Below are 72089 nucleotides of genomic sequence, written 5' to 3' on the forward strand. Positions count from 1 at the left end.
TTAATATCTTTGTAAGCTTATATCCTTGCAAATTTTGAAGCAATGGCAGTCATCATAAAAATATCGTAGCAACTTTTCCCTTGGAAAAATTTCACGAACAATACCTGAACATGATACCTGAATTTGGATATAATGACATTGAATAATTTAATAATATCCTTAATGACTGTTCATTTCTTGGTTTATTAGTCGGACAAGTATTTTATTCTATAATACTAAAATCAAAATTTATAAAAAAAGGGAATATATATATATATATAAGTTCAAAATGAAGAATAAAACAAAGAAAAATAATAGACATGTGAAAAAAAAGGGGAAAAAATAAGTAGAAAAATGACAAACAACAGTTAAAAAAAAAAAAAGGATGAAATTTTATTTGAAAAACCGGAAAAAAAAGATATAATCTTTTCTTCAGCTCACACGATTATATTCGCAAAACAGAGTGCTTTCTGATATTGTATCAATAAAGCCAAAGCAAAATATATTAATACAATAGTGTGAGGAGCACTCAAAAATTTTTTTATAAAAATAACAACAAATAAAATAGATCACAAAAAGTAAAAATAAGTAAACATATGAAACTTATTGTTTTTCTTAACTTTCTTCGTGTCTTCTTGTTTTTATTTATTTATCATATATATATATATATATATATATATATATATATATATATATATATATATATATATATATATAAAATTTTAAAACTATTTTCCAGCTGAGAACTTGTAGGTTTTCGTAACACCTAACAATATACAGTATAGTAATAACGTTATCAATATGAATGCGACTAAAAAATATTCGATCTTAAATTTAATTCTTTTACGAAACTACAAGGCTTTTTCAATATAATAGTAAAATATTCATCAGAATATCGCCTTAATAAATTGACTTTATTTTTCTTCGGAAAAGTAATTTAAGTACTTGCTATTTAGCTGGGTTTTTTTTTTCCTGAATGCAATCGGACTCGCTGAAAGATATTATCCAGGTCTCTGAAGAGACAAATATTTCCAAACAAAACATCAAGCAAGACGGAAAATTCATTAAGGTTTCATATCCTAAACCATACTTTCAAATATGCTTCTTGAAACTAACTCAGACGTCTGGAATCCCTGAAGAGGATATCTTCGAGTCCAGCTGAACATCTTCATAGCTCTCTCCCGAGGGCCGACGAAATCCCAGGCCCAGAAGAGGGTATGTGAGTAGGAGAATGAGAGCCATTATCAAATATTTATATCCCGAACCTAGGCAGTCGTCCATGCGAGCTTTACCCGACCCATTTAGGTCAAGCAATAATCGTTCGTCTTGGAAAAGCGGCATCCAATACATAACGTTCTTGCTTTTCATGCTGGTCTCAGTGTTAGTTTGTTTTTCCTTCAGATATTACCAAGCTATTTCCTGACCTGGAAACGAGACTACTGCTGTTTGTTGATTTAGTAGGGGATTTGTGAGGTAATTAACATGCTCATCCTTTGGGTTTCTTCAGTTAAGTTGCTTGTTGGAATTATTTGGATGAGTTCCGCGGAAGATAAAAGTTACTCCCCAGGTTCTTAAATAAACATTAGTTTATGAGATAAGTAGTATTTTTATTTTGATTAACAGGACAAGGACATGTGTATTTTTTAAATACTCAGCATATTACGCTTAGTTTTTTACTCTGTTTTGTCGAGGATTTTTGTAAGATTATAAGCATGTGTTAAACGCTTAAAAGGAGTAAATTTTAAAAGGAATTAAGTTTTTTTTCCATATAAAAGCTATCGTCATTTATTTCTTTCTTTATGGTTGGCACGTGTTTATCACAGACATTAATGAAGAGGATTCCTGATATAGTGAGTAAATAATGAAAAAAAATGTGTAAGAAAGAAAAAAAAATATACACATCAGTGAATTCAGATGATATTATATTTTTCAGTCAAATCTCGAAAAGGATCGTTGGTAGAGTGAATAGTTTGAATAAAGTCAACCCGTATTTTTCATTACATAAATTAAGGGAAAAATTCACAATACTGTGCAATTTCAGAATTTTCATTCTAAAATTACAGCAAGACAAACAGACAGCCATTTCTCCATCCAATAAGCCATAAAGCTAATGACAAACAGCAGTTTTTTTACCTTTATAGTATTGAATGGTATTGAAACCATTCAGAACTAGAATGGTTAAAAAAACATGAATACAAAACGCAACATATTTTTCACCATTTACAAATAGAATGGTTTCAAAACTGAAAAAAGAAATTTAACTGGATACTAGAGATAGACTTTTTGTTCAGCAATCGATATTAAAGTAAGGTTGTTGTTGAGTTGTGTTTTATCAGGTGTGCCGAAGAATGTGGTTTAATTAGTTTAGCTGGTTGTTTCACCTATCGTCATGGAGAATACTAGACGTTTAGTGCTACGCAGACTTATGGTGCTGTCATCTATGCGTGGATGAGAGTATCGTTTTCTAATTGACCAGGATCTTAAATTGGGCAGTGCAGGACACTAGAAACTCTTCGTGTGTTGAAGGGAACAAATAAAATATTATGGAGTCAATGCTGGACTTGAACCCCATTCTGTAGGTCATGAGATTGACAGATTATCCTTCTTTGCTATAATGTGTACTCATCTGCAAGGAACTAAGTAGCCTCATTAGGTGGGCTTAGTTTGTGTGCTAAAAATCTGGTTGTTTAATCGTATTAGGTGAAAGCAATTGATAAACATTTTTAATTACATGTCACACTTTGTATACCATCTTATTTATGGTTATTTGAGTGCTTTGTTTGAACATGAAAAAATAACAATCAAATAAATTGTTATTTAGCCCTTTTTTCCGAAACATTTCTAGCAGTGTATAACCACCATAACAGTATTGAGACTTGGTCACGTAATCGTTTGTAACCAATTATAATTAACAGTACTTAGTTCATCATAGACCAGTAGTAAATCACGATCGAATAAGTATTTTCTTGGATTACATCTTGATTGCATGTTTTGAAAGAGTAGCAAACCTTGAATGCCACTTAATTCCAAAAGGAAAATTTTATTTTGTAAAATTTCGAAAGTTCATATTGATTAGAAAATCTAAACACGTTGAGAGTTGTTTTCACTTTAATCCAAACTTTAAGTTGAGATCTTTTCTGTTTGAAAAGCAGACTTTTTTTTACATCATAATAATTTTGGAAATGTGTGCAGAAAGAAAAACCCTGGATACTTCAGGGTTTTAACGTTTATAGCATTGAACAATAATTAATTCGAAAACTAATTACTTTTCAGTAGTACTGCTGAAAAGAAATTAACTGAACGTAAAAGAACTGAAGGAAACAATTAAAATAGAGAATAGAGAACCAAAGAAACTCTTCACTTTGGTTAATATATATTCAAAAAACATAACAGCTCTCTAAAATAAACGTTATGTTTCAAAATTGATTATATGAGACATTTATTATGATTATTTCAATGAGAATATGAGAGTTTATTATAATTATTTCAATGAGAATATGAGAGTTCATTATAATTATTTCAATGAGAATATGAGAGTTTATTATAATTATTTCAATAAGAATATGAGAGTGTATTATAATTATTTCAATGAGAATATGAGAGTTTATTATAATTATTTCAAGGAAAATATGAGAGTTTATTATAATTATTTCAATGAGAATATGAGAGTTTATTATAATTATTTCAATGAGAATATGAGAGTTTATTATAATTATTTCAATGAGAATATGAGAGTTTATTATAATTATTTCAATGAGAATATGAGAGTTTATTATAATTATTTCAATGAGAATATGAGAGTTTATTATAATTATTTCAATGAGAATATGAGAGTTTATTATAATTATTTCAATGAGAATATGAGAGTTTATTATAATTATTTCAAGAACTTTTAAGCTGCTTCGAAACTTGAACAATTTCATTTTGTTTTGTTTTATAACCCCCATTGAACAGCCGTCCAAACTTTCGGTTTATGACTACCAATGCTCATCTCCGTATTGTTGTAATTTTGAGCCCTATCCAGAAGACAAGGGAGCTTTTAGATCAAATATTGGGAGCACTTTTTGATGGAGCTGATCTGAATGGAAAGGAAACCCATGAAAACATCCAACAGTTAGTCTGATGGGCAAGGGGACTCTTACCCATGATCCGTCTGGTACTGAAGATATTTTACGTCAGCAGTGTGGTCGATGCGAGCTGATAGCGTGATTCGTATCGGCCAACCATCGCCGGGATCGAATCTGGATCACCTCATTGGATGGCGAATGCTCTATCCCCTGAGCCACCACGGCTCAAACTTAAGCAATTTATTAACCATCGCTGAACAGCCTACCAAATTTTATGTTTACGACTACTAATATTCAATTCCGTAACCTTGTAATTCTGAACCCAATCCAGAAGACAAGATAATTCCTATATCAAGTATTGAAAGAAATTTGTCTTCGTGAAGAGCTTTTTAAAGGAACTAACTCGAAATTTGCGGTACACGGAAAGAAAAACCTACCATGATTAGCCTTACGGTAAGGAGACTTTACTCCATGCTCTGTCTACCAATGAGGATATTTTACGTCAGCATTTTGGTCGGTGCGAGTCGGGTACGAAGTTCGTATCAACCAGCAATCACTGGGATTTGAACTCGTTTCACCTCTTTGGAAGGCGAATGCTCTATCCCCTTAGACATCAGGGCTTAAATTTGAGCAATTGATAATTCCGCTGAGTTCGTATAAACGTATGTCTGTAAATATTTTCGAGGCAAATTTCGTATAGCCGAGTACGTATGTACTGTGTGCAAAAAAAAAAGGAATAAGGGATGCCCTGAATAAATAATGCTCCATCCTGAATTTTCCAGGACTTTATCTTAATGGCTCGAGAGGTGACCTCAAAGAAGCTAATTAATAAGTGCAGACGAAGGAAATCAGACGCAAAAACGTACATTCTCTGAATAATCAGGCCTTTTGTTTCGACAGATTTGGATTTCTGATCCACTAAATATAGAGGGTAGTCGCATTCTAGGAAATATGGCCCCAATAGTTTAGTCAGTAGAGAGCTCCAAAGCTTGTGCCTCTTATTGTTAATTCTTATTTTTGCCTTATTCTCTATATCTTGAGAACTTTTTAAGCGAATTGAAAATTTTTTAAACACAGTTATAAAATTTGGTTACCCGAAGATAAGTCCATGCAAAAAGTAACTTTAAGTGGAAATTTATTATTTTTATTATTTTATTTTAGATTGGTAAAAAAAAGTTTAATTGTAAGGTTCACAATTTTTTGCATCATTTCAAAAAATGTCATTTTGTATGCGAAGCACAAAATTTCTGCGAAATCGATCGAATAGTTCCTGAGAAATTGAATTTTAAGTATCTAAATTTTTGAAATTCAGTTGGGAACAGGAATCCAAATAATTTGAGAAAAAGGTATGTTTATTCAAAGAAAGTACGTTTTTGTGTCCGATCTCGTAAATTAAGGTATTGTCTGCACTTATTAATTAGCATATTTGAAGTAAACTGCTCGAGTCATTAGAATTGAGTCCATGAACGTGAAAATCCGATTATTGGATGAAAAGTTATTCAGTGTGGTCCGTTTTTTTTGACGCACTGTACGTACTTTTGTGTACTTATAAATACCGAAAATTTTCTGCTGGAAATTTTCGTGGCAAATCATGCTACACCAAGGAGCCTGGTACGAATAACCATACAAATCATCTTGGTTGGTGACATCTAAATGAAATCTTAAGAGTACTAAACCTAAATAGGTCCAAACCTAAATTGGTTTGAATACTTTCCCCCCTACCACTACTATTTCCCCCTACTACACAGGTGATTCCTGATTTTACACTCTAAAAACTGTACCTCTGATTTCAGAGGCACATTTGGATCATTTGTGTCTCTGAATTTTAAGGGCACAACGTACCTTTAAAAATGAAAGGCACAATGTACCTCTGATTTCAGAGGCACATTTGGATCGTTTGTGCCTCTGAATATTAAGGGCACAACGTACCTTTAAAAATGAAAGGCACAATGTACCTCTGATTTCAGAAGCACATTTGGATCGTTTGTGCCTCTGAATTTTAAGGGCTCAACGTACCTTTAAAAATGAAAGGCACAATGTATCTCTGATTTCAGAGGCAAAATCAGATGTACCTCTTAACTTGAAAGGTACACTGTACCTTAGATTTTGCTTTTGTGTACATTTCATCACATTTTGACATTGAAACAAGCATTTAGTGGTTCCAAAACCTGTTATTTACCAGATTTGAACACATTTTTTTTTACCTATTTGTAATTTGCTAGCACTTCATATAAAAAGGGACTTTCTATTTGGTTTGCACTATTACCAAGATATTAATTATAATAATTATTAAGGAAAAATATTTCTCCATTCTTTGAATATTGGCCACTTGAAAGTGATCATTTCAAGGGATTCCATCTAAGCCTTTTTCATAAACAATTATAAAATATGAAAATTTATACCATTTCTTTAATTATGTAGCGTTTAATGATACTTCAACAACTAAAATGGTGCTTTTCTGATCAGATATAGGCACAAAAAGATAATATTTATCTCTGTTAACCCAAGTCAATAATAATTCATGGATTTTTTTTTAAAAAGCATCCTCAAAATGGAAATTTCTTATAAATTTAGATATTTTTTAAATATTTAGAGATTTAATAAAATAGTTTTATAAAGGATCAAAATTAAACACTAAATATCATGAAATCTAATATCTTTTATTTTCACACGTAAAGAACAATTTTACATAATTTAGTAACAGTTGCAATATGATGTATACAGTTGCACAAATATGGAAAAACATAGAACTTACATAGAATATTTTAAAATGATATATGTAGATTTTGACAACTTGGATATTTTATAACATAAAATATGTTTAATCAAATGACTTAACAAGTGTAAAATGAAAGATTTCCTTTCTTTGATATGAATTTTTTTAAAATCCAGATTTTGGCGAAGAATATTAACCCGTTAGGCGCCATCATTCCCATTTTGGGAACATTAGCTTTCAATTTTTTTAGAACTAACTGTACTTAACATTATTTAATCGATGATTTTATGTGAGCTCAAAATATATGAAAAGCCTTCTGCAATTTTTTTGGAAAGCTTGTTTCAGATTTTTTTTTTATTGTATTTTAAAAAACGTGAAATTCTGCATTTTTGTTCCAATCATTAAACATGCATTTGTTTTATAAATATCATTAAAATAAGAATTACTTTCGTGCTTCAACTTAATTACAACAATCGGATTATAGTCGGATTGAGGATTAATAAGCTTCAAACTTCTATCTTAATTCTCTTTTCTATAATCCGAATTTCGATGTCTACAGTATTTCTTAAAATGCCCTATTTCACTACAATAGAAACATTCACTTTCAGATCTAAATTTCTTCACAATACTTGGCGAATTCCATTTCTCATTAAAATGCTCTTTCTGGCGATCGTTATTACACGGAATATCTTGTGGATCATACTGAAAATTGACAATGAGATTTTCTTTAAAGTAATAATAATTATAATCATAAATTTCTGACCTTTCAGCAGGAATAAGCTGTAAAGCACACGAAAACCAAAGATCGAAATTCACACTAAATCTCTTCGCTTTCTGTTCAAAGAGTTTGAAGTACAGTCGAATTCCACACTTCTTGGCATAAATTTTAAACATCTCATTCACTAATTTTTTCTTAAGTAGGAAATCCATAATAACAATAATATTTGTCACCAATTCTTTCAAAAACTTGATAAAACATTTCTGGAACGGATCCCAACGCTGCCACCAATTAAATACATAGCTGTAGCGTATCAAGCTATATTAAAGAACTGTTGAGTTTTTTTATTAAAACATTTATTTCACACCACAACAAATACAATAACAAATATAAAGTACCCGTAACGGGATAGTTAAATCTCATAAAGGAAACTAGAAAAAGTGCCCGTTGCGGGATATATGAAAACTCACCCGTAACGGGATAGATAAAATATCAAGGCACTCTAGATAAACCTGTAACGGGTAATATGAAAACTCAAATTCCGCACAAAACTAATTCTAAAAAATCAACAACTTTCTGGTGTTCTAATTTTATCGTCTGCTTTTATTATTTGTATTTCGTCATAAAATATTTCATTGATGTGCGCATGCGCTTCTTCTCCGTTACATCGTACCGAAGAAAAAGAATTGATGCCCATTTGAGAGGCACAGGGAACCGGTAAAATCCTTTCGCACCGCGCATTGACTCGCGTTTGCTTTGGTGCCTTTCATTTCTTGTGGTGCCTCTCATTTTTAAAGGCACATTAGTTATGTGCCTCTAACACGAGAAAATGAAGGGTACATTTAGCTTGTGCCTTTTATTTAAGAGGTATAGTTTTTAGAGTGTAGATTTGTTGAATTGAAATTAAAGTACCGGTATGGTTTCTTTATCAAAATTACGATAAAATTGTAAACAAATTGCTCAATTTGTTGTTGCACAATTTATACTTCGTTATTGCTCTTCAATTACTTAATGATTTATATAAAATGGATTTTATAATTTGCAGCGAATTATTTATTCCAAACAGTTTTCATCTGTGTTTCAATAAATCTTAGTATGTTTCTTTTAATAAATCTTCCACCTTTTTAAAGCTTTATTAACGACATTTATATAATTCAGTTTTCCATAAGACATAATTATTCCAGCACCATTCCAACCAATGCAGGTCTCATAACTTCTGCAATAATTTTATTACTTTGAAAAAAAAACATGCATAAAAAAACGAAAGCTCATTTAATTTCTAAGAATTTCAAAAAACACATGTCCTTCAAAGTGAGTTAAATTCGTTAAGATAGAAGGTGGTCTCTTACTGATCAAAGTATTTTCTTCAAAGACATCTTCTGGTAAGACAAGAGCTCACGCTTTACACTTTTCTGAAGTAATAGGGAGTGAGGAAAGGCGGATATATTCATAAGCTCATCTCATTAAGTAGCAGACTTTGAGGGTTTTAAAAGGAGTTCCCAGGTTTCATAATGAACCACTTGACATTAAAATGATTTATACCCGCCGTGTAATGAAAGGGAAAGACTTTGGGAAGCATACTGCTGTGCCAGAGCTATGCCTCTAGCCCAGTAGAACTTTAGAGGGACTTCTAACTTTATGTGGGGCAAGGGAGTTCTTAGGCAGGATCGTAGGGTTGGAAGGATATCAAGAGCTTAAAAGCAATTTGCCGAAAAGGAACCGGATATAAAGTGTTATTAGCATGAGTTGTAATTAAATTCAGTGAAATTGTGTGAATACGTTTTGACTTCCGGGTATTTAATTTTTCCTAAAAATTAAGTTTTGCTTTTGTAACATTACCAAAAAGAGTTAACCAGCTAAATTCAGCAATTCTACAGAAGATTTTCAAAATATGCAAAACTATTTGAGGAAAATTAGCATAAAAATATTACCTCTATCAAGTTAGATCAAAATTTATGAGCAATAAATGATATCAAACATAAAATTTCTTTAAAATGTTTAATTCTATAGCTACTTTTAGCCCGAATTTATAGTGCTTGATAAAACTCATTAACTTTTTTTTCATTCATCACATCTCTGTGGATTATTTTAAGTAAAACAACATTGGCAATTTTTTAAACAATTAAATTCTGTGAAGATAAAGATTTGCTATGTATGCTAAAAACTAGAATACAGAAGAAATTATCGTTCTTCTGGCTCCTTGGGGACTCATTAATTTTCAGAAAAATACTCTGATAATGTTTTTACTTTGTAAAAATAAAAATAAAATATGGATTTATAATATATGATAAAAATTTGATAAATCTTGTATAAGTTGGTAATTTTATCACGATACCTTGGATCATATCATATAAACTATTTATTCTTTTAAATTTACTTTTCAGTTCTGTATCTTTAACGAAACGTGCGGTAATAAGAACTATAATTTTAAAAACCAGAGATTTTTTTCACCAAAAATATTAGTTTATCACATGCTGTAATTTTACAGAATTTTTTTCTCCGTGTATGTATTCTCCATTTTAATGCAAGAAAAATGAATCTATAATTTCATAATTTTTAATGTATTTCAAAACTTGTCATGATTAATTACTTGATCGTACTGACTAGAAATATCTATTTGCAAATTATCTGAAAAGGGCTTTATGAAAAAAAAAACATTATTCTTAATGTAACATAAGATTTATATTTTCTGAAACTATATTTTGTTAAGTGTAGGATGAAAGAATAATTTTAAACTATGGAAAAGTTTGAAAAAACCAACAAATTAAGGAGCTGATATTTTGAGAAAGAATTAAGAATGCCTTCCATTAAGAGATTTATTGGTTTTTGTTTGAAATATTTTGTAACCTTTCTTGACAATATAGATTTGCTAACACTAAAACGATAGTCTTTCCCTTAAGAAAGTTACTCTAAATGGTCTTAAATGATTTAAACATTAATCATTATATCAAAGCCATAAATTTTTTCAAACGCGATATTTATATCTTGAGTACTATTTCACATGCTAAGAATAAAATAAAGATCAAGGGAAAAAGTAACTCATTAGATAGATGGAAACGAGTTTTCAAAATTGTAAAGTAAAATTATAGCCAGAAAATACTTATTTTGTAATCAATTTCTTGTACTTACAAATTAAAAAATATTCTTATTCATTCCATATTAGATTATTACATTAAATGTTTGTTTCATATCAGGGGAAAATTTGCTGCCTAGAATCAGAACCCAATCACATTTGAAGAAATTATTGAAACTGAGCATTGGTAAACAATCTATTTATACTACATTATGTAACCTTAAAAAAGCTAAATAATGATAATAATTACTTAACCTGAGAATTTACTAAAACTTAATTCATTCCTAGGGAAAAATCATACTTCCTGATCATAAGCTGTAAAAAAGTACTAGGAAAATGCAATAAAGAAAAAAAACATTTTAATTAACAATAAGTAGGGAGAAGTAAGGAAATACCGAGAATCGAAAGCCTGTTGGAGCTAAAGTATTCGACAAAGAAACTGTCAGATTTCACATTAGTGTGCTCAGTATTTTTCCTGAAAAAATATTGATGTTCTGCTTTTAAAAAAATTTAATATTTTTGATGTACTACTTTTTTTAGAAGAAATAAATTTACCTGGTTCTTAATCTACTTGTAGGGTAGCACCGAATATGTATATTAACTCTATGTGAAATTTAGAAATACTGGAATTACTATGAAAAAGAAAAGATTGAATTAATATTTTATATGATAATTAAGGAAACTTAAGCACGTAATTTACAAGTGATGCAGTCAAGTCCATATTTAAGGAAGGGAGAAAGAGGGACAACATTCCTAAGGCCCCACCATAGATATAAAGGCCCCTATATTAGTCCCTGGGCCCCACCGAAGTTCCTCATAAAAGTATTTCGCGTATTAATTAGATTTTATTTTAAGAAAAGTTGAAGAGAATTTCCTTATATCAATACAAACACTACGATTTTATATGAAAGATCCTCAAAATCATCTTCAAAATTTTTAGCAGTTCTAAAATAGCTCTATAAAGTGAAGGTGGCAGTAAAAGATTGTAAATTTCGACCCCTCCCCTGCCTAACCTATCGGGACAATGTTTTTTCCAAATTGGAATCACTCCCAGTTTTTGTGGAACCAGAACAAAACTCATCAAAAAACATGCTTGTTAATTCAAAACTAGTGCTTATCTGAGACTGATTCCGTATTTAAAATGCTCTATTCACAAATTGATTAACACATTTGAGTTTAACCCTTTAACCAATAAAATTTCATTTAAGTGCAGTTTTGAAGCAATGTAATATTATTGAGATTTATTCTTTTTCCAAGAACATATTATCTTTGATAGGGGATTTAAATTTAAACCCATCTTATTAGTTTTTTTCCTACTTAATTAAATCTGCTTTTATATTTATTGTTATTTAAAGTAATGAATTCAGAAAAAAAATGAAGATGTTGAATTTATTTTGAATATTTTATACACAATTTAAAGTGTACTTATATTGGAGAAAAGTAGTAATAATAATAAATTTAACTGCAAATTAACAAAAAACAACCATTTTACATTACATCAAAACTCTCATTGCCTGGTGTCTAAAACAATTAAACTTTCTTGAAACTTGCTTTTGCAATATTAGAAAATTCTTCGCTCTCGAAGTTGCTAGGTAATACGATAATTGGAATTAAGTTAATTCTCCGAGAAAAGGAAGAAATTCTACACACCCCTTACTTTTCCAGGACAGGCGAAAATTCCCAAATATGCAAAGTAGTTTCGAAATTGTTGTTAGCTATTCTCAATTAATTTCTCATTAAGCATGCGCGATTCTGGGAGACCTAGAAACTATAGGATGCAAAAATACAATAAGCTTTTCTTTCTACTATATTTTGTAAAAATTCATAAAAATGCAAAGATTTCAAGAGAAATTTTATTAAGTATTCAGAAGTATACGGTTTGCAAATTTATTTATAAAAGCTACACCACTTTAATCAAGATACGGAAGACATAATTATCTTTATTAAAGCAGAAAGTGGCTGTGGCATTGTGAAACTGAGATGTGGAATATTATTCAGGCCAATTTCTCTAAACATGTAGTATAGCATAGTCATAGCATTATTTTATCTTATAAAATATTTTAATATTATAAATTTAAATGTAATAAAAGTATCTACTGGACTGCATTATGTGCATTTCATAAGCCCAAATTAAAATAACGGAGAAAAAATCGATGAACAATATATTTATCATTTTAAATGGTAAAATCCATAGTTTTTTTTATATCTTTAAGCAGAAATATATGAAAATAACTATTTTTTGCAAACTAAGCATATTTTGGTATTATTTGTTAAATAAAAGCAGATTAAAAATATAATGCTGCTCTTAAAATTTCACCTAGATGCACTTTTCTCCAAACTTCATTTACTTACTTTATTGTATTCCGCTAAGTTAGTTAAAGAAGTGAAAATTAGGCATATTTTTGATATCGTTTGAAATTTTCAGCTATCTAGCCTTTCCTAAATTTTAAGAAAATTTGTTTATGTAGAAGTATGCAACGATTACAGGGAAATTTTAGTCCAAATTGTAAAAAAATACCAGTTCAAATTGCGTTATAAAATACCGGTACTTTGCTTGCATCATCCGTAAAATCTTTTTTGTCATGAATATTTTATAGTGATATCATTTTTAATTAGAATTATTCAGTGATTTTACTGTAGTTATTGCTGTAAAAATTACGTTATTTCAGCACTCGCAACATCCGTGTCGGTAAAAATGGATTTAACTGTAAAAACTAACTTTTCTTTACAACCATAAAAACCGTTTACTGTACTGTTACCGTTTTTCTGTACCATAAATATTTTATTGTACTTTCTTACCGTAATTTCATCCAGAATTGTTAGCTACTGTAAATTAATAAAAAATCACTTAACATTTTTTAAATAGTTTACTTTTAAGATAAGAAATGTTTCTGAACTAGATAATAAAATAAAGCCTTCTCACAATATCCAGCTTTTGGCGAAGGGAGATTCATAATTTTGTGAATAATTGCATACTGGTAGGAATGTGGGTCACATTGTAGACAGGCACTTTTATTTCAGAAAAGCGGTCTGAAAGCGCTATCTAAACCGCTTCAAGCTGCTATCATCTTTGTGAAGAGCTTCAATTCTTTACAATGATCACTTAATATTTAAAGCAGTGGGTCATTACCGTTCTGTATGGTGAAGAAATTTCTGGTGAAAAAAGCAACAGCTTAATTCTCGTAATTAAACCAAACTATACGACTTTCAAACCATTTTTATGATAACGGTTTCCATTCATTTGGTAATGGTTTACCTTCCATTTTGGTTTTAAAAATTATAGTTTTTATTATAATACAAAATTGCCAAATTTTTCCACTATTACCAAATTTTGACACATATTATAAAACAATATTTTATTATTAATTTCAGCGAAATCCTTGCCAAAGAGTTCTGGTAAAAATTAACTTGCTTTGTGTTCTTCTAGTGAAAGAAAAACGGTAAATGTTGCCATATTTAGGTAGTTATGAAAAAAACTTATATTGAAAAAAAACAACATAATTCTGGAAATTAAACCATACTATACGGTGTTCAGCTCATTCTTATGGGTTTCCATTCATATGGTAACGGTTCACTGTCCATTATGGTTGTCAAAATTATAGTTTTTATTGTGACACAAAATTGCCAAATTTTACCATTTTTACCAAATTTTAACGCGTGCAATCAAACAATATTTAAATATAAATTTTACCAAAATAATTACCAAAGCGTTTGGGTGGAAATTACCGTGCCTTTGTTGTTCATCTAGAACCAGAAAACAGTATATTTTACCATATTTAGGTAGTTTTAACCATCTTTTTTTTCACTGTTCAGTTAAAAATGGTTGGACCTATACGAACACGTCACCATGCTCACAGGTGAGGACTATTCCTTTATGAACTGACTTGTATAAGCGAAATGGAATCGAATATGCACTATAACAGAAAAGCTGGAAAAAACATAAGAAGTAAATAAAAAGGCTAACTCGTAAAAGTTTCTAAAATGAAAGGAAAAAGGAAGACAAAGTGTTCGAAATCAATAAAAAAAAGCTCGTATAGATCATGCGAGTAAATGGTGCATTAAAAGCAATGGAAAAATTGGAAAGTAAAAAGAAACTACAGTACTAAAAGAGTTTTCAAAGAGTCAAAAGTTAGTTCCAGAATGTTATCACGTAGAAAAATATTTCCGATAAGTTTGGCTCCAGCTCAAAGTATTACATATCACATCCTTTTTCCATTGATTTTTTATTTTCCTCAATGAAATACAAGAGGAAGTGAGAGGAGGAAATATTCCTCTATATCAAAAGTGAAAGAAGCATTCAAACTAAAGAAAACTGTCATGCACTGATAAACTGGGCTTCAGGTTTAACGTTTGTTAATTTATTTTTAATGTTCAAGAAAAGAAAATTGAAAATAAATAGAAAAATGAGTTGAAGGAAACATTGAAATCAAAAATGCAGCTCCATGCTATTTTTTTGTTTTTATTTATTTATTTTTGCTGAAAAATGTTAATGTCTTTATCTATATAAGTGTCAAAACTGTAAAGCGTAACTCATTCTAACTATTGAAATTATTACTTCTTTTAAATGTAATCTCTTTACTACTATTCTACATATACAGTACATTGTAAGAGGGAAGTATTCTAATTAGAGAGATTTTGCCCTCTGGCATAGTATTTCGTATGCAAGTAATGAGCAACACAGTTACCACAGAACGATCTTAGTTCTTTATAGAGTTTGCGTTGAAATACTACGTGAGAATGCAAAATCTCTACAATGTTTATAGACCAACAAGATAAATTTAATTTCATCCATGACATCAAAGGGATTTTATACTATATATTAAAAGATTTCAAGGTATACTATATTGTATAAAATTATGTTAAATGAGTTTGATTGTTAAACAAGCTCGAATCTCGGTGATGACTAATTGATTGTTCCATCTTTATTTACCTCACGTTAATTTCCATGAAATTTACAATCTAAATTCAAATTTACAAATAAAGTATTGGTACCAAGAATAACAGTGCTTTAAACCTTTAACTTCCAGCGATAGTTTTGCTGCACAATGGCATCCTGAAGGCAATTTGATCAAAATTACGCGCAACCCACCTGTACTTCCCAGATAAGCTGGGGGGGGGGGGCTTTAGGTCATGACTGAGGATCAAATCACAGATTTTCACAAAGTCACTTAAGTACCTTAACCACTGAGCCATCATGACTCGAATATATCTGACTTCCAACACACATACATAAACTTACCATGCTCCGTTTCGCTGTCATAAAAGAACTCTGATGGCTTAAAATGATTGGACTAATTCATTCGAGATTTAATGACTCAATAACTTCCAAAAGTAGTAACAAAAACATTACTAATTATTTAGAAACATATATTGTTAATAAGTTTCAAGCAAAAAGTTAACTATTTTTTTAACTTGGTTATTGGGTTAAAACTTAAATATGGTGAGAAATTGAAGATGTCTAGATCAGAAGTATCAATAAACTCAGTATTACTCAGAAACTATTCAAGAAAATATAATTTACTGTTACTCCAGGAATCGTTATATACCCGTTTAAGAGAGTCTGAGATTAAACGGTTCTGACATGCAAGCGTACAATAATCAGCATTAAAAAAGGAGCCAATTCAATTCTATCGGTTTCATTATTAGAGATAATTTACAATATCGAAAATAGTAGAACACTTGAAAACCTTTCACATACATTGCTGAAAAACCATATAGCAGTTAATTGTGTATAAACCAATAAATATACATAACACGTTGTCGGTCATACTAATTACCAAATAGATATAAATTAAATGACACGATTACAATGCAATGAGTCAAAGGTCAAAAATGATCAGTATGAGTATTATTATTTATTATTATTTCTTATTTTTCAAAGTGTTATTGCTGTAAAATGTATAAGATTTATTGTTACTGGGTATAATATTATGAGCAATTTAATAAGTCTAATTATTCAGAAAGCGAGTATAAATTAAATGATACAAAAATTTGTAGTTCTGTTTTACTTTTCTCTTCTTTGTAGAAATAAAATAATTAGCGAAATGCTTAAAAATCTGACCAAGCATGAAAAATATATATTTATCAGGTATTGAAGATAATTAATAATGATTAAACAGTGCAGCTTCCTAAAAAAAAGTATAAAAGCATGTAGCAATTTGCGAATTTTATTCTTTAATATTGCAGCATTTGCGAACGTTTGGAAAATGGAAATCATTCGAAATATCACTTAGTTATCATCACTTAATTTATTTCGTCACCGTAGTTGAAATATTATCCGAGCGAATCTTTAGAAATATCTTCGCAATTAACAAACTCTCAAATACGCGGGATCTCCCCGTTGGTACAACTAAAGGATACTCCAGCAGCTTCGACTTGTCCGCGCGTGCATAAACAACCTACTAAACAGGAACAAACGTGCTCATCTACCCCAAGTACAACCAGCCAATCGCATTAATTTATACTGATAGGTTGCCAGGGAAGGCACAGTCACGGTTAGAGAGAGCAGAAACGTTAACTCTTACTCCGTATAGAATGCAAACAGCTATGTTAATCCGGTGACTGCCTGCATAAGTATGAGTGTACACATCGGCCAGGGAGTTTGTACTGCATTTATTAAAGAGTACTGTGATTAGGGAGCCTGTAAATATATGATTGGTCAGTAACTAGGTGTTGTGGCGAACGCTAAGAGGATTATTCTACGACCAGTAAGCGATGATGCTTTGCTCATCAAAGGGATCAATTGTAGTTAGTTACTTGAGTAGTGTAATTGGCATAGAAACATTAACATTTCATATTATATCTACATAGACTTTGTTAAGATTTTAAGCTTCCATGTAGTTGTAGAGAATCGATAATTTTTGATAAATATTAAATCCAATGGGAGACTGGGACATTTTGGAGGGACAAAATGACGTAATTAGCTTTTGATGGAGATGGATAAATACTGTGGTTCTTTCACAGTTTAATTAAGTAAAGTAAATTTCTGAAATGTCCTATTGTAGAATATGACAAATCACAAATGTTATATTATTGAAATTAATTTTATAAATTGAGTAGGTATATTACAAAATTTGTAAGCATATAATTCGATATATTATTTTCGAAATAGTTAACTAACTTACTTATGCGTGTATCATCAAGAGTTGTTTAAAGCAGATTTTAATTTGTTTTTTAATTACTTTTTAAATAAAATATTAAAATTTTATTTCAAAATAAATTATTAAATGTTTTCATTTAATGCAAAATGAAAATTTTTAATAAATTTTAAATGAAAAATTGATGTTTTTTTTTAAATAAAAATATTTATTTATTTAATTTTATAATTTTTAATTTTCAGAAATGTTTTTTTCAAGAAATCTAGTTTTAATTTTTGAGATACATATCTTATAACTGTCGTTGAATAACCGACTCGAATTTGTGTTTGCGACTGCAAATATTCAACTCCATTACTTTGCAACTTTAAACCCTATCAAGAAGACAAGGGAACTGCTGGATCAAGTATTGGGAGAAATTTGTCTTCATGGAGGACTTTTTGAGGGAACTAATTCGAATTTGAGTTTACATGGAAAGGAAAACCACGAAACCCTCCCATGGATAGCCTGACAGGGAAGGGACTCTATCCCATGCTTTGCCTACCAATGAAGTTATTTTACATCAGCGCCCTAGTCGGTGCGAGCCGGGAGCGAAATTTGTACCACTTGTCATCGTTGGAATACGAACCCGGATTAGCTCATTGGAAGGCGAGCGCTCTATCCCCTGAGCAACTGCTGCTCTCCATATGTAGGGATATATTGTCTTTGTAAATAGAATAGGCATTTCATGGTTAGGTAAATTTACCCTCTCTCACCACTTTTCCCTCTCCGTTACCACGATATCCGTAAGACTTGCTTTTAAGTGAGCTTTTAGGTGAATGTAAATTAATTGAATAAACATGTTGGAATATTCTTTGAAGCTGGTATAGATAATGGAGTCTTGTTTTCATGTCATCGAAATAATTTACGAGAAGTATACTGGTGCAGCAATAATTAATAAACTTAACGAAGACGTAAAAACTTCAGGGAAAGTGGAACAGTATCGTCAAAGAAAAGTTAGCATGCCATCTATATAGTAAAAGGAAAAGAGTTGAAACAAAGTGTCAACGTTTGCAGTCCAAAAACACAAATACGGCAAGAGAGTGTTAAAAAGTGACCTATCGAATTTAAGAAAGAATAAGCAGATTGTTCAATTGTTGCAATACCCAAAGTTTGTCTTCCAAACTCTCGTAAGAAGAACACGTCCCGCAGTGGACTGATCGTTAAGACACGGTTTCCAGCAGATCACCGAAGTCAAGCATCACTGGCTGCGGTCAGTGTGCGGGTGGGTAACCACTTGGATCAATCTGCGTAGGGACCAAGGGTGTGCGGTATTGGTCCTCGTTAAACTGTTCTACCGTAAAGTGCTCGACTTCGCGTGCAGGTCGTTGGGCTACCGAAGCGGAGGTGCCATCCCCTCTGCAGAGGATCAAAACTGTGATGGCATGTCTTCGGATCATCCTCAGGGATGTTTCCCAGACCATCGCCAATAGCCCATTGTGCAGCCCTAGTGCGACGTAAATGAACTACAACAACAACAACGTAAGAAGAACACGTTTGGGCGCATGTAAAAAATAGAAGGCATTTTGAATATTTATTGCAACACCAAAGTTTATTTGTCTGTGTAAAAAGTTAAACTCAAAAGTTACATTAAACTGTGCCATACTTTATTTCTATTTAAATTCTTAAACTTGTCCTTTTACGAACCAACAAACTTCGATGTGTGTGGCGCTTTAAACACGCATGCTGTATTAGTACTTTGATTTTTAAAGCATCCATTGAATGATACATTTCTAAGTTAATGTAGTTTTTTATTGAAAAGTAAGCAGAATTTTATTAAATGTCAAATTGAAATGTTGTTTTTTTATGCAATCGCTAAGCTATCGGTAAAATAATAATTGCAGAAAATGTGGTATTGAAGTAAACAGTTTATTTAATTCTTGTTAACATTGTTTAGATTGACAACAAGTTTGAATTTTTCAATGTTAAAATTAATGTAAAAAATATCAGTTACAACCATCCAAAAATAGTTAAAAACAAACAATCTTTGTAATGTTATTTAAACTACAATGGTGGCATGTATGCTAAATAAATGGGAACGTTCTTTTTAAGCAAGTTGTAAGCAAAAGTACAAAAGTTTATATTGAAAGGTATCCGTAAAATGTGGAAAATACAAATTAAGCAATATAGCTAGTATAAACTCCAAGCAAATAATGCTAGCAAAAAACAAAGCCGTAACAACTTTCTAAAGCATTAGAGAAAATTAAAAATTCAAAACAAAATGATTATTTTAAAAATCATTTAATTAATTATTATTTTCTCATGTTAAAGCATAAGTTTTGATAAAATTAGTTTTGTAATTTTTGATTTTTTTAAAACCAAATACTATATTTTTAATTTTAATTTATTTTTTATTATTTTATCATTTATAATTTTAATTCAATTCATTTAGTTTTAATTGGTGACAGAAAAAGGTATAAATAATTATAGGACTAATCTGTTATATAACTATGAATTTTGAAAATTTAGATTCACAAAATAAACAACACTGCCGATTCGATCTAATGCAAATTAAAATAAGTCATTAGATAGATTGAAACATAATGTTTAATGGTATACGATCCAAAATAGTCATGATATTACAATCACAAGCAATTTTTAGGTGGATCAAATGGTACTATTAAATAAGTTTCATGGAAAAAGAAAAATTTAATTTTGACACCTTAGGGATCTTAACTTCCAATTTCAGACTTTTGAAAATTGAAAATTTTCATAGCATATTTTCTTCAAGAAAATAATATTTCAGGAAATTTATAAATTAATATTTCTTTCTTGAAAATAAAGATATAGATCTTTTTAAAAAATAATTTGTGAAATTCTTTATAGTATAACTAAGGAGTTACTATAGTATTAACTTTCTATAATGTAATTAAGAAGTTTTCATTTTATTGTTCATTACTTAGGGCAAAAATAATCCTTTATTAATTTAGATTCAGAAATATGAATATTAGCTTTCATGGAATTTTTCATTAGTGAAAGATAGAAAAATAAGGTATGATTCCGAAAATTCCAGAGATAATTCCATAATTGGGTGAAGAAGGAAATAAGAAATTTTAATAATTAGATAAAAGGAAATATTTGATATAGGATTATTTTCAAGGTTTAATTTGCTTTTTCTCTATTTTCCAAGAATATAAAGCTTAAATGCAACATAATAAGTGAAACCCTATAGTTTATATACCTTTTGTTTTTTATACGAAAAATAATATTAAAATTTTGTTTTATTGTAATTAATAACTATTTTTGTGAAATATGATACTTAATCTACAAGTAAATAACATATTAATAAAAATTATTTTTTCAAAAAAGAACTGGTTATTTAGAGAAAAAATTTAGTCCATACCTATTTAAACTAAAATTTTAAAGCACTTGTAGTTCTACTTGAAAGCTTTTTTTCAACTAATTTAGAGCACGGAATTATGATCGTATGATAGAACATCAAAAATGTACCATGAGACATATGCTATAAATTGATACTGGTTATAAATATTTAGTTTTATAAACCAGAATAACCACATAATCAGTATGCACATAAGATAGTGTTTAAGTCTATGTTCAATTTCATCCGATTTCGATTATCATATGAGTTAAAATCGATGACCATTTCTAAAATATTGTTTATTGTTTTTGAACATATGCAAATTCATATAGATAATGGTAAGGAGATGGTGAATTTAATATTTATGAAATAATCTTAAAGTATGATTTTCGTAATAATGGTGAAGAGGAAAACATAAAGTGAGATTTAAAAAAAATTCGATATTTTTTTAAGTTTCTGTATTTAAAGGCAACGTAAATAGTAATAAGTTTTGAATCAAGGAGCATATTCATTTTCAAGTAAAAGATTTTTGATATTTAGAGAGTTAATATTTGGTTCAATATAAAATAATATCAAAATGATGATTCTAGCAATGATGTAAGATACGACTATAAAAATGGAGTTTTGCCCATAAAAACAGTTTTACTTAGTTTCTTTATTTTAATGTAATGAAAAGACCAAAGTGTTTTTTTTTTCTTGAAAAAAAATCTATTCTACTGCTTTCAAGCATTGCCTATGATTGAATAAGACTATTTAAATAGTTGTTTTACCTAAACTTCCACCACTCGTCGTTGTACCTTAAAAGCCTTATGCTCGTAACCATTGTTGAATTTCATAAATACGTCTACTGAAGAAGTAATAAAGATCAAATAGGAACCTTTTGGTCAGTTCTAATTCTGTAATTAATGTCCAGAATTAATGAATAAAGTACATTTTAATGCCTCTCTTAAATATTACGTTACGTTGGAACACTAACTATCTCCTCCAGAATAAGATTGGAAATTTTAAAAGGTACAATCAAAATTAAAAAAAAGTAAAAGGCAATTTGAGCTATTAACCATACTAAATTATTGCATAAAAATGTCACAAAGTGACATTAATGATAAAAATATTGTAAAAGGTAATAAAGTCTCAAGCAATTGATGTTAGCGAAATATTTTTGCAGTCACTTTAATAATTTCCAAATAATAGTACTTATGTGACTTTAGTTAACTTCAAGTGAAAATTAAAAGTACCGTGAGAAAATAAAGGACAAATTTAATTGGTGAAATTATATAATTTTAGATTTGTCGTTGTTGTATTGTTGTAGTTCGTTTACGTCGCACTAGAGCTGCACAATGAGGCTGCACAATGGGCAATTAGCGACGGTCTGGGAAACATCCCTCAGGATGATCCGAAAACATGCCATCACAATTTTGATCCTCTGCAGAGAGGATGGCACCCCCGCTTCGGTAGTCCGACGACCTGAACGCGGGGTGGAACACTTTACGATAGAACAGTTCAGCGAGGACCAATACCGCACACCCTCGGTCCCTACGCAGACTGATCCAAGTGGTCACCCACCCTCACACTGTCTGTAGCCAGTGATGCTTGACTTCGCTGATCTGCTGGGAAACGTGTCTTAACGATGAGTCCACTGCGGGAGACTATAATTTTAGAATAATTTGTTAGAAAAGATAATTTATAAGTCTAAATCAATCGGTGTTTTAAAAACCGAAGAATGACAAACTATTGAAAGTTTAGATAGCTTACGTAAAAACCTGAAATGAGAAATTTTTCGTTCAGAATTTTATTTTTGATAATAAAATTTGTTCAGGATCAAAAAAAAATTATGAAATGTACATAAAATTATAATATCTTAATTCATAAAAATTTTTCTTAGAAATCAGAGGCAGAAAAACTAACTTTAACTAACTATTTTTAAAATGTTACTAATTTTTGGAAATTAAAAATATTAGCAAATAAAAATGAATTTTTATCGCAAAAAACTTTGAGTCATAATTTATTAAAATTTAGTTTTAAGAATTAAAAAAAACAAATGCCATCATAAAAAATTTTATAAGTCACGAACATAATTTACGGAATACTTATATAAACTGCTGTTTGTAGAAAATGCAACACCATGAAAGAATCATCAGAATCAAATGAAATTTAATGCAGAAACGACTTGTACTGATACAAATAAATGATGAAATTTTCAAAACAAAAGAAACAAATTAAGCGTCCGAAATCAGTATTTGGTGCAGCCACCACGCGCTGCAATAAGTGCTGCAATACGACGTGGCATGGAGTCAAACAGATGTTGAATATCTGCTTGAGGAAGAGAATTCCATATCGCTTGTATGCGCAACCAAAGTTCGTCTTTGGAAACTGCAGGACGCGGATCACGAGTGAGACGCCGACCAACCATATCCCACACGTGCTCAATAGGCGACATATCCGGCGAATAAGCAGGCCAAGGAAGAAGTTGCATGCGTTGTGCTGAACAGAAGTCTCTAACAGTCCGCGCAACATGTGGGCGTGCATTATCCTGCTGAAAGATAGCTCCAGGGATGCCTTGAAGGAAAGGAACGACTTCGGGCTGTAGCACTTCACGGACGTATCTGTTGCTATTGAGATTACCCTCAATTCGTATCAAATTGGATCGTCCATGATACGAAATCGCACCCCAGACCATAACTCCGGGTGTTCGACCACTATGTCGTTCAATAATACACTCAGGAAGGCAGCGTTGACCGGCATAACGTCTAACACGAACACGGCCATCATGGGTCCACAAATTGAAGCGTGATTCATCTGAAAAGACAACTTGGTGCCAATCAGCTCGCCAGTCTCTGTGCTCAAGAGCCCACTGCCGACGCAGCCGTCGATGATCCGCCGTGAGGGGAATCCTGTATAATGGCACCCTTGCACGCAATCCACGGCGCAGCAGACGACGACGAATTGACGAAGCCGACAATTGTACACCTGTAGCAGTAGACCAATGTGCTGCCAGCTGCCTGGAGGAAGCTGTGCGATCATTCACCGCCATGCGGAGCAGGTGTCGATCATCGCGCTCTGACGTCACCTTCTGTCGTCCAGTGCCTGTTTTTCGAGTTGTTCGGTGCTCGTCGGTCCACTGCTTCCAAACTCGCATCACTGTGGAACTGTTCCGCTGCATACGAGCTGCTATTGCGCGATAGGAAAATCCTCCTTCTCGAAGGCCGATTATCCTCCCTCGTTCAAACTCCGTAAGTTGCTTGAATTTCTTATTCTTCCGTCGTGGAGGCATACTCAGGTCTCACTAAACGTTTGCCACTAACAAATAATCATAGACTATTTTCAACGTCCCGCTACAGCACTTTATTTATACGCTTTCAGCATCAATTCAGAGGGCGCTGCGCGCGCCACGCACGCGCGATGGCTCTGAAACTTTATTAATTTGCATAATATCCTATAATTGACATTTGCTGCGAATTTCATTTGATTCTGATGATTCCTTCATGGTGTTGCATTTTCTACAAACAGCAGTTTAGAAAACAAGATTGATGATAATAGCACGAACATCTTATTAAGACTTCAAATATTATTTAAACCTTAAACAAGTCTAAACATATGAATTTTTAAACCTTCTAATAATTTATGATTCCTGATAACTTCAATCATACATACGCAATATTTTATCCTGTTTGCATATGATAATTAATAATTACGTTTAAATTGTAACATGAGTTAAAAAGTACACATGCCAACACATAACGTGATATTTAAGTTAATTTGACGGAAATTAATTTTGTCACATATTACAGGAAATTCCTTGTCAACAAAAGTCAACAGTGTTAAGTAACGTAAGGCACAAAAATGTGTTTCGCTAAAGATATAAGGAAGCATAACTACTCTCTGCCAAGGGTGCGGAAAATTTGAAGAAAATGATTAAAGCTCACGGCATGGTGAAGATACCAAATCAGAAAATGCCTGTTAAAACATACGAAACTATTTTTAGACGCATTTGCATTCTCTAACGCTTAATGGCTTTGAGATAAGCTTTCATTCAAGGGTCCCCAACCTCGAAGAATTCAAAGAGCGTCAAGCTTGCATTTAATTAAAAGAATGAATTTATTCAAAACACACAAAATATTCGGCAACTTTTCCTAGACCCGAGATATGACGAGATATTTTTCTCTTAATAATTGCAGATAAGTGCAAGAAATTAGAATATTTCTGACGATAAATTGGGTAAAACGAAGGCTAATAAAATGACTAAGTGGTATTTCTAATCCATTCATTTTGCAATATATAAAAGGGAAATTAATTCACAATGTATTTATCATACCTCAAATATTTTTTTTCATGCAATAATAACAGCTATGGCAATAATAAGCCACACTGGCACGTAAGCACTGCGTTGTCCATGTGTTAGAATAGGGGTGTGAATATGTCGGGGGTTCTATCCCCAGACACGGCATAAAATCTACCGAAAATCAAATGATGGATACTAGTTTGTCTGTAGATTAGTGGTGGTCAGCACGCTATATTATGTGACTTGTCCACATCATGTCGTTGGCGTGAAAACAATAAAGTTGAACATCTTGAGCGTGCTTCGCCATTAAAACAATAATATTATGATAAAGTAATAATTCTATTAATCGGTAACACTAAATGCAAATAATGTAACACACTGTAAAAACTGTGTATGTCTCAACGAACTTGATATTGAACAACCGTATAAGTAGTGTCTTTTTTTTCAATTCAAGCATCAAAGTCAGCTTTTATATGCCGTTTGAAGAATTATGAAATTCTTTAAACACCGAAAATGCAAGAAGTTTCAACCGGGAACCCTTACCTTAACACCATGCATTAAATATTTTCACTTCGGAAAACTCCATATCTTGACGCTTTGATTTCTTCTGTAATTGTTTACTATGGAAAACTGAGTTGGTGAGTGATTGTGAATGTCTTCAATGCTGCCTTCCATCTGCAGAAGCTAAAAAGAAGAAAAAAATATGCATGTGTGTTTTTAGATGTGTAGAAAGAATATTGATTTTTTTAATTTTCAAGTCTCTGCAAACCGGATTAAATAAATTTACAATGTATAATTTCTACCAGCTCGTGCTCTGTTAAGCCTAAATCGAATTCGTCCTAATATTCTCTCTGCTGTGCGTTAATTTGATTTACAAACTAATTTTATTTTAATTATTAGTTTATGTACGCATCCAAAAACTCTAATACTTACGTGCATTGTATCTTAATGCAATTATTAATTTTATTGTTGCTAAATAACAAATATGGAGACTGGTAGTGGCGTTCTTTTACACCAAGTAGTGCAAAAATCATAGGTGATTCACATAGCCAGGAACTTTATCTTTGGGTTTTTGGTGAAGCAAAAAACTTAGTGAAAAACCGCTTTGGTGTAAAGTAGTTACCACCATTTTTGGCACTCATACTCACGATTTTTTTACACTATGTATAGGAAACAAGGTTTATTATTTTCATCATTTTTCTATTTTTTCTATATTTTTCTAAGTATTTCAATGAACATTTATTCAACTATTCATGAAGAATAATCAAGAAAAGACAATAAATAATGTCTAAAATGAAGTGTAGCTGATTGAATTAATTAAATAAAAACTTTTATACCTATTATAATTCTGCAAACATTAAATAAATCTATTGAAATTTTATGTACAATTTTATAAATCCATTTTTATAGAAAACTTAATCAATACATGAAGTACTTAAGCACGTTAATCAAACATAAAAAAAATATTTTTTTTATTCCTCATTTTCAGTGTCTTTCAAATGCTGCCAATTAACAATATTAAATCCTTTTTTTTACGTTATTTATCATTTCAATCAATTCCAATTAGGAAGTGGAACAAAACAGTTTCTAAATGAGAGGCAACCAAGAGTGAAGTACTAGAGAAAAATCATTCTAAAGGAAGTAATTTTCTGAAGCATAATCAGAGGAGATTATGGAGGCGGCGGAATTGTGTAATTACTGCCACAAAATTAATCATACTAGCGCACAACTTGGCTTATTGCGCCAAAACTGCTAGTTTCTTCAAAGATTTACACACAACATCCCAGACTATTTCCCTTCAATTTGACTATGTCTTTAATAGCTCTTTACCTTGTCTTCAATATAAAAGTGCTGCTATTTTTGGGGTTTTAGTTTTTTTCTCCTTTGCTTTCTATCGAATTGATTGTGCAAGCAATTATGAAAATGGATTGTTGCGATATTAACACCTAATTGGCTGAAATAATTTTTTCGCATGCAAATTGTGTATAACACGTCTAACATTTCCCGTCAAATTGGTCTTAATTAGGAAATATTTTCACTAAGTTTTGAGTGATAATTAAAAATGTATTTTAATGACGTATTTAAATTTATTTTTATGGCAAGTTTTGCTATTTAGAGGAATTTTAATATATCTTTATTTTGCTTACAGCATATTCCATTTTTTAGCAGTAAATGTTAATAAAACAGTTTTTTTTCGTTTTTCATAAATTGGAGTTAAGAATTACAGGCAATTGGCATAGTTGTTAGTGTATTTTAGGACATAGCTGAACTTTAGGACATAGGAACTCAGAGAAAAAAACCTAAATACGTGAAAATAAACGATACATTAATAAAAATAATAAATAAAAACAAACAAATAGACATGAATAAGCTAACTATAAATCTTTAAGTAAATATGAATAAATAAATAAGTTGCCTGGATTCATAACTACATGGAGAAAAGATTTATATTAATGACGATTGTGTAGTATGATAAAGGCATTTTATATTACACAATTATAATATAATAATACGACAAATGTATAGTAATGACACTTCTGGTACGAAAAAAAAACATATATCTAGTTAATAAAAACCAAAATATACCGTATTTAAAGCATTTATTTGGTAATTTTTCGGCTCCTATAGTAACGATTTCTAAGAAAATCTGGTTTCAAAATTATAGTTCTTACTAGCCCACATTTAGTAAAAATACAAAATTGAAAAGTCAATTTAACTGAATAAATGGTTTTTAAGCTATGCTCTGAAGTCTCATTGTAAAATTATTAAATTTTACTAAATTTATGAAATTTTATCATGCATTATATAATTTACATATTACTCCTAATTTTACTAAAATCATTATCAAAGCACTTCGGGGAAAATTAGCAAACTATTTGGTGCTCTAACAGAGCCAGAATCCAGGTAAACTTTATTATTAGTTAGCTTTGATGATCTTAATTTTGTTCTCTTAATGTGTAATCTAAAATACTGAATTTGATACGATTGCTATTTTATTTATAATTATTTCCTTATTTTCATTGTAAACGAAAAATTATATATATAAACTATTTTATTATTATTTTCATATTTTTACGTTTCAAATACTATTTACTACTTAAATACTTACATACCTTATAAAAATATTACTTTTTTTTAATGTATTAAATTGCTTTTGAAATTCACACTTGAAATTGATAGCCTTCAGATGTTAGATGCGTATAGAAGCTTAACTTAAAGTAAATTAAATAAATCCATAATAAAACGAAATTTTGCAATTTATTTGAAACTTATCTGGTGCAATTCTTCTGATCCATATTTTAGAAACCTTTCAGATACATTAAAACTTCGTAACACATTTAGATAAGGGATATTGTAAAATAATTTAAAATGATCAAGTTGTTCAATTTTTTATAATCTTACTTATCTCTTAAAAAAATTAACACACAGATATAAATGAGCTATTTTAAAATATTTAAATGTCTTTCTTTTAAAAAATTTTAGCATTCAAGATTTTGCTCAAAATTTTTGCTCCATATACATTTCCAGATTTCTTTTGTGATTTTTTTAAAAAAATTATACTTGTAATTAAAAAATTACCAGTCACTTAAAAAACCATTATAAAAATCTGATGTCCTTATTGCAAAGCTACTAGAAGTCACGAATTTTTTTCCACTGTTCGGAAAGCTAATTTAAAAAAGGCAAAACATCACAGTCTTATTATATTTATCTCCTATTTTTGACGATCATTTTTGATCTTTAATTATTTCTAACAAGAAATCACCCTATTTTTGACAAAATGTTATCTTTCAATTTTTTGATAAAAGTTTATTTCTCATCCTTGTGTCTTCTCATGCATTCAAGAACAAATTTAGTAATCGTCAACTAAATTGAGATTTTCAAAGTGCTGTTCTATAATTTGTATTAGTACTGTTAGAATTGCATACAGATTCATTAAAAATACCAAACTTATAAACAAAGAACATGATAATGAAGCCAAATTTATTTTTTAATATTACCAAAAAGCCTCACGAAACGGGTAAAGTAAAAAATACAATAATTTTTGTTAAAAACTCTGTAAATTTTACAATACTCTGATAGTATTGAACATTCAATTTTTTTCAGTGTATTTGATGTGATTTTTTTTCTAGGATTTCAGAGACGATTTAAATGAACAAATTAAGCCGTAAAGTGTACACATAGGATAAATAGTAGATTTCCAACCAGGTCATGTTATCAATCCTTTTTATTTAACTTTAAAACAGCACTATAGTTATCTAGTTGAATACAACTTACAATTTCAAGTGATGTGAAATTCATAGACTAAGCACTAAATCTAAAACCCTTTAAATTAAATAACGGTTTCGTGGGAATTTTTCTCAAATCAAATTATATTTTCACTTACTTTTTCTAATAGTTTATTATAATTCCTTATTGGGAATTGACTATATATTACATATTGTCCGCGATATATAATTAAATTTGTAATATAATTAATAACAAAAGCTTTGTAATAAATCCAAGCTAAATTATATTTGGTATATTTATTTTGACCCATGTTTACTGAATGCCTTAAAATATTTTTGTAACCTTTCAACGCGATATACATTTTTCAATTAAAAGTTCCTTAATTAAACTTATTTTTCCTTAAATACATTATTGAAGTTGGCTTAATTATTTCCAAAAATGTCAATACCAATTAATGTTTTACTTTACGCAGCTCTTATTGCAAATGAAACTAAATTAGTAATAAAAGCTTTGTAATAACACTAAAATCTGTTTCGTATATTAATTCTGACTTACATTTAACGAAAGCATCTGATAAATATTTTCACCTCTTGACATAATAAGTATTTTTTGATTAGATACTTAAGTATAACAGATAGATTCTTATTTGTCGTAAATACTTCGTTCAAGGTGGTTTAATTATTCCCGAAAGAGTCAACATCATCAAGTTATATTAAAAACTGAGTAACAGGATGAGAAATATGCTTGGGAAATTTCGCAAAATAAACTTGATGACTATGTTTTTGCTTTTTTGAAATCTCAAGCTTCAACAGTTTTCTCCCCTTTCATTCTTTAAAAGTTTCTTAAAAATGCTTATCGTTCCGTGAGAAATAATGCGAGCATGGTAATCAGGTTCGTAAACTGAATTCCCGTGGGAAGTTACTAGTTAATGAAGTTCGAAAAGTTAGTCAAGGTCGTCGAGTAAATTTATTTTAATATTCAGCGTGAAGAATCTGCATTGCAAAGACTTCATTTTGTTAATAAGGGCAAAGAAATTCAACTTTTGGAATTCCTTTCTGCATGGATTATTAAGCACGTTTTTAAAAAAGGATTTTTACACATTAGAGATTTTAATTAAGTGATTTAAAGATTGTTTTCAAAGCTTCATCAAGATTATTTTCGTGAAGATGATTGTGAATGAAAGAGTCTTTTAAAGATAATATTGCTTGATGTGCGAAGCATGAAATGGGCTCTTTAAAGTATTGATAATATTTTTAAAATAATAAATAGCTTAACTTTTACGGACATAAAGAGGCATTCAATAATCGTTTCCGAAATTTAGAATCAATTTCAAAACTATATGAGAACATTAATTCATAGCTGCCGAATCTCCTGATTTTGTTGAGAGATTTTCATTATACTTTGCAATTATTGTACTATAAATGTACACTTTGTTATTCTATCTTAATTTAGCAAGGTTTGTTTTTAATATAATTTACTTTTATAAATACGATTGCTACATTGTTAATAGTGTAACAATGCTGACCAAAGTTTTATGGTCGGGCTATGGACTGGCTGACTTGCTGAAATTCACCTGGATTTCTCTGTATATCGGCAGCAACATAGAAGATTCTTGCAATCCGTTGTTGCGTACACAGTACTTTTCAGTACAACCCAAGGAAAAAAATGTAAGCTGCTTAAATCAGGAGAACATGGTGGCTACAAATAGGTCTACCACAACCAATCTATTTTGTGAGCAACAACACCTAGCGGCGGACGAAGGCGTTTCCAAAAATGGGTTGCAATGAAAAACTGATTCCTTGTGACGGATTGAATAATGCCTGAACTGCCTCAATAATCCCAAGACACACACACCCATGTGTATATATATATATATATATATATATATATATATATATATATATATATATATATATATATATATATATATATATATATATATATATATATATATATATATATATATATATATATATATATATATATATATATATATATATATATATATATATATATATATATATATATATATATATATATATATATATATATATTCCAGCACAAAGCATAAATAATCTAAATTAACGTATAAAATTCTTACGAATATCCTTTAAGATATCAAACGCGTGCAGTTTTAAAGTTATTTAATTTAAAAATAAAAGGAATTAGGAATTTAATTATATCCCTAGCAGTACAGAAAATGTACAAATTGGCTGTCATGTTAATCTATTTCGTATTATTTTGAGCTCCCGGTATCAAATTAACGTTAATAATATTGGAAAAACAGAAAGAAATAATTAGTGGGCCTGTCTGTCTTTCTTTTAATTCCAGAGGCATTAAGAATCTGTAACTTCGAATAGTCATTGAATAAGGCAATTTTATTCCCAAGCTTTAAAATAATTCAACAATTTAATTCGTCGTTTCGGAGGGGACGTGTTATAAAAGAAATTTTTCTTCCAGATGATATTTTCCAAACGAATTTTTTTCCCTGACGATTTGTTTCAATTTAAACTGCCAACGGTTTGCATTTAATTAAAATTCGAGGTGCTGGCTTGCTTACAGCTCTATTATTTCAAAAACAAGTTTAAGAGGGTAGCTTGTTGCATGTTCTGTATGCCCATAAAATAGTTTTGTATCTTAAAGTAACCTGGGCAAAATTTAAAGTTTTGGCTAGATGCAATTATGTAAAGTTGATTGTTTTTGCACGTCGAGAATTGGTGGAAAGAAAAAAGCGGCTAAATGAAAAGAAAAACATACTTACTGATAATTTCTAATTGTTAATGTTAATTTAAAACAGTTAATTTGTCGAAAACTATAAGCTTTATTCTCCTGCCATCGATATACTAATTTAATGCCCCATATTTTACTTCAGTGCTAAAAAATACGTTTCAAAATAAAATAAAGTAAAGTTTAAAAACTTTATATATTAGTATAACAAAATTAATAATTGACTCAGAAATTTTTTTTTTTGAATAAATGAAGAAAAAAAACTAAAGGAGATTTAAAAAAAAAGGGAGAATATCGAAATTGGTACAGATTTGAGATGTAAATATTTCTGAAAAAATGTGAACATGTTTAAATTAGCAACAACTTCAATATCTATTTATGCATCGATTGTAAACCAAAATTGCAGAATCTATATCTCTTAATAAAACCGAAGGAAAACGTTAATTTCACCGAAGGAAAACGTTAATTTTAAAAAGGTTAATTATACATCTAATAAAAACATTAATATGTGGAACAAAAAAAATAATTTTAAGACTCTAAACTAATTTAATATGTAAATTACAAATTTCAAACAAGGCAAGAAAAACGAAGAAACTATATAAACTATTACAAAAGTACCATGTTGGGCATGATGGAGATTCTAAAACTTAGTTAAAGTTAATTAAAATGCAAATGGATTCTTAAAGTTGTGTACTTTTTTGAAGAAGCATTGGGATGCATAAAACATTCATGTGCTAAAATTATTGAAGATGCTTTAAAATATTTTTTTTATCTTATTTTAATGCACACCTTACAGGATTTAAAATAGAGCCAAATGAAAGATTTCCTTTCTATACCTGTCTATAAGAAGCCTATCTCCTTAACTAATTGTGTTGAATGAGCTCCCCAATAGCTTTTCAGTGCAAACATTTTTGGTACTTTTATCAATTCACATTATAAGTCTAGCTAATATATAATAAATTTTTAAAAAAATCATTAGTTTTAAAGCAATAGTTTATCTTTCTTTCGTAAATTCACAAGATAATCTAAGCACAGTCATTAACCCTGAAAAATATATGTTTTATTACCTGTTCACCGTACAATTCGTTCCGTATATAATAAATTTTTAAAAAAATCATTAGTTTTAAAACAATAATTTATCGTTCTTTCGTAAATTCACAAGATAATCTAAGCACAGTCATTAACCCTGAAAAATATATGTTTTATTACCTGTTCACCGTGCAATTCGTTCCGTAAAATTCGATGATTTTGCTTTGGATTTATACGAACAGCATATATATATATATATATATATATATATATATATATATATATATATATATATATATATATATATATATATATATATATATATATATATATATATAGTTCAAAAGTAGAGAAAACAAGGGAACAAATTATAGAACAGTGAAAGAAGTGGAAAAAATAAAATAAAAAAATTAAATAAGAGAATAACAAGAAACCAGGAAAAGATCAATCCGAAAAAAAGGACAAAAATTTCAAGAAAAAATCCGGAAAAAAAATATATAATATTTTCATCAGCTCACACGATTACATCCGCAAAAAAGAGTGCTTTCTAATATTGTATCAATATAGCCAAAGCAAAATATATTAATACAATAGCATCCATACAATATATATATGCATATATATATGTGTGTGTTTATACATTGTACTTGTATATATATATAAAACTTTTTCAGCATTAAAAGTAGACTTAACATTGCAGTGTATGCCATCGAGAAGGAATTGAAGGTAGATTTTTCTTGTCGATAGTTAGGTTTCAAACAATTTCTTATTGAACTTGTCAATAATTAAAATTTCCTTATTCAACTCAAGGAAATGCGTCGTTTTTTATGGTGATTACATTATCATGTTACGGATACAAAGGCCCTAAATTTGATCCCATCTTCATGAGTAATCGAATTTTGAAAAACTCGTATTTTGTAAGTTTTATTTCTTTGGAACTATTTGACCGATTTCACTAAAATATTGTACTTTGCCATTTAACAATGCATTTGTTTTAAATAAAATTAAACATTGTGCAATATAAATTTTTTTGACAGTTATTACGTAAAATTACTAAAAATAATAAATATTTACAAAAAGTTATTTTTTGAGAGGAACTATGCTTTGGATAAACTAACTTTTTAGAATGCAAAAATTTTTCAATAAAAAGTTCTCGAGGTATGGCGAAATACACAAAAAGTAAAATCAATATTAAATGGTTTGAATTTTCAACACACCCGCCTGATCAAATTATTAGGACTATATTTCCCTGATTGCGGTGACCACCAGAATGGTTATAATTCCTCCTGAGCCAGAAAACATAATATGTTGAAAAAAAAGGTATTCTTATTCAGTGAAACATCGCTTTTGTGTCAGATTTTGTAGCTTAATGTATTGTCTGTGTCATCTAATGAGCATGTTTGTGGCTCCTCTTTCAAACCATTAAGATTGAGTTCTAGAACGCAAAGATCCGATCATTAGAATAAAAATTGTTTAGGGTGCTCGGTTTATTTTCTTGTGCATTGTAAAAAAAAACTTTTCTTTAACGACTGGAAGAAATAATTTTGTTGCCTGATGCCCATAAGCAAGGTTCGTCGTTTTATTATTAAAACTTTTCGCATTGAAATTTGAAAAATCTATACCATAAAAAATATTAATAAATCCGTACCGAAATATTGTTCCTTAAAAATTTGTAAAGTAAATGAAATTAGCATGAATGGCTCCTGATCTTATCTGTTTCCGAAAAAATTTGTCTTTTGTTTATTGTATTTTATCTTATTTAGAAAATAGTTTTTTTCATACACTTTTCTACAATATCTACGTAACCCTAAGTAATACAGATTTTATGTGCAGCAAAGAAAACAAATGTCCGTTATTTACTTTGAGTACTCAAAACAATTGAAATGGAGACAGGTATGTTTATTTTTCCATTACAAAAAGAAAGACTTTTTCAGAAAAACTTTTAAATAAATAAATGTTCCTTTTAAATAAAACTTAAAAAAAATTTGTAGCTCTCATTTCTTTACAAAAAAGTTTTTTTTTGTTTAAAAAAATAAAATAAAATAAAAAAAGTTTTTGAATAAAAATGATGCAAACTGCAGTACCATCCGTTTTGTACTTGCTTAGATTAAAAAATCACGTAACCAAAACTTTTGTAATTTTAAAAAATAACTACATATTTTTAAAAGCAAACTACTTTAAGATAAGCAATATTGGTCTATAAAAGCACTCAGTTAATTAAAAAAAAATATTTTGAAAAATTGTGTAAGAGTTTTATTAAAAAACATCGTCTTATGTTTTAACAGCCAAAAAATGCGCCAATAATATTTCCTTTCAATTAAATTATAAATTATTTAAAAAACCCACTTTTAGTTTCATCTTGATAATTTTAAAATGATTCAGATAGAAATGAGCCATGTAACATGCCGGAATACATGACTTAACCTACTTTAATACAACTTTAGATGCCATGAATAAAACATTACATTGTAGGTATTTGATCCCATAAATATATCTTTGAATTTACGCTGACGAAGTAAAATTGAATGAATTCTCTAATAGTCGAAAGCGAAGAGTAGAGCAACTACATAGAATGTCCATGTGAATCAATAATTAAGGTATTTGATGTTTGACCACGTAAACATGTGCAATGGCTATGTGGTCGTTCATCAGTGTATACCGTCATTTAAGTGAATAATAGCCCTTTAAACGAGTAGGTTGGTAACTCAACAAATTCAATAGGTATCCCTAAAGAAACATCGTAATTTTCTAAATTTAATTATACACTCCCTCATTGATGCTTGTCTTGTCTCTACGAAATAGATGAGATTAGATTTAAATTTTAAATTAGTTTAAGAAAGTTAACTAAAACATAGGCCTCTATTTTGTAATGGAGGGAATAGCATATATATGATGGCCAATTATTTTGCACATGCATCTAAGTGATGCTCACTCAGAAAAAAATCTGGAAAAATTACTATACTGTATGGTTATAACATTTAGGGAAAAAACGAAATTTTGGTTTTGAAAACCAAAATATACAGCACTAAAACTATTCATCGACTATTTTTACCGTTCATACGATAACGAGGTGTTCTAAACATTCGCGTTCTTAAATTATAGTTCGTATTTCCACATAGTTAGTAAAATATACGAAATTGAAAGTTAAATTTAACCAGTGAAATGCTCTTCTGAACTATAATAATAAAGTTAATAAAATTTTACAATATTTATCAATTTTTATCATAAATTGTAAAACTATAAAGCCATATTTCATTGTTAATTTTACTAAAAAAACATATTTTATCGTTAATTTTTGCGCTTTGGTAAAAACTGGCGAGATTTTTGCTGTTCTCATGGAGTCAGAAAAACAATAAATTTTTCAGACTATAGTGTGATAATTTTGATATAGCGTTATAATTTTGACCTGTCTTGCTCCTCAGCTCAAGAATTGCTATAAATATGAAATGGTCCCCATAACTTTTTTAAGAAATGTTTCGACTCTATTAATTAAATTAGATAATTCTTCATTAATTGTCACTTTTCCTCTAGGTATTTAAAAACATTAGTTTTTACTTCTGTTTTATTTTTAGAAAACTAACTAATATTTCTTTTGTCGTGGAAGAAGCACTTTTCACTGATGCTCAATAATTTCTTGAAATATTTTATTATTCTAACTATGAATTTTTAAAAAATATCGCAGTTGTCTTCTAAATTTAATTAATAGGCTTTTTCTTCTCCAAAGATTAAAAAAACATTAGTTTTATTTTATTTTCAGAAAACTGACCAAACAAAAGGCATCAACTTTTTCATAGAAGAAAATGCTTTTATATGATACTCAGGTTTTCCTAAAAATGTGTACTTCCTTAGTGTCTCCTCTGAGTATTAAAATATATAAGTTTTAAATTTCAAATTCATTTAACTTGAATTAGCGTACCTTTTTTTGCGTTAGAAGCTGCTTTAAATTATGCTCAAGAATTTCTAAAAATTTGAATTTATTATTATGTTTTTAAAAAAAAATTAATTATATACTTCACTGATATTTCCTTCTCTTCTAAGGATAAAAAGAAATTAGATTTAAATTTTGATTTAATTTTAGGAAGCAAATTAAAATAAAGATATGCACTTCCTTAATGGAGAAATAACTTTTATTTGATTCTCAAGATGTTTAACAAAAATGTCAAATTATAATTATGATTTCTTTAAGAACTAACGTAATTGTTCTATATATAAATACAAATTTCTTGTTAAAACTTGTTTTTCCGCTAAGGATTAAAAATACATTAATTTTAAATTTTAACTTAGATTTAGAATTCTAACTGAAATAAAAGTATTTACTTTCTCATGCGGATATGAGACTCAAGAATTTCTAAAATATCAAATTATCATTATACATTTTTGAGAGATAAGGCCTCTAAATTTGAAGCTCTGAAAATGTTTAGATTTGGGGGTCCTAAATTGTCCAAAATTTTGAGTATTCTTTATTTTTAATAAGTATTATTTAATTTTACTTAAAAGTCTAACTGAATTTAATGAAAATACCATGAAATGAATGTGAATTATAAACCTATTTCGAAATTAAAATTCTAAATTTACTCTATTATGTCTAAAAATTTTCATATTTGTCGCCTAATTGTAAGGCTACCAAAGCTGTTACTCTTTTTTATATTTGAAGTAAAGAATTATTTTTTTACAGAAATAGTTGTTATCTAAAATTCCTAGTTTTTATGAAGTATTTTCCAGCACTGCTAAAAAGGACTTCTCAAAAATGGCTCCAAAGCAAATAATAGTCGAATTTGAAAATCCATTTATTTAAAATCGAAACAGCATGTACTTATTTTTGAGAACAAAGCATAACCTCAAAAGTGATATAGAGGAAGAAATGTGAGAAATAAATATTTGTTGGCTGACGGACGGATATGAACCGAGCGATTTTCCAATCCAGAGAAGTTTGACAATCCACTCTCCTCCTTGGCATTTTCTTAATGTTTTTTTTTAAATAACAATATAAAATAATTAAATAAACAAAACAAACTTGATTCTTGACTTTATTTTCTTTCAGGTAACAAATTTTAAAACAAAAAAATATCGCTTTATAATTGCGAACAACTACAGTTAAAAAAAAAAAAAAAAAAAAAAAAAAAAAGAGTGAGTTGTTAAAGTCCGCTGAATTGGAAACCAGCCTCCGAGTTCCTTCTAAGATGCTCCAATCACTATTGTTGTATTACTCAGTCCAGAGAGAGATGGCAGCTTTATATAGTGGCCAATGCAGTGAAACATGGATTGCTAATTTCCATTTTGAATGGTATAAAGAAGCGTGAATATGATCCCAATTTCTTAGATCGGTAATTTCAATTTCACTATTCACTTATTTCGCTATATCTTAAAAAAAACTCTAAAACGAATGAAATGTATCCCATAATGTGTAAATGAGGCGGTCACAATATAAAGCTTCCTAACTCTCCCTGGACTGAGGTGTACAACAATGCTAGTTAGAGTAACCAATTACTACGACCTAGAAGATACTTCCAGCATGCACCCAGTCAGCATTTCTCTCATACATTTCTTACTGGACTTCACTTTGAGACTTTCTTAGAAATGATTACAGCGTAACACATAATAATATAAACATAAACTCATTTTACTTAACAATGATTATTTGCTTTTTTTTTTCAATTTCGAATACATGCCTTTCTCAAATTCGACTATAATTTGCTTCGTTGCTATTTTCACATATTTTGGCTCCATTCTGAGAAACTCTTTTTTGTATTGCACTCATTTTAAATATCATTACATTTCTATTCATTTTTTTTGCAGTTAATTTATTAAAATAAAATGTATAAAAAAGTGCTACTGAGTATAATAAGGCATAATTGAATTTTTCCAGGTTTCTTTGATAAATATATAGTCTTTGAAACTCTTTGAAGTATTTCTTTGTCATTCTCGCATAGGTTGATAAATTGATATATACAGTAGCCCATAAATAAACATTTTTTCCAGAGAAAATTGATTTTTTTTAACAATGCTGTTACTAACCGTTTCTGATACTACAAGATGAGTAAGATAAAGTTGATGAATTGCTATCTTAATCGAGTTTTTGCGTGTTTTGTATGTTGTCACGGACAAAAGAACGTTTTCAAATAAATACCAACACGTATTCTAAGACGAAGTGATCAATTTTTCAAGCGCAGACAAAATCATTTGGTCAATTTGTAAAAAGGAATTTTGTAAGGGAATAATAAAAACTAAAAAAGAGTAAATTATTAAATTTTCAATTAAATCTTTACTAATAAATTGTGAAGATTTAATTTTCAATTAAATCTTCACAATAATAATGAAATCATGAAGACAAAGAATTCTGAATGATTTCCAAAATGGCTAAAACTTTACTATTAAATAATCTGCCAACATAATTTTACTTTTTCTTCAAACTTCCTTTTTTTAACTTGCATCCAGAAATATATATATATATCTATATATATATATATATATATATATATATATATATATATATATATATATATATATATATATATATATATATATATATATCTATATATATATATATATATATATATATATATATATATATATATATATATATATATATATATATATATATATATATATATATATATATATATATATATATATATATATATATATATATGAATTGTTTGTCTTTTTTTAGGCATTTTTCTGCGAAAGCAGCAATTTTAAAATTTAAACCAAACGTAATAAACGTATTAAATTTTGAAATTCGAAAAGAGTAAATGCGCACTTTTTCACCGCTTTCGTTGAAGTTAATTGTAGTGTTTGTTTTAAGCTCGATTTTGAACTATAAGAAGAAGAAAAATTGAGATCACAGAAAAGCGATTACTGGTTATCCATTGGCATTTGCTGTTCCGTTTGTGTATAAAGCGCAAGGTATTCCCGTATGCGTTCATCGGCTTCAGCTTTTTCAGCCTCGGTAAGTTTAGAGCTTGGCATCGTTTTTTTTCCTTGCTTCAACTCAAGCCTTTGGGACAGCGTCAAACAGTTTTGGACCGTCTTTATTTGTGTTATTCACCTGAATTATTATTGAAAACGATATTAGAATTTCTGATTCCTAATTAGCAACACTCATTTTGCCATTGGGTAAAATGTACAGTGCACCAAAAAAAAAAAGGTACCTCCCTGAAGAACTTTTTATCTAGGGATCAGATCTTCAAGTTCGCGGACTCAATCTTAATGTCTCGAAGAGGTCAATCTTAATGCACGTGCAGACGATATTTTAAGTTACGAAATCAGACGCAAAAACATTCTTTCTCTGAATAAACATAAAATTTTTCGACATATTCGGATTTCTGAATCTTAAAATATAGGAGGTGGCCGCAATCTAAGGAATATGGTCCCAATAGTTTGATCCGGAGCGCTCTCCAAAGTTTGGACATAAGGAGTCCAATTTTATTTTTACTAAGGAGTCCAATGCAAATTTTACTTTTTGCTAGTTTCGCCATATATCAAGAACTTTTTAAGCAAATTAAAAAAAAATTTCACATAATTATAAAACTTCCTTATCCAATGATAATTCCATGCAAAAAATAACATTTTGTAAATATTTATTATTTTTTATTATTTTATTTAAGAATGGTCGTAAAATATTTGAATTGTAGGGTACAAAACTTTTAACCTCATTTTGAAGAATGTAGTTTTATATAACGAAGAGCAAAACTTCAGCAAAATCCGTCGAATAGTTGAGAAATCGAATTTTAAGTATCTTACTTTTTTGAAATTCTATTTCTCAGGAACTATTCGACCGATTTTTCTCAATTCTTTTGTTTTTCTGTGTAAAATTACATTCTTTAAAATGAGGCAAAAAATCTTATATCTTACAATTCAAAAATTTTTCGAATTATCTTTAGATAAACGAATTTTATAATTGTGTGCAAAAATTTTCAAATTAGCTTTAAATTTTCTCAACATATGTGAAATACGCGAAAAGTAAAATTAACATTGACGGGTCCAAACTTTTGATCACTCTTCTGACCAAACTATATGGACTATATTTAACTGATTTCTTCAACCCGTTAAATTTTGGGTGTCAGGAATCTAATTCCGCGTTTATTCCATGTTTATTTATCGAATTTTTTGTGGTTAGTTTCGTAGTTTAAAACATCCTCTGCACTTATTAATTAGCATATTTGAGGCAGCACTCACAAACCATCAACAATTAGTCCTCGAACGCAAAGATCCGACCATCAGATCAAAAGTTATATGGGTCATCCTTTTTTTTTTGGCGCACTGTACATCAACGATAAAATATAATATCTTAAATAAAATCTAAATCTCATGAATTCTGAATAATAATCTGGATCTAACTGAAAACCAATACAAGTAAACAAACCCAAGATTGATTTAAAACGGTAAAATATTTAAATTAGTTTTGCTTATACGTAGTTGCATTTCGTAGTTATTTTTAATTGTAGTACCCAATACTTGAGAATTTTAAATCAAAAATCCTACAATTTTGAGCTTATAAACTGAAATATATTTCCTTTTTATACTCTTAAACAATATTACATTTATAAAATCATATTTTATCGGTTATTATACCAAGATTATTACCAAAGAATTTCGGTAACAATTGCAATGTTTTTGGTGCTTCTTTAGAGGTAAAAATATGGTAATGGTTACAATATTTTATTTTCTCTACCATATTTTTTCACTGTGAGAATTTTTAAAGTTGGTTTGAAGGAGACACATTATATGCATCTTTTAAAAATTTTTGTATGTGTATTTTTAAATTTTTGATTCCATGAATATTTTTCGTTAATATTTCTGCATTTCTATATTTTTTAACAACTTGTATGTTAATTGATAAGCATAGTATCAACATTAATCATTATTTCTCTACCTTTTAAATTAAATTATCACGCTTCGAACTATGTAGCCGAAGTGATAATGTAAGCAAAAATGATTAGTACATATAATTCAAATACAAAATCATAATTTATATTATTATATCTTCTCATTACATTAGATACATTATTTATTGATATTTAAGGAAACGTAATAAAAGTCGAAAGCGAATTGTTTTAAAATTTGAGCAATTTGCTCTGACTTTATATGATTCTCGATTGTATACACAATGAAACTAAGAGAGAATAGTTTTAAAAATTGATTCAAAGCATGAAATCATTTGAAAAAAAATCACTCAAATATATATATATATATATTTAAATATATTATTGTTTATTATCAAACCATTTTTAAACTAATTTCTACACATTCACGACTGTTTCTAAATTGAAAATAATTTAATCAAAAAAAAAATATTGTACTATGTACACCATTGAAAAGAAACTAAGCTATAAACTTACATTTAGAGTAAAATACAGACAAAAATGACTTCTTTAAATCGTTAAAAAAATTGAGTTATTTCTCTCTAAAGCGTTTAAATGTAATAAGATAATAAAGAATATTTTATAAAGTTGATCAGGCATTTACGTTGGTGCTGAAAAGAATTTTTTTTGAAAAAAACCTTTTTATTCTCATTTTGATCACTTCCCACCTTCTTTTCAGCGTTTAATCTCCGAGTAACAACTTTATTCTCAAGTTCTGATCACGTGCATAATTAATGTTGCACCTGTTCTTCACAAAAAGTTCTCTCATTGTACTCTAAAAGCTTGCACGCCTTTCACGTAAAGGAGAAATTTCACTTGCTGCTTTCAAAAGTGCGCATAATAAACCTGCCAGAAAAAGAAGCATCGAAAATTACCTTTATGATGGAACATAACTAGTTTCTTACTTTATCATTATATGAAATAATCGATCTTAGTTTTTAAATGTTTAGCTTTGATGGTGGTGTAAAATTAAGTTTTATACCTAGAAAAACATGTAGCATAAATATAATCATTTTAAATTCTCTTCAATCTTATAGTATACAGAATGTCAACCCTTAATATGCATATTTAGAACACTTTTCATAAATTGAAATAATAAAGTATACTCTTTGAAAATTATGGATTCTAATATTGAGCCCAGGGAAAAGCTGAAAAAGCTGTAAAATCTATCAAATCACTGTACAAGAAATTAAACGTGATTAATAACAAGACCTGTCTGAATGCGAGAGGAAATCCTGCCTCCACCTTAATCTGCAAAATTTTTATAGCGTTATTGTTTTTTCTTCACTTGAATAATCATCTGTGACCCCATATGTATACTATTTTGTTTCCTTTTTTGATAAGAATTCTATCGACAAATCTGGAGAGATTAATCTGGTAGATCTGGTAGATTCAAATCTGGAGAGATTAATAAATGATAATAAATATATCAATGTTCTGTAGACTATATAGATCGCTCTTTAAGGAACACCCTATATATAAGGGTGACTTAATTTCAAAATATGCAATTAATTATACTGTGATCAACTGTAGATAGACTGTGATAGAGACGTCTAAGTATCCAGGGAAAAAGGGTTTAATGCAATAATCCGCCATTTATATAATGATCTTTTGATTTTAGACTGTTCGACAATATGATTTTAACTGTATGCTATTTTATTAGATTAGCTATTAGTTTTTATGGGTACAGATTGTGTTCCAAAATCAAGTGGACTGTCGAAATACATCAAGGCTTATTCCGGAATAATATGCCCAAGGAAGTAGTTTAGACGAGTGGAACCTATTGCATGACCTCCATGTTCTCCGAATTTGAATCCGCGTGTTTTTATCGTATGAGGATACCTTAAATCACTAGTCTATTTGATGCACAAGAAGATCTCATAGCGCAAATAGCTATAGATTCCGTAGACATCAAAATCATAACTATCATCTTGGAGTATGTCCGAGTATTGATTTTACGTAGATAATGCATTGATGACGGTGGGTATCACATCGAACAATTCTTGTACTTAATAAATTCTTTTGCAATTATCAAATTTAAAGCATCTTCAGTAGTTTTTATCCGACTTGACATCAAACCTACAAGAGTTTTTCATGATTTTCATCTTCTTAATGGGTATGCTCCTACATTTTTTTATTTTAGTTTGTACATGCAAGTTGTACATATACTTGTTTCATTCTCTTTATGCCTTCTATCACCCTTCTAAATTCCATGAACGAACTTCGAAACACCCTCTGCAGTATTGAAATGTTCTGAATTAAAAATTTTTATAGTTATAAATGGTAAGAAATAATTGATTTAATTTATTTTTATTTAGTAGTGTCATTTAAAATATACAAAGTTCAAGTTATCTTTTTTTTTAAAAAAATGTTCTATTTAGCACAAACTAAATACGAAGCAAATTTGATGTAACAAAATTCTAAGAATTACTTTAAGTAAAATCATTATTTTCTAAACTCTTAGTAGTTAATTCTCTTAGTTGTTAATTAGTTGTTAAACTCTTGTGTATCCTAAGGATAAATAAATAATTAACTAAACTTTGACTACATTCGATTTTGTTAAAAGCCTGCGGGTTTCTAACCAAACACATATTTTGCCTATATTCTTGCGTGATTTTGAGAATCAAAAATATAAAAATCTTCGGATACAGAATACTTAGCTATTTTTATTTTAAAGATGGTAAGATAAGCCTCACTTTAATCAATCTCACGCTATATTAAGGTGTTAACCTGTCAAAAAAAACTTAGTCAGAAACCAAGAGTTATATTTGAAATTACGTTTCTTTACGAACGTAATATTGTATTTGGAGAGTTAATTAAGCATTTCATGAACATCTAGAAGAAAAAGAAACATATTAATAGTGACAGCTTCATTGACTCAAAACAAAATGATGAAAAATTTTTTCGATGTATGATAATATAATAATGCTATATAAAACTATTTAATATTTTTCGCTAAGCACGTATTCAATATCAAAAAACAAGTATTTAAAAGTTTAATATTTCTTCTGTATATCAAACCAAATGTCCACAATTTATTTTAAAAAAAATTGAAATTTCGTTGATAGAGAGTAATAAAGAAAAAGATATGGAGAAATCGTAACAAAAAATACAAAATAAGTTTTGTTTCACTGAATTTAAATGACAGTATACTTAATGTAAGATTATCTGTTCAAAAATGCATTGCGTATAAGAAAAACTATAATTATTTTAAATTTTTAAAAGAAAATCTAAAATATCATACAACCGTCTAAATAATTACATTTACAGTATGGTTGTGCAGTATTTGAAATATTTTTAAAAGTTCCGATTATTTAATGAATTCTTTGTCTTAAGTACAATATATAATGTCTTTAGATCTAGAAAAATTGGAATAGTAGTAGCTGTTATAGTATTTATTAATGCTATATCCTATTTTTAAAATTTGATGAGGCCACTATAATTGTTCAACCTATCCGCGAAACAACTCAAACCTCGTAAAGTACAAACCTTGTGCATTTTTGTATTCATTTAAAACTTAAGAGTTCCTTAGCCTTGCCATGTTGATTTTGAGGTAAACTATAGAATATTAGATTCTATAGAAGAAGGATTTTATTCTATAGAATATTAGCTAAAAAGTATTTTTCGATGACAGGCACTGAACACAGGCAGATACAATAAGCACTGCTCCTTAAAGTTAGCCGGTGGTCACATGTGAAACTAAGTCATGAAGGCGAGCAGCATTACCCACGTCACACTACCACAGATACCCATTCATAGGGTGGGCCAATTTCTTACATCACAGAGAGAAACATCCATGCCCTAAGCTGGATTAGAAACCGCAGCCATTGGCTTCAGTGTGAGCCACGCTGACCATTCAGCCACCTGACTAGCAGGAAGAAAATATCATTCTATAGAGCAACTATTCGCTTACTTAAAGATTTTGAATATTATTAAACAATAGAAAGGAGGAAAGGGTAACGAATGTTTTAGAAAACTAAAACTCACTTGTTTAAATTTATTGTAAAAAGGGGAAAAAAAAGGTCATTAATCATAAAAATATATAAATTATAAAATAAAATAAAAAGCATAATTTTATTATAGCTTCTTAAACGCTAATAAGTGCCCAACATTACTTAAATCTTTAACGATGATAACGATAAATATTGAACTTTAGTAACGATTTTTATATGATTTTGCGTGCTTATTATAGTTAGTCTACTTGAAAATCGGAATTGACATGTTTAATGAATCAAATGATAAAAATATAAATATTGGAATTAATGTAAGAAAGCTCGCAAACAAATAATTCTTGTTTACAGTTTAAACAGATCAAAATGGTCGGTACACCAAATATTTCATTTTGTCAACTATCACAGAAATAAAAATAGCCCAGCTCATTTTAACGCGAACTTTTTCTCTATAGTTTTTATCAAGGTTGGCAAGATTTTGCCGCAGGTGGAAAAAACCATGGTAAATACCGGTAAAAACCGTCCTGGCAAAAGCAGGTTTTTGCCAAGCAAATTGGCAAAAAGTGGCAAAAACCTATATTTTCCAAGATGAGAGGACAAAAACACATTTTTGATACAAAATTATTCCTAAAATTGAAATATATTTTATGAATATAAATAGTTACAAAAAAATTAACAAAATTATTATTCCATAATTAAATGATAATGTAATAATATATCATTTTAGTAGTTTAAAACATTATTGATTGGAAAATTTGTGATTATTCTCTTTTTTCCAGTGAAATGAACTTATTTTAAAGAAATATATAAATATAATTTAAAGCATAAAATATCTTATCAACATGTGTAGTTAATTATTGTACATATAATAATTTTTTATAATAAATAATAATATTATACAAATAATAATATTTATTTGTAAAAAAACATATTTTAGGATTCTAAAATGAAAGGAGATCAAAAACTTTCAATCTTTTAAAAATTATTACCCTTATATTAATTATTAATATGTTAAAAATAATTTTTTCATGTAATGTTTCAAAATTATTATTCCTTATGATTGATTTAAATTTCTTTCAATTATTTTGTAATAATATTTAATCAGCAATTTAGATAATTTGGTTTTTGCCGGTTTTTACCAGTTTTTGCCGGTTTTTACCAGGTTTTTGCCACTGTCCTGGCAAAAACCCCTTTTTGCCGGCAAAAACTCCAACCCTGGTTTTTATTAATAATAATAAATTAATAACATCAGTTACGCTTTACGTTTCTGATAACTGTAATAAATGAACAAATTTAGATATATATGTATAACATAATTGAAAACAAACGGATAAAATAAGAGCCAGATTCATGAAAAATATTACAAGAATAATAATAATATCAAGTTTTATTTAATACACATAAGCTGCAAGTACATAGAACTCATGAAATAAGTTAAATTAAATAAGTTAAAAATATAGAGATATAAAGAGCTTTAAATCAGAAGGGAAAAAAAATTATTATTATTTTTAAATATTGGTCAGAAAATAAAATAAGGAAAAGATATATTCCTGTCATCAACTAAAATTCACTATTTTTTTTGGATATAATCGTGTGAGCTGATGACGAGATTATATCGTTTCCTTTTATTTATATATGTATATATATATATATATTTAGTTATACATGTATATAATATGAATATATATATATATAAGTTCAAAATGAAGAATAAAACAAAGAAAAATTATAGACATATGAAAAAAAAGGGGGTGGGAAATAATAAGTAAAAAAAATAACAAACAACATTTTATTAAAAAAAAAAAAAAAAAAAAATGTTAATTAAAAAACCGGAAAAAATGCCGGAAAAAGAAAAAGATATAATCTTTTCTGCGCAATAAGCGCAATAAATGAAACTTATTGTTTTTCTTAACTTTCTTAGTGTTTTCTTGTATTTATTTATTTATTTATTTATATATATATATATATATATATATATATATATATATATATATATATAATACACATACAAAGTTAAAAATGCAGAACACACGTGGAAAAAATTATTAAAGATTTATTAAAAAAGAAGATAAAAAAATAATTAGAAAATATAATTTTTAAAAATATTTTTTTTATTATTAAAAAAATAAAAAGCGGAAAACAAAATAATCAAATCATATAATATCGTCATCAGTTCACTCGCTTATATCCGCAAAAAAAGAATATATATATATAAAAAGTTAAAAATGTAGAAGACACATGGAAAAAAATTATTAAAGATTTATTAAAAAAGAAGATAAAAAAATAATTAGAAAATATAATTTTTAAAAATATTTTCTTTATTATTAAAAAAATAAAAAGCGGAAAACAAAATAATCAAATCATATAATATCGTCATTAGTTCACTCGCTTATATCCGCAAAAAAGAATATATATATATAAAAAGTTAAAAATGTAGAAGACACATGAAAAAAAATTATTAAAGATTTATTAAAAAAGAAGATAAAAAAATAATTAGAAAATATAATTTTTAAAAATATTTTTTTTATTATTAAAAAAATAAAAAGCGGAAAACAAAATAATCAAATCATATAATATCGTCATCAGTTCACTCGCTTATATCCGCAAAAAAAGAATATATATATATAAAAAGTTAAAAATGAAGAAGACACATGGAAAAAAATTATTAAAGATTTATTAAAAAAGAAGATAAAAAAATAATTAGAAAATATAATTTTTAAAAATATTTTTTTTATTATTAAAAAAATAAAAAGCGGAAAACAAAATAATCAAATCATATAATATCGTCATTAGTTCACTCGCTTATATCCGCAAAAAAGAATATATATATATAAAAAGTTAAAAATGTAGAAGACACATGGAAAAAAATTATTAAAGATTTATTAAAAAAGAAGATAAAAAAATAATTAGAAAATATAATTTTTAAAAATATTTTTTTTATTATTAAAAAAAGAAAAAGCGGAAAACAAAATAATCAAATCATATAATATCGTCATTAGTTCACTCGCTTATATCCGCAAAAAAGAATATATATATATAAAAAGTTAAAAATGTAGAAGACACATGGAAAAAAATTATTAAAGATTTATTAAAAAAGAAGATAAAAAAATAATTAGAAAATATAATTTTTAAAAATATTTTTTTTATTATTAAAAAAATAAAAAGCGGAATAACAAATAATCAAATCATATAATATCGTCATCAGTTCACTCGCTTATTTCCGCAAAAAAAGAATATATATATATAAAAAGTTAAAAATGTAGAAGACACATGGAAAAAAATTATTAAAGATTTATTAAAAAAGAAGATAAAAAAATAATTAGAAAATATAATTTTTAAAAATATTTTTTTTATTATTAAAAAAATAAAAAGCGGAAAACAAAATAATCAAATCATATAATATCGTCATTAGTTCACTCGCTTATATCCGCAAAAAAGAATATATATATATATAAAAAGTTAAAAATGTAGAAGACACATGGAAAAAAATTATTAAAGATTTATTAAAAAAGAAGATAAAAAAATAATTAGAAAATATAATTTTTAAAAATATTTTTTTTATTATTAAAAAAATAAAAAGCGGAAAACCAAATAATCAAATCATATAATATCGTCATTAGTTCACTCGCTTATATCCGCAAAAAAGAATATATATATATAAAAAGTTAAAAATGTAGAAGACACATGGAAAAAAATTATTAAAGATTTATTAAAAAAGAAGATAAAAAAATAATTAGAAAATATAATTTTTAAAAATATTTTTTTTATTATTAAAAAAATAAAAAGCGGAAAACAAAATAATCAAATCATATAATATCGTCATTAGTTCACTCGCTTATATCCGCAAAAAAGAATATATATATATAAAAAGTTAAAAATGTAGAAGACACATGGAAAAAAATTATTAAAGATTTATTAAAAAAGAAGATAAAAAAATAATTAGAAAATATAATTTTTAAAAATATTTTTTTTATTATTAAAAAAATAAAAAGCGGAAAACAAAATAATCAAATCATATAATATCGTCATTAGTTCACTCGCTTATATCCGCAAAAAAGAATATATATATATAAAAAGTTAAAAATGTAGAAGACACATGGAAAAGAATTATTAAAGATTTATTAAAAAAGAAGATAAAAAAATAATTAGAAAATATAATTTTTAAAAATATTTTTTTATTATTAAAAAAATAAAAAGCGGAATACAAAATAATCAAATCATATAATATCGTCATCAGTTCACTCGCTTATATCCGCAAAAAAAGAATATATATATATAAAAAGTTAAAAATGTAGAAGACACATGGAAAAAAATTATTAAAGATTTATTAAAAAAGAAGATAAAAAAATAATTAGAAAATATAATTTTTAAAAATATTTTTTTTATTATTAAAAAAATAAAAAGCGGAAAACCAAATAATCAAATCATATAATATCGTCATCAGTTCACTCGCTTATATCCGCAAAAAAGAATATATATATATAAAAAGTTAAAAATGTAGAAGACACATGGAAAAAAATTATTAAAGATTTATTAAAAAAGAAGATAAAAAAATAATTAGAAAATATAATTTTTAAAAATATTTTTTTTATTATTAAAAAAATAAAAAGCGGAAAACAAAATAATCAAATCATATAATATCGTCATTAGTTCACTCGCTTATATCCGCAAAAAAGAATATATATATATAAAAAGTTAAAAATGTAGAAGACACATGGAAAAAAATTATTAAAGATTTATTAAAAAAGAAGATAAAAAAATAATTAGAAAATATAATTTTTAAAAATATTTTTTTTATTATTAAAAAAATAAAAAGCGGAAAACAAAATAATCAAATCATATAATATCGTCATTAGTTCACTCGCTTATATCCGCAAAAAAGAATATATATATATAAAAAGTTAAAAATGTAGAAGACACATGGAAAAAAATTATTAAAGATTTATTAAAAAAGAAGATAAAAAAATAATTAGAAAATATAATTTTTAAAAATATTTTTTTATTATTAAAAAAATAAAAAGCCGAAAACAAAATAATCAAATCATGTAATATCGTCATCAGTTCACTCGCTTATATCCGTATAAAAGAATATATATATATATATATATATATATATATATATATATATATATATCAGTTAGAATTTATTTTTAAAAGACAACATTTTTCAAGTGGAGTTAAATTTTAAACATAAATGGAATGAAAACTTTTAATTGAGAAATGCATTAAATTCACCATGGATTGAAATGAATCACCTCATCTGTTTGTATAAACTTGAAGTCTCCGACTTTTTGACTTATAGCCAAATGCAACAATACACCATATTTCAATAGATATTTATCTTGCGTCTGGAAATTAGGCGTTATTATTACCCGAAATTCCTTACTTGTCTGACTTGAGCTGAGTTTTGCCATTTATCATTTTCCCCACAGCTCATTTTGTCTTTCCAAACGACTCTAGTATCGAATGCCAAAATATGACTCACATAGTATTTGAAACATCTATACAGTTTCATTATTTAACCAAGATTGGTTACCACTTCTCTCTTGTCTTTCCCTTTCAATCAATATGATTCTCAATATTGATATTGTGGTGCTTCTCTTAAGATAGATGAGTTCCCACTGGAAAATCGGAAGCTCATATAGGATGCAACAGCATGTAATAACTCTTCAGATATTAGTGCTTTAGTGGTCCAGAATGAAAGCTAAAAGTGAAATAAAACATCTTCAACTTATGCATTTGTTGTCGATTGATATAAATGTAACTGGTTTGATATTGGATTGAAAGAAGGAATGCAGTTGGTTTGATATTGGATTGAATACAATTGCTTTGATATTTTAATTTTAAAAAAAATTGAAATAAAAGCAATTGCTTTGATATTGGAATGAATGTGATTGGTATATTATGGGAACAAATGAAATTTATTTAATATTGGAATGAAAGAAATTTGCATGATATTGGAATGATTGCAATCAGTTTGAATATGAAAGGAATGCTATTGGTATAATATCCGAATGAATAAAATTTGCATGGTATCGGAAATAATGCAAATATGAATGTTACTGGTGTAATATGTGAAAGAATGAAATACGTTTTCTATTAGAATAAATAAAAAATTTTTAAGAAATACATTATTCTTTTTTTGAGAATCCCTGCTTTTAAAAATGTCAAATTCAATATTATCAATAATAATAAGAATTTGTCTGTGTTTGTATATGCCTCTCTCGTTCAACTCCAGAACCATTTATATTATCATCTTGAAATTCGGAAAATGAAAGAAAGATGCAGTTTTAGTACCGAGACATGAAAAACGTTCAAATATTTCAATTAGAATGTTCGGGTGACTCGTTAAAAATCGGATTATTTAATTAGTATACCAATTGGCTGCAGATGATTTTTTTCATATAATTTAAAAATAGCATTAACAATGTTTGCTATCTTATATCTCTTATTAATTTAAAAACCATTTTATAAGAGGTTCTTAGGGCCAGCATAGCCTGATTGGCAGGACACTGGCCCCAAGTGCGAGAGTTCGTGGATTCAATCCTAGTCTGGCAGAGGACTCCCAGAATAGTAAATGGTGTCTGATGCACGTTAAATCTGTCGAGTCGCAAAGTCTTTCATGTTTTATTAAAAAATCAATACATCTGGGGGTACTGATGAAGACGTTTACTTGTCTTCTGGATTGGTTCAAAATTACAAGGCTACGGAGTTGAAAATTATTTGTCCTAAACCCGAAATTTTGTCAGCTGTTTTACGACGGATATAATATGATATAATAACAGGTTCTTAATATGTTAAAAAAGGTTTTTATTTAATGTGCCAGGCAAACTAATTTCTCAACACGTGAACGTAGTAGTATAGAATGTCTACTAAACAAAATAAATATTTCTAAAGATATCTGAAACTGCGTGCTTATTATATCTATAGATATGCCTTAAAATATGTTTTTGAGTAACTAAATTCCTTGAAATCAATAGTAATTGAAAAAAGAAAATGTGTACTTAAAAGCAAATTATTGGAGAAAATAATACTAATTTGCTTAGGATAATTATGAAAAAAAAACAACGTGCTTTCATGACACCTATGGTGTCAATTTTGGTAACAGGCTTTAATTGAAATTAAACTGCAAAACCAAATTAATTGAGAAAAAAAAGTACTAATACGCATCGGGAAACGTGCAAATTACTGTGTTAATATTTTCGCCTATGATGGTTAATAAAATTCAACAGTAGCAGTAATAATATAAAAACGGTTTTAAAAAATAGTCATCGAAACATTGTTTGTATTTATGAATATTAAGATTCTTAGGTTAACTAACTTACAATTGTGTTTTATTGCATTGATTGAATTTAAAAAAAAAAAAATATTTGAATTCAATCCATCAGAAATTGAGTTTCAAATTTAAATATTTTTTAATCAAATATTCTGGGTATATTTAAAACAAATGTTAAAAGTTAAATTCATCGGAGGGTGAAAAAAATTATTGTATCAAAATTTTATCTTAGATTGGAATGGGGTTGATTAAAGTTGCTAGAATTTTGAGAAACGTTTCGGCAAAGAATTTAATTTTCCCTTTATTCAAAATTAAAATCAGTTCTACTTCCTTATAAAGTCCCATAAATTACAAATAGTTCAATTTAAGCAAAGGTACGCTTCTCAAGTCTAAAGAAAGGGGTACGGTTTTACTACACCAAGTAAAATTGAAATTAAATTGAACAGATGGTTCCGCTATTTCTAATACCGCTCTTGTAAGTAAAATATATAGTGGCCACAATTCGAATCGTTAAAGATATGAAAAAAGATTTTTAACTTAACTGAATAATATGTGTATAAACACACTTAAAATTTACCAACAATAATTATCAAAGATTTTTGCCAATTTATTCAATTTGTCATCAACATCATTAATCAAATTTGTCAAGAAATATATTGTTACTGTTTTGTTACTTTGTGTATTACACTTTTAAGTTTGGAATTTACAAGATACGTAGAATTCCGGGTGGTAGTACACAATTATAACATTAAGTTGTTATAATTGTACATGAATTAGAAGTGGTTGATTGTTTTGAACAAAGCCGGCAACATAAGCTTTACAACAGGTAAAAAATTAGTTATAAATTTGAGTTAGATTGACATGATAGATTTTTCTTACATATATTGAAGATTTTTTTTTAAATTTTAAGTTTGTTTTCTTATAGATTAATTTTAAATTTTTCTAAGATTAGTCAAACATACAAACTTTAAATGAAAGCATAATGATAAAAAAAAATTTAATGCTAGCTTATAAATTTCCTTTATCAGTAGGCAATACACTGAAGAAAAAATAAAGTCAAAACTACCAGAATATCGTCAAATTTTATGGTGTTTATAGCTCTATGGGAACACCAAAATCTCGTTAATTTCTAACAAAGCGCTTTGGTGATGATTTTGGTAAAATTATCATTAAAATATATTTGTTTTTTTACCACATAAATTATTTTTTTACCATAAGTTTGATAGCAAATGAGGTAAAATTTGGTAATGAGAGCATGGCATAACAAAATGCATGACATAAAATTAATTTATTCTATAATTTTACTTTTCAGTTTTGGAATTGTGTTATCGTGCTGGTGCCAACTGTTGGAAGAGTAACTAAAGTCCCTCGAATCAAATATATCGAATCAAATTGAATGCTTTTTTTAGGAAATTAAAAGAAAATTCCAGCTTGAAAATAAATAAATTGAAGTATGAAAGTTATTACTTTCCCTTTTTAAGATATTTTTACTGTGATAAATCCAGAGGAGATTAGGAAAGATCCAGCACTCTGATTTTTGACAATATGAATTCTCGGTAAACGGTTGCCATATGAAAGGAAAAAAAAAGAAATGTAAGGTTTGAATACCATATATTTTTTGTTTGATTAACCACAATTTAAGTTTTTTTTCTAACCAGAGTTACCAAACAGTACGATAATTTAACTAGAATTTTGGTCTTCGTGTAGCTATTAATTGAATACCTGCAAATGACGTCATCGGCGGTAAATCATGGAATTTGTTGTTTCAGAAGCCAATCAGGTTCGACCGGCGCATGTGACATCATGCACAGGTATCGAATTAAATTAGTTTTAAATCACAAGGCTAGACACAGTCACTTCACTTTATCTCGAGTTGCAAGTACCCAATTACGACATCTAATTTCAATACGAGTTAAATGACAGGGTAGTAAATGAGTTCCATTCAAACTTTTACTTTGAGAAATATGGAATGAATATTATTAATATTGATGTACATCAGGTAGGATATATTTATTTAGTTTCAATCTTCCCAAGTAGATCCTACTAAAATATAAGTATTTTCGCTATTTATCTAGAAGCAATAAATCGATACTTTAATTCCATCAGCTGATTTTTTTTTAAATGCAGTTTGTCTCTCACCCAAAATGATTCAGCTTCAGGAATACCCAATTTTATATCCCTTTGTCCACAAGATTAGTGGTTGAAAATATAGCTTTATTCCTTTACTTCCCCTCCTGGATTACCTTATATCGATTCCACTGAGAGTATCGATAGTATCGATTCTGAATTTGTTTCACTTAAGTGGATCATGGGAAATGGTAACTGGCAACGATTAGCTTCTAAAAGAGAGGAATCACCTGATGAATATGGATGAAGTAGATCCCGAGATTTGTTTTAGAACCCAGGACCCGCTTTCGAGATGGTATCTACTGCACCCAAGGGAATTTTACAGGGTAGAAAAAATTCCAGAAATGGTTTTGCAAAGCGAAAAGGAATGAATCAGTATTGAAATAAGGAGGGAAAAAAGATTTTAAAGTAAATCAGTAGTCTGGGATTTATCGAAGTCTACTTCAATAATAATCCCTTAAGGGACAAGGTAATGTAGGCGGTTCTATTTTTTCCATTTTGGTCTCATAGGTATGAGTTTGTATTTTTAGGCGAAATGAAATAATAAAATAAGCGGTAATTTTATACGAAATGAAATAACATTAGAAAAAATATGTTGTTAAATGCTTTGCAATATTGAGCTTTGTTCGATATAAATTGAGGTTCTTTCTCTGAGCGCAGTTTTTGAAAGAGACGGCTTCTTGAAACAGTTTGTGATTGACTCGGATTATTTAAACAAAATAAAGTAATACTGAAAGAAATCGTTGAAAAATATCTTACAATGTTTGACTTTGTGCTGTATAAATTGTAGAGTTTATTTTTATAAATATAGATTAGACAGTCATGACGTAGGGTAACAGTTTGAGATTGGTTAGGAACTAATGGTATATTTAAAAAAATAAATTCTTGCAATTTTTCTTGGTCTGGTATAGATAGTTGAGTTTCTTTCTCTAAGCGCTTATTTCGAAAAGTTACTGCTTTGGGTGACAAGTTTTGATTAACTAAGAGATAATTAATTTGAATCGATGAAATCTTAAAACAATAAAAGAAATTCCTCAGTATCAAAACTAATCGTGAATAATTTATCTTAAAATGAATCTTACGTTATTATATATCAAGTATTCAGTTTTTCTTAAATAAATTGTTGATTTTCTTGGTAAAAATTTATTTACCATAGAAAATTCTAAAAACGAACTTAGAGCTAAAATGCTATTTTTAAATTTCAAGACCTGGATGCACTGATCAATAATTTTCTAGTCTCTTTTTTGCCCGGACTATTTTGAAGCTTTTTGGGTCATTTTTTTTGGACATCGGTACTCTATTAAATTGCTTGACTGTAATTTTTAATGTTAAAGAAGAAGCTACAAGAACATTTAAAATTTTAAAAGTCTGAAAATAAAATTAAAGTTTTTGACATATAATTTTTTTACATGAGCTATTACATGTTTTCAGTGAAAAAGAAGAAGTGGCTAGTATTATATTTGTAATTATATTTGGATTTTCGAAGTGGATCTTCATATTGTATGCCTATTGAGAAAGTAATTTCCATTCCTTTCCATTCATAATTTCCATCAATTTCGGTATATGTCAGCGTAATCTATTAAGTATTGATTTTTGTTTAATGTATTGATTAGTAAAACTTGTTAATAATCATTTATAGGTAATGAACTGTTTATAGTAAAGCATTTGCAATTTTTTTCAATGATCGTTAATTTTACCTTTCAAATACATTATGTTTAATCTACTCATTATGTATTGCATAAGATTGATATTTCAAATCAATTCAAAATAAGATTCAATATTTTTATAAATTTGAACCATTTCCTCTCTAAAAACTACAAAAAAGTACTTTTCCTAACTTTGTTTGGGAAAACAATAACCAGTTTAAACTATAAAGCAACCAGATTTTAGCCTTTTTAATCGATTCAAAATAATTAAAAAAAGAAATATCACCTGGAATTTTTCATTCAAAAATAAGTCAATAAAAATAACATACTGTTAGCCAACAAATTAGAAGCAGAATTCATCAATCAATATTTATTTCCATTTATTCTATTTTTTAATTGTTTTCAATTCTTATTCGAAACAATTGCTGTTGCTGACATTGTTCAAAAGAATGAATTGAAAAGAAGAAGTCTTTGTAAAAGAAAAATTTCAAATTACTTCAGAAACAAATTAGAAGAAAAATAATGACTAGCTAAGTATTTTGCTGAAGTAAAGAATAAATAAATAAATTTGAATTTAATTCATCAAAGATATCAATTTAATGTAGGACATTTTTTTCGTCTTTTATTATTTTAATTGAAATAAAGTAGACTGATATAAACACATTTTCTTTTCATACATTTTATTTAATTTAAATTCTAGGAATTTAATTTTTAAGATTATAAGAAATATTATAATTTTTTATAAATTTTTAAAGGTTTCAGAACTTTAACGAAAGAACTTCATTTAGAAAGCAAATTTTTTAGTTAGTGTTTAAGCTTATTAAGAAAGGCATATTTTTTCTTTATTCTGTAAGTTATAACTTCATGACTTTAAAGTACTTTATAGACTTCCTAATTATAAACAAAATAAAAACAATTTCTTTGCAATAATAATAATTGCTTGAAACAAATACATGAAAGAGTAAAGTTTTGTCTTAAATTTGGATTTCTTTTAGTACTGCGCTATAAGATTTGCACACATTTATTTTTATTTACGAACACTGTTAAAGAGAATAGAATCGGAACAAGAATTACTTTTTTAAATTGAAAGGGGCTCATTCAGAACATCTTAATCATTTAATCTAGATTATTTTGAAATGTGCAGCTCTAGTTATTTTTTATCAGATTATTGGTGGATTGAATGTTACGAATTTCTAAACAAATTAATTTTATTATGGATAATATAAAAATTAAAATTTACACAGTATTTAAGTATTTCAAAAGAGATCATTGGAGTGCAAAACTCAAAGCTTTTTGAATTAAGGTGATTTATCCCAAATAATTTGAAATCGGAATATTTTTCAACAACGTTCAAATAATTAAAATAATGAAAATTTTAATTGCATTACTTCACTGAGAAAAAAAGCATGATCAAAACTACCAGAATGTGGAAAAATTGGCCGTATTTCTGGCTCTATTGGAACAAAAAAAGCTCGGTAATTTTTACCGACGCAATCTGATAATAATTTAGGTACCATTAACAATAAAATATAGCGTTTTTATATGTCATAAAATTTTTTAAATGTGAAAAAAGTTGGTAATTTTTTCATAATCATTTAGAGCATGGCATTAAAACCATTTAGCTTTTTTTAAGACTGAAAATATTATTCTTTAATTCTAACAATTTATATTTATAATGATATTCCAAACTTTTGAAATGACTAATTTTGCAATATTTCTTTAGTTTTTATCTCTTCCTCTGCTGAATATTATCTAAAATACGCATATTTACAATTTCAGTACATTAACTTTCATATATTTTCATTTCCTTTTAATTAAAATGGAAAATGATTATGAAAAAAATAAACTCTTAAGGAATGAGCATCACTTTATTAATGGGATTGGTTAAAAATTAAACCTATTCTTGCTTTTTTATCTTTTAAAGAGACATTTTAATTTTTGGCTAATAATAATAATTTCGAAATTTCCATAATATGTGCCTTCCTTTACCGCAAAAAATGGATCAATTTTACACTTTTCTAGTTCTTTTCTAAATGTTTTTTAAACTTATTTTGCAAAATAATTCATTTTAAAAATTGGGTTCTTTTTCTTTTCTTCTGCAAATAAATATGTCCCTCAAAATCTATTTAAAGAGCCAGTAATCGAAAGTGTGTACGCAGATAATTTATTTAATTTCTACATAAAATTGTTGATTTATAAATAGTTGACATAACTATTCCTTTTCTTAGCCTCATACAAATATGCCTCCCAATTTACAAAACCTTAGATGAAAAATATTTTAGTCACACTTTCAATGTAATATTTTTTTAGATGCGAAATAGAGAAAGAGCTGATGTTAATTGTTATGCCTAAATTATTCTATCTAATTATTGAGATTAATTTCGGCATAGAACTTAGATATACACCGAAGTGCTATTAAATTATGACCACCCTCCATCTATAACAATGGGCTTTCCCAGGTTTTCATGGTTTCTCGCACAGGAACAATGTTTTCATGGGGCACATTAGGACCCATAATCCTCCTAGAACAATCCCTGACGTCTGTAAGCTACTTGAACATAGTTGCAGGCCAGGTTCACCCATTCATGGCAACAGTTTTTCCTGTGGGGGATGGTGTTTACCAACAGGATAATGCACCATGTCATAAGTGTCGAATCGTCGAGGAACATTCCAGTGACTTTCAAGTCATGTCTTGGCCCCCAAATTCACAGGATCTTAATCCAATAGAGCATTTGTGATCCTACTTGGAAAACCAATTTCGTGCTGCCACGCTACCCCCTCGCAATGTGAGAGAATTGCAGGACCAGTTGGTGAGCACTTGGTACCAGATACCTCAGACTACATATCAGCACCTTGTGGAATCAATGCCGTGTCGGGTGCTAGCAGTTTTGAGGGCTAAAGGTGGTCCTACATGTTATTAGCAAGGTGGTCATAATGTAATGGCTATAAATCGTTGGTATCATTATTTATTTTCTTAAACCATATAAATATGTCTCACTATTTTCTAAATTTAATGTTAAAAACTATTTTAGCCCAATTTTCAAGTTTACTATTTTTGTTTTGCTTTAGTTTTAGATTCATAATAGGGATATTAATTATTCTATCTAAATATCTATCTCACAATTTGGATTCATTTAATTTAGAGTCATAAAAAGTGTTTAAAGGCCCACCTTAATACTTGATGCATTTTGAGATTTTATACTTAAAAGTTTTATTAATTTTAGATTATAAATGGAAGCAAAGAAAAAAGAAATCTTCCTATCAGTTTTCCTCTACTGATTAGCATAAATTTTTAGATTAAATTCCATTGTGGAACAAAAGAGTATTTTTGCTGCCCACGTTAAAGTATTTAGAATGTATTTACTTAAGTTAAATTTTTCTAAATCTTAGATTCCAACAAAGATTAAGAAAAACAGAATTAATTTTATCAATATTCTTATTTTTTATGTAGAATAATTTTGTCTAATTCTTTATGGAAAGAAAGTGCTTTTTTACCCACTCTAAAGCATAATGCATTTTGAGGTTTGTTTGTTAAATTCATTAGTTTGTTTTTATTCTATATTTTAATTCGAAATTGATTTCACCGCTATTCCTTTTTAATCTCATACAATTTGTATCATTAAATTTTAAATCAGAAAAAGTGCTTAATGGCCTTATCTAAAACGTAATGTATTTTCAAACTGTTTACGTACTGGAATTTATTTATTTCATTTCACTTCAAAACAGAAATTCAGAAAAAAGAATTTTTACATCATTATTCTTTTTTATACTTCTATTATCTTTTTCTTTTCTTTTTATGAATCAAAGGCTAAAAAAGAGTGTTTGACGCGCTCTTGTAAGCGTAATGAATTTTTCGATTGTTTACTCAATTCAGGAGTCATCTTCATTTTCGATTCTAAATAGAAATACAGGAAACACCCCCTTACTATCACTTCCATTAAATTAATCACCTATAAAGTCTCTTAGCTCTCTTCTATTCCAATTACATGCAAATTACTTTGAGCAAAACCAGAGAAAGTTAATCAGTCGAACGAGCTGTCATGCTTCTTTTTCGAAATTTCGAGAAGAAACTTATCCGGCAAACGCTCTTAACTAATTTATACAAACGAGAACATGGCGTTGCCCTAATTCTTTTCCGGTACACATAATCGCACCTGACAACCTCTAACGAACTCTAGAACCTCATTGTATGCCAATTAATTACCCGATGGCTGATTTTTTTTTATCAGTGCGCCAAGGTAATACGTTAAAGGCTGAATTATCTATGCTAATGTCCACTTATTAATGACGTTAATTTCGACATCATAATGCATAGACTAGTGACAGCCGCTCAAGAAGACTACCAAAAGTTCACCATAGTCTTACCAGATGTTTGGATCCTTAATCCGCACTTAGATATGCAAAAGGTTCACATCAAGGATTAAAGGATTATTTTAAGTACTGGACAGTTCTCAGGGAGTTTCTCGGCTATAAGAAATTTTATTGCTTTTGGTATTGATTATGATACTCTTTAAATTCAATTTTGTATTCTATGTTTGGATTTTGAAATAAAAAAAATTATAATTTTTCTAAATTAAATTATAATTTTGTACATTGTATTTGTTTTTGTTACAAAATATGATTTGCAAAAGCAAGAAGAAAACACATAATCTATAATCTAGTAATTCGTTTTTGTTAGATTGAATTTTAAACAGTTATTGAAATCAATAAATGCGTTTTTTTATAGCCTTAGTCTGCATTTTATTTGTAATTAAAAAAAAGTTGGGAACACTTTCTCTGAGCTTTTTGAACTTTTATTGCTTTTAGTCTTAGGCATTGATTATGATACTCTTTAAATTCAGTTTTGTATTCTATGTTTGGATTTTGAAATAAAAAAATTATAATTCTTCTAAATTAAATTATAATTTTGTACATTGTATTTGTTTTTGTTACAAAATATGATTTGCAAAAGCTAGAAGAAAACACATACTCTATAATCTAGTAATTCAAGATTATTAGATTGAATTTTAAATAGTTATTGAAATCAATAAATGCGTTTTTATAGCCTAAGTCTGCATTTTAATTATAATTAAAAAAATTAGGAACACTCTCTCTGGGCTATATGAACTTTTATTGCTTTTAGTCTTAGGCATTGATTATGATACTATTTTAATTCACAAAAAGATAATAACTGCTCTAAAATTAAAACATGATTTCATGTATTATGTGAAAGTATTTGTTTTTGCTTAGATTTTTGTCAAAAGATCTTATTGTCTGCAAAGAAGAAAATACACGCTCTATATTCTAAAAACATCTGAGTCTCAGATTGAATTTTAGATTGTTAGTGAAATCAATAACTATGTTTTATTTCATTGGAAGTAACATTTTAATTTTAATTAAAAAAATTAGAGACTCATGGAGTTTCTTGGCTATAAGAATTTTTCTTGGTTTTAGTCTTTGGCATTGGTAATGATACTCTCTTCATTACACTTTGTTTTCTACGTTTTCTTTTGAAAATAAAAATTAAAAAAATATTTATTCTAAAATTAATTTATAAGTTTGCATATTATGTGAAAGTATTTGTTTGTGTTTATATTTATGTTCTGAGACATTATTGCCTAAGAATAAAAACAAAGCACTTACTTCATAATATAGAGTGAGTGTTTTATTTATTGTTAGTTTGGAATAGATAACTCATGGATCTTACCCATAAACTTCAATGTTTAGACAGCAGTTTTAAGTCCTTTATTCCAGTCTGAACTCGAAAAATGTTGCATAAAATTAATAGGAATTTGTGAGAAAATAAAAATAAAATTTTAGTAATAAAATTTCGATTGCATCAGTGAGCCCCAGATTACACTCAATACCTACTATACCCTCTAGATTTAATTAGTAAATATCATTAAAAATGAAGCTATATATTATTATAATACCTGCATATTTAAAAAAAGCATAATTGAAAAAAAAATGTAGGGCCGTTTCTTTATTCATGTGAAATTTTTATCTGCATATTTTTTTCCAACTTATTACCCTGATTGTTTCAATTTGCATGCTCGAGAAATATCTAAAGTGCCATAGTTTATGTCTAAATTTTAAAGTCACATTAGTTAGTTTATGACTGTTCATGTCATGCTTGCGACTGTGCACTCACTAGATATTTCAGGCCCTCATTGCCTTTGCTGAAAGAAATTCCATATGTTAGGGGACAACATATTTACTTATTAATGTATTATATAATACTAGCTAAAAGCCTGTTATTCGTACGGGAAAAAGAATAGTTATTTATCAATGCTACAAAATTATGCCTAGAGCTGCAAGACATATACTGTCTCAACTAATTAAGCTAAAATAATTCATTTTTTTTAAACCAATTCATTATTTGTTATTTTTTCCAGTAGTTTTTCGTCATTAGATTAAGCAAAACACTTTTTTAGTAGTTCATGCAATCAAGATAAAATTGTATTATATAATAAGTGATATTAAGCTGATTCATGATAGTCAAAATTTACTACAATCAAGAAATTTTCTTTCGTACTTAGATCTATCATGGGGCTGTAAAAAAACTCTCACCTCCGTATCTACAGTCGGTAAAAAAAGTATTGGCACATCAATATAGTTTCAAATATTTAAGCAACGAAAAGTTCTAACTTTACCAATTAAACTATATTACACTCAATTTTCAAATGAAAACTAAATCACAAAATATAAAATTCCCGTCATTGTTAACAAAATATTTCCATAGAAGAAACGCATTTTATTTTACAAAAAAAATATTGGCACACTCGAATTGCATTACTACCACTACAGATAAAAGAAGAATAAAACCTTATATTCACTTACTGAAACCGATTCATAACTTGTACTAAGACTAGAGTATTAAGTTACGTTCAGTGTTATTTTGAATTTCTCTATTCATTAAGTATGAGTCCGAAGAAGTGTGAAATTCCAGGCTCCACTCGAGAAAAGATAATATGTCTCCGTGAGTTAGGAAAAGTTATCGGGATATTGGAAAAAAGTTAAAATTGAGCTTTTCAACAGTTCGTTCCATTATTAAAAAAGTGGAAGAAACAGGACCCACGAAAAATAAACCCCGATCTGGTCGCCCAGTCAAAGTAAATGACAGGGAAAGGAGGCATGTTGTTAAAATAGCCCTAAGAAATCCAACTCAAAGTGCTCGAAATTTAGCCAACGACTTTGCGTCAACTTCTGGCAAGTCAGTGACGCCACAAACTATTAGAAATGTTCTCCATATGAGTGGTCTTCGGGGTAGGAGGCCAAGGAAGAAACCTTTTATTAGCGAGGTTAATAGGAAAAAGAGACTAGAGTTTGCTCTGACCTATCGAAGTAAGCCAATGGAGTTTTGGAAGCAAGTTATTTTTTCTGATGAGAGTAAGTTTGAAATATTTCGGCCAAAAAGCATTTTAACTGTTTGGAGGAAAAAAGGTACTGCTCTTGATCAGAAAAATATCTTGTCAACAATTAAGCATGGTGGGGGAAATGTGATGGTTTGGGGCTGTATGGCGCATAATGGGGTTGGAAATTTGGAAGTTATTAATGGTAGGATGACAGCTTTATCGTATATAGAGGTTTTGCGCCGTAACTTGAAAAGCAGTGCTAGAAAAGTAGGCCTCCAAGACACCTATATATTCCAGCAAGATAATGATCCTCAACATTCCGCGAATGTAACAAGGGAATGGTTGCTTTATAATGCACCAAGAAGGCTACGCACTCCCCCCCAATCTCCTGATCTGAACCCGATCGAACATCTTTGGCACCATCTGGATCAAGAAGTAAGGAATAACCACATTACGGGAAGTTATTCTTTAGAATCTACATTGATTCATTCCTGGAATAATATTTCCTCAGATATTACCAAAAAGTTAGTAGAATCTATGCCACGAAGATTAGAAGCAGTCATTAAGGCCAATGGATTGCATACAAGATATTAAAAGGCAAATCACCGATAATGAAAAATGTTTTTATTTGTTTCACTAAGTGTGCTAATACTTTTTTTGCAAAAATATAATAATGTTTTTTTGTTTTAAAATCTGTAAAAGCAAGTGTGCTTTTTATTTTCACTTACTTTTGTTTTTACTATAATAAAGGTAAAGAAAATCCTAGTTTGGATTAGTTTAATTATTTTATCTAGCAAGAATTTTAAATTAGCTTAGTGTGCTAATACTTTTTTTGTCAACTGTATATCAAAACTGCTTAGAATTGATTCAGTTTCAATAGATAACAAATATAATTTGTATCTATATTACTGTATTTAAGACTTACTAAAATGCACCAATAACCATTTTACCAGTAGTTTCTGTTATCAAAATCAATTAAGCAGCATTGGTGACAATATTGGTATTGTGAATTTTTAAATTTATGCTAAAATTAATCCTTCCATAATTTTGATATATCATGCAGATATTTTTTTAATTATAACTAGTAGGGCTTATTATGAAATTTCAATATGTGGCATTGGCGTCATAATGCATGACGATGTTTCTGTATGGCCTTTTTTGAATTTCATCTAAAAGATTCAATACTATTTTTCGATAATTCTGCTTTTCAGTACGTAACTATTTTGTTTTCAACTAAGATTGGTTTTAAATAATTTAGTTTAACATAAACGTTACTTTAAATCATAACTATTAACAAAATAAACACGTGGCTTAGAAAAATTTCAAAAATTAATTCTGTGGTATATTACAGTTAAGCGATCATGCCAATCATTGAGTTAATCTGACATGTATTAAAATAGTTAAATATTAAAGAACATGTGGCAATCTCATTATTTATTATTGAGAGATATAAGTTAGAAAACATCGACCATGTTATTGCTTAAATATTTGAAAAACTAAAAGTAGAATCAACTACTGTTTTATTTATAACATATACGTCTGCTAAACCATTGTGAAAATACTATATTTCAAATGACACACCCGAGTAATGCAATTGAAATTTTTGAACGAATTTTAAGATTGGAAGTCACCATTCAAATTTCAGAATGATAGAAAATATAGTTCTAAAATTGTAAGAGAGGGAGAGAGGGGCATGCGCACCCACTCACAGACTTATTTTTTATTTTATTATTATAGATAATTCACATCATAGCAATTATAAATTTATATTAATATGTAGAAATAAATGCTCAATTTTTGAAATTATGTATTTAAATTAAAGTGTTAGATTAAACTATCAAAGATGAAATAGATAAAAAGGAAAAGCGTTTTCATTTGTTTTGCTCATACCAGATACCAGATAATACCATAATACCAGATGCGTAAAAAGATACAAGTGCAGATTTGTACTTTTTGTACATAAAACCCTTATAATTTCAAAAAGATTAGCCAGTTCGTCTCAGGATTTGTATCGTGTAATTCAACTTCATAAAATATATCGAAACAATGTCTCACTTGTTTATTTTATTAAGAAAAAAAATCAGTTCTCTCCCTCAAATCGCCTTAATTTCCCACTAAAAGAGGGAATCGTATAGATGAGACAAGAAGAGTTATGTGTTAAATTTTATAATCACATAACAAACCTTTATGTTAAAAACTATCTTGGGTATTAAATTTTCTGAATAAAAAATATTTCTCCTGAAAGCAATAAATACTAGAATAATAATAAATATCATATTAATAACTCATAATAATGCGATTCATAACTAAGAACAGTTCGTAATAGATTATGTTATATTAATGTATTTATACAATGGAACAGAATTTTTTTTTATTATTTATTTAGGTATCATTTTAAGTAAAGAAGTTTCATAATAAATTTTAACGTGTTATTGTATATTTTGTGTATGTTTGCCTTGTAATATGTTTGATTAACGGATATTTGAAAAGTTACAATGATATTTAATTTGTTAAATAAGGAATGTAACAAAAAAAGTTTTTATTGTCAAAATAACGATTTTTTTTCATTTTCCTTCACGTTGTGCTCCGTTTGCTATCCGTAAACTGTTAAAGGAATCTGTTAAATTTACGAAAAACAAACTGTCATTTGGTTTGCCAGTAAAAAAACGTTCATTTCATGGGAAAATTAAAATTATTTAAAATCACACGCTTGTTTTTATGCAAATAAGTACTGTTTTTCTAGCCAATAAGCTCCATCATTTTTACAAACGATATTTTTACTGTAACAAACAAATTCTGTTATTTTAACAAACAAAATCTGTTGTTTTAATGAAAAATCTCTTTCATTTTAACAAATAAAATTATGAAATAACTGACTCAGAATTTTGGTCGGTAAAGACGTGCACAGCTTCGTAATACCAGTCGACGCTGTGCTTCGAACCTCTGATATCTCACACGATGACTTTGTCCTCAGAGTTACTTCACCTCTAAGCGTCCCAGTGTAAAGAAAACTGTTTTTATCTTAAATATATGGGGACCGAGCAAAGTAAAAATGTCTAGCATCATGACGTACCAAAAAGTTATATCTGAAGAAATATGGATCAAGTAATATGTATCCATTAGTAATATTGACAATAAAATAAAATCGTAGTTCTATTTATAATATGTTAAAAACCATAAAACAATTACTGAAAAATTAGAGCAAATATGAAAAATAATCGTCAATTGAAATTAAATAAAAAAATACTAAGTTATCGTAAAGTAAGCAAAACTACAAGACTTAAACTTGAATTTGAATTGCCGGTTTCAATCAATTTAGGATGAAAAACAGAGAAAAACCGTCTCATGAACGGAAAACCAAATCAACAAAACAGCTTTAAACCGTAAAATATACAGAGAAAGCCTGTAAAAAGTATGGGAATTTTTACGCTGTATTTTTTTCTCAGATACAATTAGTAAACCCTGCAATACTATTTAATAAATAGTATTTCCACAAAAATCGTGTTTCTAGATAATTTTTTTTTTATACTTACATATGTATATTTATATTTTTGTATAAAAATCTAAACTAATTTGTAAAGCAATATTACATAATTAAAATAATTTCACGTTCATTAAACATAACGTTTTAAGTGATTTTTAAATGAAAAGATAGATTTTCAAATTTTAATTGCAAATAATTGAAGTTATTATTGAAGCCCAACAACAATTATTTTTCATGCATAATTAGTCAATTAAGAAGTTTGTTCTAAATAATAATGTTGATATTTTAAAGTCTAAATAAGTTTCTTAAATAGTTCCTCTCTTTTGAGAATATATTCTTGCATGCAAAATATATTAATGTTGGAAATATTATTTTTGAATATTTTTTTAAATCTTTTTCTCTGCTCAAAATAAGGAAATTTTACAAAAAAAAATACTTCAAGTTCATATTTCTTGTGGAGCTTTTAAAGATACTTCCTCTCGAAATTGACAAGTTGTTTCCTTGCCTATCAGAAGTGAGTTCATTATTGAAAATGTTAAAATTGTTATTTATTTTTGCAGTTACATTAACAAGGCTGACAAGACAACGCTTCGGCATTCTTACGAAGTTCAGTGTTATGGGAGAACTTATAGCATTTTAAAGTTGAACCAACCTGTCTCTCTATCAAAAGAAAAAAATTCTACTCAATCTTATGAAGTAAAGCGAGCGCTTGAAAACTATTCTTTTTATTAATATGATGCCCATACACCAAATGCCTAATAGTGTCGAAGAAATATTAAAACTAACTTAAATAGGACAGTTAATGTCAAAATAAGATAATAACTTTTCAAATTTAGTTAATTAAAATTTTTATTTTTCTTCACAATTACATTAGCAATATTGATTGACAGCACATCTATATACTTACGACCTGCACTGTTATTGGAGAACTTATAAGATTTTAAATTTAAATCAGATTGTTTCTCTATCTGTAAAATAAATAAATTAATTAATAGAAAAAATTCTACTCAGTTTATGAAGTGTAGGGGAAACATGAAAGCGCCTCTTCTTATTAAAATAATATGCATAATCAAATACCTAATATTGTCGGGGAAATTATAAAACTAACAGGAAAATTATGAACTAATTATAAAACTGTCAAAATATAATCACTTTTTAAATTAAAATTGTTATTTTTCTTCACAATTACATTAACAAGACTGCCAAGACATCATATCGATATACTTACGATGTTCAGTGTTATGAGAGAGCTTAAAACTGCTTGTTTTTTTATCGCAGTGAAACAACTTCAAGTCAGTTTCATAAAGTAAGGAAAGCACATAAAATATTATTATTATTAAAATGTTATGAATAAGCCGGTAGTTGGGGATATTAAAAAAAAACTAATTTAAAGTGGTCAATAATATCAAAATAGAAAAACTACTTTTCAAATTTGATTTATTTCTGCACTTGAAACGCATCAATTTTATTCAAAAGCAGAAATAGACATAACGTTATCGATTACAAATAATCACATTCTAAGATTACAACTTCAATATTTTTTTTTCTGCAAATAAATTTCAAATACGCAAGTAATAAAGAACTGATGACGTATCTGTCGCATTTTATTAATAGCATTGTAAATAATATTTCATTTTTATAAGATTTTATCAAAGAATATATGAAAACTTTGTTAATTACAGTGTAATTTTTCAGACGAGGTTTTTTAGTTATTTTACTTGAAAGTTACTTTTTGAAGTATGATAATTTTCAATATAAACCTCTCCTAAAACTTTTAATGCATAAAATTTATTAAAATGCTTGAATTCCTTTTATCATAATGGACAATATTCAAGAATGAAAAATTATTGAATAACTAAGGAAAATAAACAATATACTATGAAGTAATGAAAATAGAATAAGAATAATAAATTCAATGAAGACCTCTTTATAACATCTCCGTGATGTAGAAAAAATAGTTATTCTTTTTAAAGGCTTATTATTAAGAAGCTAAAATCCTACTTTGGTAGATAATGATTATTTTAATTACCATAATTTTTATTAGTCCTAATACTCTTTCCATTATTTTTCTTAACAATTAAAATCTGACTTACCAAGAGTTTCAAAGGTTAGGTAAAAATTGTCATTGCATTAATTAAATATACTGTACTTAAACGTTTTTTTTCGGAATGCACTCATTTTCTTCTGCATGTCTAAACCTAATTAATGCTTCAAATTAATGAATGACTAATTTTCTAAAGGATTAGTAAAAGAAAAGATCAAATATATGTATCTGATGAATTTATTCATGCAATGAACGTTATGTTGAATTGAGCAATAACTAAAGATAATTAGTATACCTAATTTGTTAAAGAAAAATAATTTTCCGATGTTTTAATTATCACGATGAAAAGAATTATTCTTCTTCCTGTATTGTCTTAAATAAACAGGGTAAGTCACTGAAATAGTATTTTTCTTCCTGGAGATTAAGGATAGCAAATTTTAAGGAAAATACCATCTGGTATGACGACCAACATATGTGTGCTTCAGGAAATAAAACATATTTACAGAACGTCAATAATGGTTTAAAGTAACGTGTAAAAAAAGTCATTCTCAATTAACATATGAGGCGAAGTCTTGGCGTGAAAAATTTAAAAACTATAATTAAAGTTGAGATTACGTGTTAAGGTTCCTTATGCTGACCAGTAACAGACTCTATCATGCAAAGAATGCATTGGAAAGGATGATAGAAAAAAGCGCAATTAACCTTCAAGTGCTTAGTAGCAAAACTTAAAAAGAGAATGAGTTAATTATTCTCTTCACTTATAATGCATATTTTTCTGCAAGATGTGCTTAGGTTAATTACAGTTTCATCGAATATTCATTTCACTAAGGGAGTAATGGTTATCTATGCAAAAATGTTTGGGTTATTTTTTATACATATATTAAGCTCTCATGGAATGTTTCTTTTTGGTATTTTCTTAGAAAAATATTACTTGATAAATACAGTGGAGTCTTCTTACAACAAAGACTATTTATATTGAATTTCTTTCTACAATGAAATTTTTAAATAAAGCTTTTTAAAATAATCAAAATTGTTGCCCGATAACAGATTGGGAGAGAAATATCTTTTTTTCATTTTCTATAATTTTGAATACAGGTTAAAAATTACACCATAATCAACAACTTATACCATGCTTACTCCCTTTCCTGTGGCTTTATTTTTCAATATAGAGAAGTTTATGTATTTAAAAGTTCATGCCTTTAAAATAAAAAATAAAAGTTATATTCAGTATCCGTTGGCATAGTGATATTGATTGTAATAGATTGATTAACTTAATCAACTTCTGATCACATTAAATTACCTAAACCAATAATTTTCTCCTGTATGTATCCCTTTTGGTGGCCTGTAAAGGTATTTGGGAAGAAAATTTTCCCCTAAGGAATGGTAAATAGGTGCTGTGGTAATGACTCTTTTACCTTATGTAATACGGATCAGTGCTACTTATTGTTTTTTGCAGAAATGATACTCTGTAGTATTATTTCACAGCAAATTCATATTATAAAGAATCAATTGATAAACTGGATTCAATCCTCCTCTACTTAATAAGTTACGAAGTTTGGTATGAAAAAAAAAGCAGATCCATTGTTACAATTTACTAATACGGATGGACATTTTCCTTTATTTTTTTTATTTATTATGATAGTTCACAAGCAGAAAATTTTAAAATGATTACATTTGTTTAAAATTGAAGTCACTTCAATCCTGAATTTGTGTCATTTTCATGAGGCGGCCTTTGTCAAATGCTGAAACTAAACATCGTTTCTTAAATTGGAGAAATGATTTTCTGTGTGGATTAATGATTCCTACATTTTCATCTCTTTAATTTCTAGTAATGACTTGATTTCATTTTTGAAATTTATATAGGTTTTGATTCAACCATATCTCTTGCAAAAAATTATGCGATATTTTACATAAAAAATATGTATGCCTAAGCAAATTCCGAGAAACCTACTTAATTTAAACCTAACTAAATATTATGCTGATATCGGATATTGTTTTTCAATTTATCGCAATAAAACTTGTTTGCATTTTGCTTAAAAGTTTATATGAATGACAATCGCGTAAGAAGTACAATTTCAAAACAATCACATCTGATTC

Source organism: Parasteatoda tepidariorum, chromosome 8 (genome assembly GCF_982258835.1).
Source record: "Parasteatoda tepidariorum strain Cologne lab strain chromosome 8, Ptep-v5.0, whole genome shotgun sequence".
Classification (NCBI taxonomy): domain Eukaryota; kingdom Metazoa; phylum Arthropoda; class Arachnida; order Araneae; family Theridiidae; genus Parasteatoda; species Parasteatoda tepidariorum.